Source organism: Triticum urartu, chromosome 5, assembly GCF_003073215.2.
Source record: "Triticum urartu cultivar G1812 chromosome 5, Tu2.1, whole genome shotgun sequence".
Lineage (NCBI taxonomy): Eukaryota > Viridiplantae > Streptophyta > Magnoliopsida > Poales > Poaceae > Triticum > Triticum urartu.
In genome coordinates, this window is record NC_053026.1 from 346,654,317 (window position 1) to 346,726,405 (window position 72,089).

The window sequence follows — 72,089 nt, forward strand, 5'->3', positions numbered from 1 at the left end:
ACAAAGGAACTCTCAATGAAAGCACCAATGTCGGTGTCAAAACCGGCGGATCTCGGGTAGGGGGTCCCGAACTGTGCGTCTAGGCCGGATGGTAACAGGAGGCAAGGGACACGAAGTTTTACCCAGGTTGGGGCCCTCTTGATGGAGGTAAAACCCTACGTCCTGCTTGATTAATATTGATGATATGGGTAGTACAAGAGTAGATCTACCATGAGATCAGAGAGGCTAAATCCTAGAAGCTAGCCTATGGTGTGATTATTGATGTGTATGTTGTCCTACGGACTAAAACCCTCCGGTTTATATAGACACCGGATAGGGTTAGGGTTACATAGAGGCGGTTACAATGGTAGGAGATCTTCATATCCGTATCGCCAAGCTTGCCTTCCACGCCAAGGAAAGTCCCTTCCGGACGCGGGACGGAGTCTTCAATCTTGTATCTTCATAGTCCAGGAGTCCGGCTGAAGGTATAGTTCGGCTATCCGAACACCCCCTAATCCAGGACTCCCTCAATGATCAACACCAAGGCTCCATGGGTGTTAGAATCATTACTGTGTAATCTAGATTATTGACTCTATTGCAAGTGGGAGACTGAAGGAAATATGCCCTAGAGGCAATAATAAAGTTATTATTTATTTCCTTATATCATGATAAATGTTTATTATTCATGCTAGAATTGTATTAACCAGAAACATAATACTTGTGTGAATACATAGACAAATAGAGTGTCACTAGTATGCCTCTACTTGACTAGCTCGTTGATCAAAGATGGTTATGTTTCCTTGCCATAGACATGAGTTGTTGTTTGATTAACGGGATCACATCATTAGGAGAATGATGTGATTGACTTGACCCATTCCGTTAGCATAGCACTTGATCGTTTAGTTTATTGCTATTGCTTTCTTCATGACTTATACATGTTCCTATGACTATGAGATTATGCAACTCCCGTTTACCGGAGGAACACTTTGTGTGCTACCAAACATCACCACATAACTGGGTGATTATAAAGGTGCTCTACAGGTGTCTCCAAAGGTACATGTTGGGTTGGCGTATTTCGAGATTAGGATTTGTCACTCCGATTGTCGAAGAGGTATATCTGGGCCCTCTCGGTAATGCACATCACTTAAGCCTTGCAAGCATTGCAGCTAATGAGTTAGTTGAGGGATGATGTATTACAGAACGAGTAAAGAGACTTGTCGATAACGAGATTGAACTAGGTATTAAGATACCGACGATCGAATCTCGGGCAAGTAACATACCAATGACAAAGGGAACAACGTATGTTGTTATGCGGTCTGACCGATAAAGATCTTCGTAGAATATGTAGGAGCCATTATGAGCATCCAGGTTCCGCTATTGGTTATTGACCGGAGACGTGTCTCGGTCATGTCTACATTGTTCTCGGACCCGTAGGGTCCGCACGCTTAATGTTACGATGACAGTTTCATTATGAGTTTATATGTTTTGATGTACCGAAGGTTGTTCGGAGTCCCGGATGTGATCACGGACATGACGAGGAGTCTCGAAATGGTCGAGACATGAAGATTGATATATTGGAAGCCTATATTTGGACATCGGAAGTGTTCCGGGTGAAATCGCATTTTACCGGAGTACCGGGAGGTTACCGGAACCCCCCGGTAACCTAATGGGCCTTAATGGGCCTAGTGGAGGAAGAGGAGAGGAGGCCAAGGGGCAGCCGCGCGCCCCTCCCCCCAAGTCCGAATTGGACAAGGAGGGGGGGGGCGCCCCCCCTTTCCTTTCCCCTCTCTCTCTTTCCCTCCAAGTCCTAGTCCAACATGGAAAGGGGGGGAGTCCTACTCCCAGTAGGAGTAGGACTCCTCCTGGCACGCCCCTTGCCTGGCCGCACCTCCTCCCTCTTGCTCCTTTATATACGGGGGGCAGGGGGGCACCCCATAGACACAACAATTGATCATTGATCTCTTAGCCGTGTGCGGTGCCCCCCTCTACCATAAACCTCGATAATATTGTAGCGGTGCTTAGGCGAAGCCCTGCGACGGTAGAACATCAAGATCGTCACCACGCCGTCGTGCTGACGGAACTCTTCCCCGACATTCTTCTGGATCGGAGTCCGGGGATCTTCATCGAGCTGAACGTGTGCTAAAACTCGGAGGTGCCGTAGTTTCGGTGCTTGATCGGTCGGGCCGTGAAGACGTACGACTACATCAACCACGTTGTTATAACGCTTCCGCTTTCGGTCTACGAGGGTACATGGACAACACTCTCCCCTCTCGTTGCTATGCATCACCATGATCTTGCGTGTGCGTATGGAATTTTTTGAAATTACTACGTTCCCCAACAGGTCCATGGCGGTAGGGTTGGCCAGTCTACCGCCGGAGCCCATAGCGGTAGGGTGCTGATCCATGTCCCTTTCCCTTTCTTTTTTTGCCCGTTGTCTTTCCATTTCTTACAAACTTCTTTGAACTAAGCATCCACAAATGACATCCAGTCATGATTGAGTAGCAAAGACATACATAACTGAGCATAGTTCATTACATCAACAAATGAAACTTGTTCAAATGAGTCACAACATCTACCGATTCGAATGACGGGAGTTCAAACTAGAAGATCAAGCTCGAGCATATATTTTCTACAAAGGAAAAAAAGATCTAAAACGTATAAGACGTTCAATTTGTGAGTCACGTTCAGGATTAGGCTTCAGTTGAAAATCCGACGATCCCGCCCAATTCTCCAACACGCCTTTCGTTTTGCCGAGCCAGGCCCATCGAGCACGACATTCCGGAATCTCTGACTTACCTTGTTTGATTGCCCATCCAATGAGCAGCCCGGGTTTTCTCAAGTCCCGCTCACGGAATTCTTCTTTGCTCACAGAGAAAAAGATCTCCGTTGCCAAAGAATGTCTACAAGCATATTCCATCTCATGCAATTCATTAAGTATCTTTTGTTTTTCTTTCAAAACCCTCCGGACAACTTTTTTCTCCTTAAGATTAGAAGGTTCCTCCATCAAAGGATACTTGTTGAAATCCATCATGGCAGCATTTGCCTCATGATTGCTCTTAAACCATGCTTCAAGCTCCCTCTTGATACCAATTTGTCGCTCCGCTACAATCTTCTCATGATGTACTGCCAGACTCATAGATGCAATGTCACAACACTTCTCATATGCTTTCTTCATCATCTTCGGGGTCCTGTTTTCCATGCTACATGAAATGGAACAAACTGCTACCTCTTGAGCACTGCGTTGGATTTCCCTAAAGAGGAGAGGATGATGCAGCAAAGTAGCGTAAGTATTTCCCTCAGTTTTTGAGAACCAAGGTATCAATCCAGTAGGAGGCTACGCGCGAGTCCCTCGTACCAACACAAAAACAATAGCTCAACGCAGCCAACGTGCTTAGGGGTTGTCAATCCCTTCACGGTCACTTACGAAAGTGAGATCTGATAGAGATGATAAATAATATTTTTGGTATTTTTGGTATAAAGATGCGAAGTGGAAAGTAAAAGGCAAAGTAAAAAGCAAAGCGATAATAAAGTAATGGGGATTGATATGATGAGAAAGAGACCCGGAGGCCATAGGTTTCACTAGTGGCTTCTCTCAAGAGCATAAGTATTCTACGGTGGGTGAACAAATTATTGTTGAGCAATTGACAGAATTGAGCATAGTTATGAGAATATCTAGGTATGATCATGTATATAGGCATCACGTCCGAGACAAGTAGACCGACTCCTGCCTGCATCTACTACTATTACTCCACTCTTCGACCGCTATCCAGCATGCATCTAGAGTATTAAGTTAAAAACAGAGTAACGCCTTAAGCAAGATTACATGTGTAGAGGGATAGTTTCATGCAATATGATAAAAACCCCATCTTGTTATCTTCGATGGCAACAATACAATACGTGCCTTGCTGCCCCTTCTGTCACTGGAAAGGACACCGCAAGATCGAACCCAAAGCTAAGCACTTCTCCCATGGCAAGAACAACCAATCTAGTAGGCCAAACCAAACTAATAATTCGAAGAGACTTGCAAAGATAACCAATCATACATAAAAGAATTCAGAGAAGATTCAAATATTATTCATAGATAGAATGGATCATAAACCCACAATTCATCGGTCTCAACAAACACACTGCAAAAATAAGATTACATTGAATAGATCTCCACAAGAGAGGGGGAGAACATTGTATTGAGATCCAAAAAGAGAGAAGAAGCCATCTAGCTACTAACTATGGACCCGCAGGTCTGAAGTAAACTACTCACACTTCATCGGAGGGGCTTGGATGATGATGTAGAAGCCCTTCATGATCAATGCCCCCTCCAGCGGAGCTCCGGAACAGTTCCCAAGATGGGATCTCGTGGATACAGAAAGTTGCGGCGGTGGAATTATGTTTTTGGTTCCCGTTCTGATCGTTTGGGGGTACGTGGATATATATGGGAGGAAGAAGTACGTCGCTGGAGCTTCGAGGGGCCCACGAGGCAGGGGGCGCGCCCTAGGGGGGGCACCCTCCACCCTCGTGACCGCCTCGTGGCTTTCTTGACAGAGGGTCCAAGTCTCCTAGGTCTTATCTGATGAGAAAATCACGTTTCCGAAGGTTTCATTCCGTTTGGACTCCGTTTGATATTCTGTTTCTCCGAAACACTGAAATAGGCAAAAAACAGCAATTCTGGGCTGGGCCTCCGGTTAATAGGTTAGTCCCAAAAATAATATAAAAGTGGATAATAAAGCCCAATAATGTCCAAAACAGTAGATAATATAGCATGGAGCAATCAAAAATTATAGACACGTTGGAGATGTATCAAGCATCCCCAAGCTTAATTCCTGCTCGTCCTCGAGTAGGTAAATAATAAAAACAGATTTTTTGATGTGGAGTGCTACTTGGCATAATTTTAATGTAATTCTTCTTAATTGTGGTATGAATATTCAGATCCTAAAGATTCAAGACAAAAGTTCATATTGACATAAAAATGATAATACTTCAAGCATACTAACTAAGCAATTATGTCTTCTCAAAATAACATGGCCAAAGAAAGTTCGTCCCTACAAAATCATATAGTTTAGTCATGTTTCATTTTCGTCACACAAGAATGCTATCATCATGGACAACCACGATGACAAGCCAAGCAATTGTTTCATACTTTAGTAGTCTCAAACCTATAAACTTTCACGCAATATATGAGCGCGAGCCATGGACATAGCACTATGGGTGGAATAGAATATAATGAGAGGGGTTTATGTGGAGAAGACAAAAAAGGAGAAAGTCTCACATCAACCAGGCTAATCAATGGGCTATGGAGATGCCCACCGATTGATGTTAATGCAAGGAGTAGGGATTGCCATGCAACGGATGAACTAGAGCTGTAAATGTATGAAAGCTCAACAAAAGAAACTAGTGGGTGTGCATCCAACTTGCTTGCTCGCGAAGACCTAGGGCACTTGAGGAGGCCCATTGTTGGAATATACAAGCCAAGTTATATAATGAAAATTTCCCACTAGTATATGAAAGTGATGACTTGAGAGACTCTCTACTATGAAGATCATGGTGCTACTTTGAAGCACAAGTGTGGTAAAAGGATAGTAACATTGTCCCTTCTCTCTTTTTCTCTCATTTTTTTGGGCCTTCTCTTTTTTATGGCCTTTCTCTTTTTTTATTCCTCACTTGGGACAATGCTCTAATAATGATGATCATCACACTTCTATTTATTTACAACTCAATGATTACAACTCGATACTAGAACAAAGATGACTCTATATGAATGCCTCCGGCATTGTACCGGGATATGCAATGAACCAAGAGTGACATGTATGAAAGAATTATGAATGGTGGCTTTGCCACAAATACTATGTCAACTACATGATCATGCTAAGCAATATGACAATGATGAATGTGTTATGATGAACGGAATGATGGAAAGTTGCATGGCAATATATCTCGGAATGGCTATGGAAATGCAATAATAGGTAGGTATGGTGGCTGTTTTGAGGAAGATATAAGGAGGTTTATGTGTGAAAGAGCGTATCATATCACGGGGTTTGGATGCACCGGCGAAGTTTGCGCCAACTCTCAATGTGAGAAAGGGCAATGCACGGTACCGAAGAGGCTAGCAAGGATGGAAGGGTGAGAGTGCGTATAATCCATGGACTCAACATCAGTCATAAAGAACTCACATACTTATTGCAAAAATGTATGAGTCATCAAAAACCTCGGTACTACGCGCATGCTCCTAGGGGGATAGATTGGTAGGAACAGACCATCGCTCGTCCCCGACCGCCACTCATATGGAGGACAATCAAATAACACCTCATGTTTCAAATTTTTTGCATAACGTTTACCATACGTGCATGCTACGGGACTTGCAAACCTCAACACAAGTATTTCTCAATTTCACAACTACTCAACTAGCACGACTTTGATATTATTACCTCCATGTCTCAAAACAAGCATCAAGCATCAAACTTCTCTTAGAATTCAACACACTCATTAGAAAGTTTGATTATTAGTCTTGCATACCAAGCATATTAGGATTTTAAGAAAATTACCATGCTATTAAGACTCTCAAAATAATCTAAGTGAAGCATGAGAGATCAATAGTTTCTATAAAACAAATCCACCACCGTGCTCTAAAAGATATAAGTGAAGCATTAGAGCAAAACTATAAAGCTCAAAAGATATAAGTGAAGCACATAGAGTATTCTAACAAATTCCAAATTATGTATGGCTCTCTCAAAAGGTGTGTACATCAAGGATGATTGTGGTAAACTAATAAGAAAAGACTCAAATCATAAAAGACGCTCCAAGCAAAACACATATCATGTGGTGAATAAAAAATATAGCTCCAAGTAAAGTTACCGATAGAAGTAGACGAAAGAGGGGATGCCTTCCGGGGAATCCCCAAGCTTTGGCTTTTAGGTGTCCTTAGATTATCTTGGGGGTGACATGGGAATCCCCAATCTTAGGCTCTTGCCAATCCTTGTTCCATAATCCATCAAATCTTTACCCAAAACTTGAAAACTTCACAACACAAAACTTAAAGTAGAAAATCTCGTGAGCTCCGTTAGCGAAAGAAAACAAAAGACCACTTCAAGGTACTGTAATGAACTCATTATTTATTTATATGGGTGTTATACCTACTGTATTCCAACTTCTCTATGGTTTATAAACTATTTTACTAGCCATAGATTCATCAAAATTAGCAAACAACACACGAAAAACAGAATCTGTCAAAAACAGAACTGTCTGTAGTAATCTGTAGCTAGCGCAAGATCTGGAACCCCAAAAATTCTAAAATAAATTTCTGGACGTGAGTACTTTATCTATTAATTATCTTAAAAAAGAATTAACTAAATAGCACTTTCCAAATAAAAATGACAGCAGTTCTCGTGAGCGCTAAAGTTTCTGTTTTTTTACAGCAAGTTCAACAAGACTTTCCCCAAGTCTTCCCAACGGTTCTACTTGGCACAAACACTAATTAAACACAAAAAACACAACCAAAACATAAGCTAAATAATTTATTTATTACTAAACAGGAGCAAAAATCAAGTAATAAAAATAAAATTGGGTTGCCTCCCAACAAGCGCTATCGTTTAACGCCCCTAGCTAGGCATAACAAGCAAGAATAGATCTAGGTATTGCCATCTTTGGTAGGCAATCCATAAGTGTCTCTCATGATAGATTCATGTGGTAATTTTATTTTCTTTCTAGGTAAGTGTTCCATGCCCTTTTTAATGGAAATTGAAATCTAATATTCCCTTCCTTCATATCAATAATTGCACCAATCGTTCTAAGGAAAGGTCTACCGAGAATAATAGGGCAAGAAGGATTGCAATCTATATCAAGAACGATAAAATCTACGGGCACATAATTCCTATTTGCAACAATAAGAACATCATTAATTCTTCCCATAGGTTTCTTAATAGTGGAATCCGCAAGATGCAAGTTTAGAGAGCAATCATCAAAATCACGGAAATCTAGCAAATCACACAAAGTTTTGGGAATAGTAGAGACACTAGCACCCAAATCACACAAAGCATAAAACTCATAATCTTTAATTTTAATTTTAATAGTACGTTCCCACTCATCATAAAGGTTTCTAGGGATAGAAACTTTCAACTCAAGTTTTTCTTCATAAGATTGCATCAAGGCATCAACGATATGTTTGGTAAAGGATTTATTTTGACTATAAGCATTAGGAGAATTTTGCAAGGATTGCAACAAGGAAATACAATCAATCAAAGAGCAATTTTCATAATTAAATTCCTTGAAATCCAATATAGTGGGTTTAGCATCATCTAGGGTTTTATTTCTTTTAATCCCACTTTTATCAATTTCACCATCAAGATCTAAATACTCCGAATTTTTAGAACGCCTTCTAGGTAAAGGTGGATCATATTCAGTCCCATCATTATCAAGATTAATATTGCAAAACAAAGATTTAATAGGGGACACATCAATAACTTTTAGATCTTCATCTTTATTTTCATAGGAATTCAGTTTAGCGGCCATCTTATTGACTAAGGTAGCTTGCATATCCGAAATTTCAGGATTTAGTTTTTCAAGACGAGCAATTTGGGATCTCATACCATCGAATTCTTTAGACATATCATCGAGCTCTTTATTCATATAACTCATAAAACCTTTTTGTTCCTGCAGCTCATTTCTAAAGAAATTATTATGCTCAAATTGCAAAACCATAAACTTCCTGATGTTGTTTTCGATCTCCTCTAACCTTTTAAGGTGAATATCACCGAATCTAGGAAGAGCCATCGCGACAAACAAGCAATCCAACACACAAGCAAACCAAAGGCAAACGAGCAAAAAGAGGCAAATAGAGAGGGAGGATAGAGAGAGAGAGAGCGAATAAAATGGCAAGGGTGAAGTGGGGGAGAGGAAAACGAGAGGCAAATGGCAAATAATGTAATGCAGGAGATAGGGATTGTGATGGGTACTTGGTATGTTGACGTTTTGCGCAGACTCCCCGGCAACGGCGCCAGTAATTCTTCTTGCTACCTCTTGAGCACTGCGTTGGATTTCCCCGAAGAGGAGAGGATGATGCAGCAAAGTAGCATAAGTATTTCCCTCAGTTTTTGAGAACCAAGGTATCAATCCAGTAGGAGGCTACGCGTGAGTCCCTCGTACCTACACAAAAACAATAGCTCAACGCAACGAACGCGCTTAGGGGTTGTCAATCCCTTCACGGTCACTTACGAAAGTGAGATCTGATAGAGATGATAAATAATATTTTTGGTATTTTTGGTATAAAGATGCAAAGTGAAAAGTAAAAGGCAAAGTAAAAAAGCAAAGCGATAATAAAGTAATGGAGATTGATATGATGAGAAAGAGACCCGAAGGCCATAGGTTTCACTAGTGGCTTCTCTCAAGAGCATAAGTATTCTACGGTGGGTGAACAAATTACTGTTGAGCAATTGACAGAATTGAGCATAGTTATGAGAATATCTAGGTATGATCATGTATATAGGCATCACGTCCAAGACAAGTAGACCGACTCCTGCCTGCATCTACTACTATTACTCCACTCTTCGACCGCTATCCAGCATGCATCTAGAGTATTAAGTTAAAAACAGAGGAATGCCTTAAGCAAGATGACATGATGTAGAGGGATAGTTTCATGGAATATGATAAATACCCCATCTTGTTATCCTCGATGGCAACAATACAATACGTGCCTTGCCGCCCCTTCTGTCACTGGGAAAGGACACCGCAAGATCGAACCCAAAGCTAAGCACTTCTCCCATGGCAAGAACAACCAATCTAGTAGGCCAAACCAAACTGATAATTCGAAGAGACTTGCAAACAAGGTTGTCAGAATCGCGATTTTGAATCGGATCGGAGCTCCGATGGCAGGATCGCAAATCGTAGAATCTTCACTATCAGGATCGTAAAAACGTAGATTCTATGAACTAAAATCATAGAATCGTAGGGGTTAGTTTGGATCGTAAAGTCGTAGAATCGTATAACAGGATCGCGATTCTGACAACCTTGCTTGCAAAGATAACCAATCATACATAAAAGAATTCAGAGAAGATTCAAATATTATTCATAGATAGACTGGATCATAAACCCACAATTCATCGGTCTCAACAAACACACCGCAAAAAGAAGCATCGAATAGATCTTGACAAGAGAGGGGGAGAACATTGTATTGAGATCCAAAAAGAGAGAAGAAGCCATCTAGATACTAACTACGGACCCGTAGGTCGGAAGTAAACTACTCACACTTCATCTGAGGGGCTTGGATGATGATGTAGAAGCCCTCCGTGATCGATGCCCCCCTTCGGCGGAGCTCTGAAACAGGCCCCAAGTTGGGATCTCGTGGATACAGAAAGTTGCGGCGATGGAATTAGGTTTTTGGCTCCCGTTCTGATCGTTTGGGGGTACATGGATATATGTGGGGGGAAGAAGTACGTCGCTGGAGCTTCGAGGGGCCCACGAGGCAGGGGGCGCCCTAGGGGGGGGCGCGCCCTCCACCCTCGTGACAGCCTCGTGGCTTTCTTAACGAAGGGTCCAAGTCTCCTGGGTCTTATCTGATGAGAAAATCACGTTTCCGAAGGTTTCATTCCGTTTGGACTCCGTTTGATATTCTGTTTCTCCGAAACACTGAAATAGGCAAAAAACAGCAATTCTGGGCTGGGCCTCCGGTTAATAGGTTAGTCCCAAAAATAATATAAAAGTGGATAATAAAGCCCAATAATGTCCAAAACAGTAGATAATATAGCATGGAGCAATCAAAAATTATAGATACATTGGAGATGTATCACAAACCAAAACTCAAATCAAATGATACAATACAAACACAAAGCATAACTTATTTAGAATGACCTAGGTTACATAATGTTCTCACCGGTTCAAATGACATAGGTTACATAAATGATAAGGGTACATGCCATTACAAGTCCAAATGACACTACAACATGATGTGTTTCAACCCCATCTACTTGTCCATCAACAAGACATCTTTGTCATACGGCCCCGGGTTGCAACAAATGACATCATTTCTTTCACGGACCCAAGCCCAACAAGTTGCCCGACTAAGTATCGCCGATGATGGTTGTTAAAAGTCCATCTCATTCACTTCATCTCTTGTTCCACATAATGCAATTTGCCTTGCAAGAGCGCGTCTATGAATTTTTTCTTCCTTCTTCAGATTGCTTATGTTTTTCTCTTTAGCTTGGTATAACTTAACTCTGTCATCATCGCACTTCAACACATAATCCTTTGAAAAATCTCTACAAGCCGCATTCAATGCATCGACGGCTTTGACCCACAAGTCCATCTTTTCCTCAATGACTGCATGTTCACGCTTCGCCGCCGCCTCCACGGAAGTCTCAACAAAGATGATCGATCCCATCCTGCAAGTCAAGGGATTACAATAACGGTCATCCAAGGCAAAAATCCTAACCGTCTCTTGACAAAAACTATAACCCTAGGAGTAGATCGAGCTACAATTCGAGAGGTAACTACTATAACGTTCGTGATATAGGCATTTTACTTAAGCATAACCTTAACCCTAACCATAACCTTAACCCTAACCATATAATTAAACCTAACCCTAACCAAACCCTAAATGATATTTCTTACTACCCAAACAATGCTAATGACACAAATACATTGTCAAAGCACAAACATTACCCTAAATGCATCATATACATTGATTTCACCACAACAAAAACATGAACTAGTGATTCCAACAAAATGAACAAAATGCATGATTTGAACCAACCAAATGAAGGGGGGATGGGGGAGGTACCTTGAGTGATGCAAATGCCCTCGGTCCACCGGACAAATCTCAAGCAATGGAGGGGGGGGTCTAGTGGGTGATTTAGTGCGGGAGAAGAGGGGAGAGAGCTTGAGCTCGAAAGAGGAGTGGGGGAATGAGTGGGTGGGGGAGCAGCACAGCCCCCTCCCCTCACAACCTTATCTAGGATCCTACCGCCAGACAACCCGACGGTAGGTTGAAAGAGCCTACCGCCAGGGTCAGCGGCGGTAGGTCCCGTCACCACGTGCCCATGACCATTAACGACTAGACAGTGTGAGGGAGCCTACCGCCAGGAGGGCCGGCAGTAGGCTGTACATAGCTACTGCCAGGGCCTCTGGCGGTAGCAAAAGGGTCAAATGTCGAAATCTTTTCATACCGAGGTCAGATCCCGATTTTATACGCCAAAAGGGTCAAAACATGAAATTTTGCCGCTCTGTGTTGCTGCCTTCTTCTCGTCCCACTGTCCCACACGAGGAGAGCATTTATGTGTACACCAACACTGCTATGTAAACCAGCTTTTGCCGGTGCTGGTCTGTTTGTCTGCTGGAAATGGAAGAGCAGTCCGCACAGAGGGGCTTTCTCTCAACTGCTTGCCTATTACGGTTTGTTTGTTTGCTGGAAGCGGAAAGTAGTTCGCATCACATAGAGGAGCTTTCTTTTTTTAAGCCTAAACCATAGAACAATTGTTCTACATTGTTCCACGGTATATTTTCCATTAATAAATTCATTCCCTGTCGCTGATACGCGACGGTGAGTAGCTAGGACAGCTCTCCTCCCCCTGCCCCGAATCACAGGCCGCTCCGATCGCGGCGGCCACCAGATCCTACCATTATGGACACCTGCTCCGCCTCCAACCTCCTGCCCCTCCCTGCCGGTGCTCCACACCACCCGCTGGGGCCTCGATTTGATCCGGCGGCTTCTCGCAGCCCTCCTCCCCGCGGTTAGCGGCCTCGACGACCACGGCGTCAGATCCAGCCTCGACGTCGCGAATCCTGCAGCGCGATGGCTCTTCCAAGACCGGAGCCCGGCTCGGTCCACCGGATCTGTGCGCGTCTCCCTGCGGGGGGCCGGTGCGTCTTAAATCCATGGTTGTTCGCCCTCCCTCCCCGGTCAATATTTCCTCTTCGAGCCAGGCCAGATCAATGGAGGACGGATGGACAGAGGTCCATTCCCAGAAGAAAGGGAGGGCTGGCTCCCACTCAATGGATCAAGGCTAGTGTGCCTCGCTCCCGCGTTCGGACTGGCGCAGATCCTTCAATGCAGCTGCAGGTAGGGACGCCTTCTTAAGCCAGTTCAAGGGAAAATGCTTCCGTTGTCTTAGTAAGCGCCACCGCCGCGTCGACTGCCGGGATCCCCTTCGCTGCATCATTTGCAAGCGCGCTGGGCATTTTAGCAAGGAGTGCCCACAAAACCCAAGAAACGGTGGCCTGGGAGGGGCTTCCCATGCTCGCCTGAAGTTTCCTGCCGCAGCAAAAGCTCCAGTCCAGGACCGCGTCATCTTCCCGCCTCTGCCTCCTCCCTGCGCCCATGGCAAGCCTTGCTCTTTGCGACCCGGCCAGGCGGCCGTGGGAGAGCAACAAGGTGGTTGTGTCCACCCCGTCACTGGAGATTGAGGAGCACATCCTTCGCCAGCACGCGGTCACCCTGACCGCTGCGGACCGCTCGCACTCCACCACCCCTGTAGCTGTGGGCAGGGTCATCTTTGAGCAGCTCTCCACCCCACTGCACCTGCTCCACGTCACCGCCCACTAGCCTGAAGCCTTCCTCATCCACTTCGTACTCCCCGCGCACCGGGACAACGCCGTGCGCCCCGGCATCATCAAGGTCGAGGATTGCAAGTACTTCATTAGGGCTTGGAATGAAGACAACCACGTCGCGCTCCTCAAGTTCAATCACCATGTGCGTGTTGTGGTGGAAGACTTGCCCATGCAGTTCTGGTCGCTGCCGGGCACCGAGGAGGCCCTCGGCGACATCGGCCATGTCGACCGGCTGGACTCGCGCACTCTGGAAAGGGGGCACACCAAGACTTTTGCCTTCTGGCTCTGGGTATGGGATGTTGCTCACATCCCCACCAAGCGCTCTCTCTGGGTGCTCAAGCGGGGCGCGGCTCAGGCTGACGAGATCATTGACCTTGCCCCCGCTGATCGTCGCATCCCTCTGCCGCCCGGGGTTCGGTGCCACGACCTGCTGATCCACGTGGACCTGTTGCAAGACTGTACACCCCTCTCGCCACGCTCCTCCCACTCCGGGTAGAGTGGGCTGCCCTCCTCGGATCAAGATGATGACTGCCCCTTCCCGCGCATCGAGCCTGGCACCTGGATGTCCCACGTCAAAGACGGATAGGGCAGGGCTCGCAACAGGGCGCCGCATGTTCGGGCTATGGGCTGTGGCCCTGTGCTTGGAGGGGGAGGCCGCGAACATGATGAGGACGGCGGAAGCGGCAGCTCCGGACGATCATGGAGGGACCGTCTGCTCGGCCGTGGCTGCCATGCCAGGAACAGTGGCGAGGATGTCATCAAGAAGGCACACCGCCATTGCAGCAGAACGCCACTCGGCCATCGCCACGCGGCTGGTCGACTGATAACCCGCAAGTATAGGGGATCACAACAGTTTTCGATGGTAGAGTATTCAACCCGAATTTATTGATTCGAACAAGCGGAGCCAAAGAATATTCTCAAGTATTAGCAGCTGAGTTGTCAATTGAACCACACCTGGAAACTTAATATCTGCAACAAGGTATTTAGTAGCAAAGTAATATGATAGTAGTGGTAACGGTAGCAAAAGTAATGTTTTTGGAATTTTGTAGTGATTGTAACAATTGCAACGGAAAAGTAAATAAGCGAAGAACAATATATGGAAAGCTCGTAGGCAATGGATCGGTGATAGAGAATTATGCCGATGTGGTTCATCATGTAATAGTCATAACCTAGGGTGACACGGAACTAGATCCAATTCATCAATGTATTGTAGGCATGTATTCCGAATATAGTCATACGTGCTTATGGAAAAGAACTTGCATGACATCTTTTGTCCTACCCTCCCGTGGCAGCGGGGTCCTAGCGGAAACTAAGGGATATTAAGGCCTCCTTTTAATAGAGTACCGGACCAAAGCATTAACACATAGTGAATACATGAACTCCTCAAACTATGGTCATCACTAGAAGTGGTCCCAATTATTGTCACTTCGGGGTTGCCGGATCATAACAGATAGTAGGTGACTATAGACTTGCAAGATAGGATCAAGAACACTCATATATTGATGAAAACATAATAGGTTCAAATATGAAATCATGGCACTCGGGCCCTAGTTACAAGCAATAAGCATAGCAAAGTCATAGCAACATCAATCTCAGAACATAGTGGATACTAGGGATCAAACCCTAACAAAACTAACTCGATTACATGATAAATCTCATCCAACCCATCACCGTCCAGCAAGCCTACGATGGAATTACTCACGCACGGCGGTAAGCATCATGAAATTGGTGATGGAGGATGGTTGATGATGACGATGGCGACGGATTCCCCTCTCCGGAGCCCCGAACGGACTCCAGATCAGCCCTCCCGAGAGAGTTTAGGGCTTGGCGGCGGCTCCGTATTGTAAAACGCGATGAATCTTTCTCTCTGATTTTTCTCTCTCCGAACACGAATATATAGAGTTGGAGTTGAGGTCGAAGGAGCTCCAGGGGGCCCACGAGGTAGGGGGGCGTGCCCAGGGGGGCAGGCACGCCCCCACCCTCGTGGCTAGGGTGTTCCCCCTGGTCTTGATCTTTTGACAGTATTTTTTATTATTTCCAAAAATAATCTCCGTGATGTTTCAGGTCATTCTGAGAACTTTTGTTTCTCCACATAAATAACACCATGGCAATTCTGCTGAAAACAGCGTCAGTCCGGGTTAGTTCCATTCAAATCATGCAAGTTAGAGTCCAAAACAAGGGCAAAAGTGTTTGGAAAAGTAGATACGATGGAATCGTATCAACTCCCCCAAGCTTAAACCTTTGCTTGTCCTCAAGCAATTCAGTTGACAAACTGAAAGTGATAAAGAAAAACTTTTACAAACTCTGTTTGCTCTTGTTGTTGTAAATATGTAAATCCAGCATTCAAGTTTTCAGCAAAGATTATAAGCTAACCATATTCACAATAACGCTTAGGTCTCATGTTTACTCATATCAATGGCATAATCAACTAGCGAGCAATAATAATAAATCTCAGGTGACAACACTATCTCAAAACAATCATAATATGATATAACAAGATGGTATCTCGCTAGCCCTTTCTGAGACCGCAAAACATAAATGCAGAGCACCTTTAAAGATCAAGGACTGACTAGACATTGTAATTCATGGTAAAAGAGATCCAGTCAAGTCATACTCGATGTAAACTAATCAGTAATGAATGCAAATGACAGAGGTGCTCTCCAGCGGGTGCTTTTTTTAATAAGGGGAGGATGACTCAGCATAAAAGTAAATAGATAGGCCCTTCAAAGAGGGAAGCAGGGATTTGTAGAGGTGCCAGAGCTCGGTTTTGAAATAGAGATGAATAATATTTTGAGCTGTATACTTTCATTGTCAACATAACAACCAAGAGATGGCGATATGTTCCATGCTACACACATTATAGGCAGTTCCCAAACAGAATGGTAAAGTTTATACTCCCCCTCCACCAACAAGCATCAATCCATGGCTTGCTCGAAACAACGAGTGCCTCCAACTAACAAGAGTCCCACGGGGAGTTTTGTTTGCAATTATTTTGATTTGATTTGCATAAAGCATGGGACTGGGCATCCCGGAGACCAGCCATTTTGTCGTGAGTGAGGAGCGGAGTCCACTCCTCTTAAGAATAACCCGCCTAACATGGAAGATACAGACAACCCTAATTGATACATGAGCTATTCGAGCATACAAAACATGATAATTATTTGAAGGTTTAGAGTTTGGCACATACAAATTTACTTGGAACGACAAGTAGATACCGTATATAGGAAGGTATAGTGGACTCATATGGAACGAATTTGGGGTTTATGGAATTGGATGTACAAGCAGTATTCCCGCTTAGTACAAGTGAAGGCTACCAAAAGACTGGGAAGCGACCAAGTAGAGAGCGACAACAGCCATGAACATGCATTAAAGTTAATGAACATTGAGTGCAAGCATGAGTAGGATATAATCCACCATGAACATAAATATCGTGAAGGCTATGTTGATTTTGTTTCAACTACATGCGTGAACATGTGCCAAGTCAAGTCACTTAAATCATTCAGAGGAGGATACCCCCTATCATACCACATCACAACCATTGAGGGATTCCTGGATTAGGGGGTATCCGGACAGCCGAACTATATCCTTTGGCCGGACTGTTGGACTATGAAGATACAAGATTGAAGACTTCGTCCCGTGTCTGGATGGGACTCTCCTTGGCGTGGAAGGCAAGCTTAGCAGTACGGATATGTAGATCTCATTCCTTGTAACCGACTATGTGTAACCCTAGCCCCCTCCGGTGTCTATATAAACCGGAGGGTTTAGTCCGTAGGACCAACAACAACAATCATACCGTAGGCTAGCTTCTAGGGTTTAGCCTCTTCGATCTCGTGGTAGATCAATTCTTGTACTACTCATATTATCAAGATCAATCAAGCAGGACGTAGGGTATTACCTCCATCAAGAGGGCCCGAACCTGGGTAAACATCGTGTCCCCCGTCTCCTGTTACCATCCGCCTAGACGCACAGTTCGGGACTCCCTACCCGAGATCCGTCGGTTTTGACACCGACTTTGGTGCTTTCATTGAGAGTTCCTCTGTGTCATCATCATTAGGCTGGATGGCTCCTTCAATCATCGATAGCGATGCAGTCCGGGGTGAGACTTTTCTCCTCAGACAGATCTTTGTATCTGGCGGCTCCGCACTGCGGGCCAACTCGCTTGGCCATCTGGAGCAGATCGAGAGTTATGCCCCGGGCCACCAGGTTAGGTTTGGAAGCTTAAACTACACGGCCGACATCCGTGGAGACTTGATCTTCGACGGATTCGAGCCCCTGCCGAGTGCGCCGCACGGTCATGATGAGCATGATTTAGCTCTACCATCGGACAGTGTTCAGGAGACTGCACCGGGAACCGCTCCGACCCTCAATTCGGAGCCAATTGCGCCATCCATGGCGGGTGGATAGACCCCACCACGGAGGCCGCATTCTCAGCGGTGATCGAGCCGAGTTCGACCTTACCCTTCACAGGAGCCGTGATGCCGAACTGCCGGATTCTTCCCCGGCCACGGACTCCGAACCGCCTGCGCCCGTGCCTATCGAATCCAACTGGGTGCCAATCATGGAGTTCACCTCCACGGATATCCTTCAGCACTCGCCCTTTGGCGACTTACTGAACTGATTAAGGTCTCTCTCCTTGTCAGAAGAGTCCTGGCCGAACTATGGCCGGCCAGATCGGGATGCGGACGACGAAGAAATTTGCCGCCCACCCACAACCCACTTAGTAGCCACTATCGACGATTTGACCGACATGCTCGCCTTTGACTCTGAAGACATCGACGGTATGGACGACGATGCAGGAGACGAACAGGAGCCACTGCCCATAGGGCACTGGACGCCCACTTCATCATATCATGTATACATGGTGGGCACACCTAAAGAAAACAACGACGAGGAACGGAAGGACGCAGCGAAGGATCGTTCCCTCGAGAAGCAGTCAAAGCGGCGGCGTAAGCGCCGCTCCAAATCCCACCTCGGCAGAAACAACGATCATATAGACCCAGCGATAGAGCAGGGTGAGCCAGCGGACGACAAACACGGCATTGAACCACCGTCCGACCACGGCAACACGGAGAATCAAACTGAACAACCGACTCCGGCGAAGATAATAGTCCAGATGACATCACATCGGACAGGCACCCGGAGCAACAGAATACCCATCAAAGGCTTGTTGCCACTACGAGGAGTCTGAAAAAGCAGAAGCAAAGGCTCAGGGCTGCACAAGACACACTTAGAATTAGATGGAGTGAAGTACTCAACACTGCAGCAAAGTACGGCGGTAGTCGCCACACAAAGAGCTACCCGAAGCGAAAGCTGATACCTGAATTCGATGAGAAGGCCTTAGATCCCCCGCAATCAAAAAACAAAACAGCCATCCGGTCGGATAGACGACCTGGTGGCCAACATAGAGCGGTAAACGACGCCGCACACAAGCCAGTACGCGATCCACGTGAGGGCTCACATCAAAAGGACGGCGAAACCAGATCCATCTACGGGCCAAGCAAGCGCGCTCCAGCAGGCAATGCAACACAACAAAAATCCGAACACAATGGTACACCCAAATACAGGGGTGCCGCACACCCCCTATGTTTCACCGATGAGGTGCTGGACCATGAATTTCCAGAGGGATTCAAACCTGTAAACATAGAGGCATACGACGGAACGACAAACCCTGGGGTCTGGATTGAGGACTACATCCTCCATATCCACATGGCTCGAGGAGACGATCTCCACGCCATCAAGTACTTACCCCTCAAGCTCAAAGGGCCAGCTCGGCACTGGCTTAAAAGCCTCCCCGAAAACTCCATTGGAAGCTGGGAAGAGCTCGAAGACGCTTTTTGGGCAAATTTTCAAGGGACCTATGTCCGACCACCGGATGCAGACGATTTAAGCATATAACTCAACAGCCTAGAGAGTCAGCCCGAAAGCTTTGGAACAGGTTTCTCACTAAAAAGAACCAAATAGTCGACTGTCCGGACACCGAAGCCTTAGCAGCTTTCAAGCACAATGTTCGAGACGAATGGCTTGCCAGACACCTCGGCCAAGAAAAGCCGAGAACAATAGCAGCATTAACAAGCCTCATGACCCGCTTTTGCGCGGGCAAGGACAGCTGGTTAGCCCGATGCAGCACCAGCGACCCAGGTACATCCGAAGTCAGGGACGGAAACGGGAAGCCATGACGCAGCAAAAACAAGCACCGAAATAAAGAAGACAGCCCAAAGAGCACGACGGTAAACACCGGATTCAGAAGCTCTTGGCCAGGTCAGCAAAAGCTGCCCTCCAAAAGCAACAGAGACGAACTGTCCAGCCTGAACAAGATTCTGGACAAACTATGTCAGATCCATAACACCCTCGATAAACCTGCAAATCATACCCATAGAGAATGTTGGGTCTTCAAGCAGTCCGGCAAACTCAACGCCGAACACAAGGGGCATGATACACCAAGCAAAGACAAGGAAGAGCCTCGCAAGAAAAGCAATGGGGAACAGAAGAAATTCCCACCAGAAGTCAAAACAGTAAACGTGTTACACGTGATGAAGGGGAGAAACAAAGTGGCACTCCTAGAGACACATGCCATAGGGCCTATCACCGCGGAGTTCTGCCACTGGTCGTCCAAACCGATCACCTTTGACCATCGGGATTACTCGGCAAGTATCCGGCATGCAGGATGGGCTGCCTTGGTGTTAGACCCGATAATTGACGGATACCACTTCACACAAGTCCTGATGGACGGCGGCAGTAGTTTAAACCTGATATATCAGGACACAGTCAGCAAAATGGGGATAGACCCAACAAAAATCAGCCATAACAATACTGCCTTTAAAGGAGTAATGCCAGGCCCAGAAGCCCATTGTACGGGCTCCCTTCTACAAGAGGTTATATTCGGCTTTCCCAATAACTTCCGCAGCGAAAAGTTAACCTTCCACATCGCTCCGTCCCAAAGTGGCTATCAAGCACTGCTCGGACGCGAAGCTTTCGCTCGCTTTAACGCAATACCGCATTACGCTTCTCTCATGCTTAAGATGCCCGGTCCACGTGGCATCATTACAGTAAATGGAAATATTGAGTGCTCCTTGCGCGCGGAAGACCGTGTGGCTGCCTTGGTAGCCGCACACTAGACGGCCTCACCAACTAGAGCATCTGACAGGTCGTTAAGACCACGGACACGGTTAGACGAGTCTGGTGTAGCTATATATAATTGATACAGGTTTGATGGCTATACCCCTACAACAATACAAGGGGCTCAACGCGTGTGAACAAGTGACAATTAGGCTCAACTTTACTCATCTGGAACTATACATGGTTTATTTAGTATAACCTACCTTTTGCATGACAACTTTTCAACTAAGTTCCTCTCTTTTTCAGATGACCATCGTGCTACACCCGTCCAGGATATGGCACAACGGAGACACAGGCGCAAACGCGCAGCAGGGACCCGTTCCAAGGATTCTTTTTAGATTAAGACCCTGCGTAAACCTTTTTTACTGTCTCTTGTTGATACACATCCCCCGGATTCTCAGTACAACTGAGAAGGATTCTGACGTATTGGCATGTGGCCACGTCAGAATATTGCACGTACCTGGACACCAGGGGCTTATTACAAAGGGCACCGTTTAGCCCGGTTTACATCATAAAGACCGAATACCTTAGGGAGTGTTCGGCATCGCGAGTTTGGCCTTATATGCATTAGCTCCGAATCATGTCTTTGGTCAAATGTTGGGTTTGCCCGGCTCCTGTGTTTTGCTGCCTTACGTTCCGCTCTATCGGCTAGGGCGGCACCAGGAGAACTACTGCGATTGTGCCCTGGTTCATCCGGACGAGCACCTCGGTAGAGAAAGCCGAAAACTGACTGCCATGATATAGCGTGATACTGGTCAACCACTCGATGACCTAGCGGAATCTTCGGGATTCCTTCACCTTAACGAAGGGCCATTTCCCGACCAGGCATGTACGCGCCCCGAATTCGGATGAGCGCGGAGCCACCAGGGGCTATATAGTAGCCCCACTGTCAAACTCCTCTGGCTAAGTGGAAGTGTTAAAGCATTATAGTCCGATTGCCTAGTTCGCTGCGCTATCACCTCCTTAATGGACCAAGACGTTGGATCAAGTGTGAACATGCGTCTTCTGCGAGCACCCCCGCATTATATGCGTGGGGGCTGAAGCCGACGACTGCCATCTTTCAGGTTATATACATATATACATAAACGGCCACACAGGAGGCATCATAGTACTTTTGGGCAAAAGTATAAAAACAGCCTTGATAAACTCAATAAAACATTGTTTTTCAATGGGAATACATGTCATTAGAACATAATATTCTTCGAGCATTGCGCTTCTATCGAACGAGCGCCCTCAAGATCTTCTCGAAAGTAGTGCTCGGCAGGTACTCGGCTCTCGTCCGAATCTTGGGATGCAATGGCGGTGGCCTCCATCTCCGCCCAGTATGTCTTCACACGGGCAAGGGCCATCCGCGCACCCTCTACGCACGCCGACCTCTTCATCGCGTTGATGTGCGGCACCACACCAAGGAACTGCTACACCAAACTAAAATAACTGTTCGGCTTTGGCCTTTCCGGCCACAGATGATCCACAATAGACCTCATGGCGAGTCCGGACAATCTATTCAGCTCGGCCCATTCGGCCAACCGACCAGTCAATGGAAGCGGACGCTCTGGAACGTTAAATTGTGACCAGAACAGCTTTTCCACTTCGCGATCTTTTTGATCTCGGAAGTATTCGGCCGCATCGGCAGCACTCGCCGCTAAGTCCAGATATGCGTCCGCAGAACTCCACAGCCGGTCCAAAGGGGCGTACCGAGGATCTCCAAACTTCATCCGCAGCATAAAGGGCTTCCCAGCTGCGATATCCCCAGCTTGACGCAGCTCCTCCTTCATCGCTCTCATTGCAGAGCGGGTGTCTTAGGTCGCCATCGTGGCCTTCTCCAGGTCTGTCCTGTTCGCTCGATCTTCCTTTTCAAGAATCTCGTAACGGTCAGCGGCGTTCTACAATTCCACAGCCATCCTGGCTATTTCCTCCTTGCTTTGGCAGTGAGCAGCCTGTTCGGCTTTCAGCTCCTCGATTGCCTTTAGGGCAACCACATCGCTTTTCCTGGCTTGTTCTTTGGCTTGGGCAAGTTCCGCCTGAAGGTTCTCCACGGCTGCAGCTTCATCTGCATTCACACACATGTTATAGATACTGGCATCATGCTCCTCTTCCCATGTGTCACCGAAGGAATCACATACCCTGTGCCTCGTCAAGCCGCTTGTTGACAAGTACGATGTCGGCGTCTGCCACGTCAAGCTGCCGCTTTAGCTCGGCAAACTCATCAGTCCGGCTGGCCACCGGACCCTCCGCCACCTGCATATTAAGGCGGCACGATTATTCCTGGGACTATGATCCTCTGTGCGCTGTCGTCTTCGACAACACCCAGAGTCTCAGAGGCTACTATCTACACAGGGCACATCTAAAAATGTGCGGTACTGTCAAAAATGTACATCATTTCGCGTACCTCAAAACCCGTCAGTAGACTCATAAAGGCTTCATGCAACCCGCTTTCGGCGGACGAAATCCTTTCAATCATCGTACCCGTCAACGTGCGGTGCTCTTCTGAGATAGCCGCTTGCTCTAGCAGATCCCTCAGTACGTCCGACCGTACACCAGACGGTGCCGGACTCTTTCGATTGCCCTCTACAAGAGCCGGATACTGTGGACTTCGGGTGGCCATAGGATTACCTTCTGGCCTTGCCGGATCAGGAGAAACCCTCCGCGACGACACCTCGGGGTTGCCCGCCCCATGAGGCGGTATGGCAGGGGAGGCGTTTCGCTCTCCATCATCTCTGGAAGAAGATCCCCTAAAGACGAGCTCTGCTGAGAAGGGCTAAGATCCAAACTGCAAGATAAATGCTTCGGTTATTTTCCTCAGAAGTAAGGCGAGATATTTTCATTATTAAGTACCCTTTTACTTACAGCTCGGTGGAGGGCAGATCCCCTTGAGGGCATAGTGCGGCCGGGGTTTCCCCCAGGGCAGGACCCTCCGGCGAAGATTTCTTCCCCCGTTTGGAGACCGTGGTCTCCGGGTCCTCAGAGGCGTTCCTCTTCCTTCCCTGGGGATAGGAAGTTTCAGTTCCTCCTCCCCGGTTAACCTCCTTCGCTGAGGCGCTAGCCTCCTTGTCCCCCCCCTTTATCTTCTCCCGAGGGCGCTTGATAAGGCGCGATCTCCAGCATCCTAGTTAGCACGGGATTTGGTGATGTCTTAGGGAGGGGGCCGGACACCTGATCAACTTTGCCTTTGCTATCCATTCCTGGTCAAAGAGCGGCTTTTTTAGGGCGACGTTGTGATAAACAAACGGACAGTGTGTTCGGATGCGGGGCTACTTACTTGGGTATCCGGGCGATTGCAACTCAGACCTGCATCCTTAGTGATGTCCAGACACATTATTTGTGGTCCGAAGAACAATTTGTACATCTCCTCGGGCGTCATGCCAAGGAAGTGTTGAATAGCTCGCGGTCCTTCCGGGTTGAATTCCCACATGCGAAGGGGCCGGTGTTTGCAAGGCTGGACTCGACGAACTAGCATAACTTGCAATACCATAACCAGACTGAAATCTCTCTCAAAGAGATCTCGGATACGGCTTTGCAGTATTGGCACGTCCTTGGCTGGACCCCAGCTCAGCCCCCTGCTGATCCATGATGTCAGTTGTGGTGGGGGCCTGAGCGAAAGGTGGGGGCAGCTACCCACTTGGCACTTCGGGGAGCTGTGATGTAGAACCACCCCGCTGCCACAATTGGGACACCTCTGGGAAGCTACCCTCAGGCCATGGAGCGTCAGCAATTTTGCTTATTAAAGTGCCTCCGCACGCTGCGTGCTGCCCCTCGATCATCTTCGGCTTCACATCGAAGGTCTTGAGCCACAGGCCGAAGTGAGGGGTAATGCGGAGGAAGGCCTCACATATGACAATAAATGACGAAATGTGAATAAGGGAATCCGGGGCCAGATCGTGAAAATCTAGCCCATAATAGAACATAAGACCCCTAACAAAGGGATCCAGAGCGAGGCCTAGTCCCCGGAGGAAGTGGGAGACGAACACGATGCTCTTGTTGGGTTCAGGAGTAGGGACGACCTGCCCTCGGGCAGGCAGCCGATGCAAAATTTCGGCGGTTAGATATCTGGCCTCTCTCAACCTCTTGATGTCCTCCTCCGTGACGGAGGAAGGCATCCACCGACCTTGAAGGTTGGATTCAGACATAGTTGAAGGTCCGAAGCACCTGACCTGAGTTTTGGGTGTTAGAACTCTAGGCGGGGGAAGGATTTGATTGAGCATGAGAGGGAAAAAAGAAAAAGCCTTGTCCCCTTTATAAAGATGGTGAATATCAAGCGTCCTCCTCGTGGCCTTTTGGGACTTGCCTAAGATCTAGGAGTCCTACCAATAGGCACGGTTGGGTTACCCACGTCTGTATTGATGAGAATCCCGTAATAAAGGGGACACGATCTCTGCTTCGACAAGATGTGCCAAGGAAACCGCCTCGCGAAACACGAAGAGATTGGTTATGAAAAACGATTTGAATAAAGACCTGGCTGTGGTGTGATGTCACACTACGGGGTACGTCAGCAGATTAGATTTATGGAAATATTATTCTCTCTACGGTGGTATGTGGAACTTGTTTTGCAGAGCCGAACACGATCCTCGTGTTCAAAATCTTCTATGAAGTATTCGGAGGAGGAACCCGCCTTGCAATGCCGAAGACAATCTGCGTGCCGGACTCATCGTCATTGAAGCCTGGTTTAGGGGCTACTGAGGGAGTCCTGGATTAGGGGGTATCCGGACAGCCGGACTATATCCTTTGGCCGGACTATTGGACTATGAAGATACAAGATTGAAGACTTCGTCCCGTGTCCGGATGGGACTCTCCTTGGCGTGGAAGGCAAGCTTGGCAGTACGGATATGTAGATCTCCTTCCTTGTAACCGACTCTATGTAACCCTAGCCCCCTTCGGTGTCTATATAAACCGGAGGGTTTAGTCCGTAGGACCAACAACAACAATCATACCGTAGGCTAGCTTCTAGGGTTTAGCCTCTTCGATATCGTGGTAGATCAACTCTTGTACTACTCGTATTATCAGGATCAATCAAGCAGGACGTAGGGTATTACCTCCATCAAGAGGGCCCGAACCTGGGTAAACATCATGTCCCCCGTCTCCTGTTACCATCCGCCTAGACGCACAGTTCGGGACCCCCTACCCGAGATCCGCCGGTGTTGACACCGACAACCATTTTAATAGCATGTTAGCATGCAAGGTAAACCATTATAAGCTCCTAGCTAATTAAGCATGGCGTAAGAAACTATGATCTCTAATTGTCATCGCAAACATGTTTATTCATAATAGGCTGAATTAGGAACGATGAACTAATCATATTTACAAAAAGAAGAGAGGTCGAGTTCATACCAGCTTCTCCCATCTCAATCAGTTCATCATCTATCGACATAATTGCCTTTCACTTGCACGACCGAACGACGTGGATAATAATAATAGTGCACGTGCATTGGACTAAGCTGGAATCTGCAAGCATTCAATAAATAGGAGAAGACAAGGCAATATGGACTCCTGGTTAAATCAACAATAATGCATATAGGAGTCACTTCAACAATTTAATTATGGTCTTCTCCTATCGACCCGCAAAGAAAAGAAAAGAAATAAAACTATATACACGGCAAAGCTCCCAACAAGCAAAAATAAGAACACGAAATCTTTTTGGGTTTTCTTTTTAATTACTACTACAAACATGGGAAGTAAACTAATTAAAAGCTATAACTAATTTTTTTGTTTTGTTTTTCTTAAGGTTTATTAAACACACAAGAAAAAAGCAATAAAAAGGAAATAAATTAGCATGGATAATACAGTGAAAAAGTATGAGCACCGACAACTAGCAATGAGTGTGTGAACATGAATGTAATGTCGGTGGGAAATACGTACTCCCCCAAGCTTAGGCTTTTGGCCTAAGTTGGTCTAATGCCACGGATGGCCTGGAGGATATCGAAAGTTGTAGTTGGGGTCGTACTGAGATGCAGCAGTCATTACATCGTGGGCTACAGTTTGGAGGCGAGCTATCTCAGCCCTCCTCTTATACTCTTCTGCCTCCTCTCTGGTTATAAAATATCTCCCTTTTGCCTGAAAATGAAAGAAAGTAGAAGCAGGGAGAGCGACGTGATAGGTGCGTCATCTGTCAAAGATTAGTCGGTACTGGAGGAACTGATTGTTCCTCTCAACAAACTGATGACGAACCATAGCCTCATAATCCAAATAAGCAGGAGGCAACTCAATATCATCCTCACGTATGGTTATACCAAGAAAATTAGCTATGCGGGATGCATAAATTCCACCAAAGAAATCTCCATTAAATCTATTAAGATGCAACCTACGTGAAATAATGGCTCCCAAATTATAAGATTTATCTCCTAACACAACACTCCTAAGAATACTAAGGTCAGGGACACACATGTGACATGCTTCATCTTTACCGTTAATGCATCTACCCATGAAGAGAGCAAAATAATGTATAGCAGGAAAGTGAATGCTCCCTATGGTAGCTTGTGCTATATCTCTAGATTCCCCCACAGTTATACTAGCAAGAAAATCTCTAAATTCAGATTTGTGAGGTTCACTAGCACTACCCCATTGTGAAAGTTTGCAAGCAGTGGTAAAGTCCTCTAAGTCCATAGTGTAAGAATTTTCATAAAGATCAAACAGGACAGTTTGAAAATTGCGTGAAGATGAAAATTCAAACCTCCTCACAAAGGAACTAGTGAGATAGAGGTACCGACGGCACTTTTCTTCCTCAAAGCTCACAAGAACAACATTACGCAAATACGCGTTAAATTCTTCCTTAATTCCCGCTCGATCCATGAAGTCATCTGAAGGCCATTCACAAGACCGCACTGGAGCGTCCCTTGGTGGCTCATCATCAGCATCACGCATTGCAAGCCTGGATCCTTGTTTCCTTGAAGAACCACCTTGGTACATTTTCCTAAACATATTTCTTCCTCTGAAAAATTTCTGAAATTTTTAGTAAGTTCAAATAAAAGTAAACCAAACACAGCAATATTGATAGCAACTACTCCTACAAATGCCTAGAGGTAATATCATGCATCAAAACTACTTTTGACCATATAAATTTGACATGCAAGCTCAAGAACAGGGTCACCTAAGCAGCAAAAATATGCAATGAATAAAGCACTAGAACAAAAACTAATTGGACCATTGGAGGAGTCACATACTTAGGAACAATCCCCCAAAGTAGTTTTGTGAGAGGTGCTTTGAGCAAGGAGATAAAAAATCGCAGCAAAAGGGGCTAGAACTCGTGCTTGAGCTGGATAATGGTGTTTGTGGGAGGAAGAAGGAGTGTGTGGGTGCAGGAATAAGTGGAGGAGGGGCCACCGTGGGCCCACGAGGCAGGGGGCGCGCCCAGGGGGGTAGGGCGCGCCCTCCACCCTTGTGGCCAGGTGGATGCCCCCCTGCTGTGTTCTCAGTGCCAAATATTCTCAAATATTTCAGAAAAAATCATATTTAAATTTCAGGGCATTTGGAGAACTTTTATTTTCGGGGTATTTTTATATTGCGCGGATAATTCAGATAACAGAACGAAAATACGATTTTTACTTTATTTAATATAAATAAAAGAAAGTGAAAGGAGGGTACAGAAAGTTGTGCTTTGTAACTTCATCCATCTCATGATCATGAAAAGGAATCCATTAACAAGGTTGATCAAGTCTTGTTAACAAACTCATTCCGAATAATATGGAACCGGAGAAATTTCGAATAACACTATGTTACCTCAACGGGGATATGCACATCCCCAATAATTAGAATATCATATTTCTTCTTGACAGTAGGAAAAGGAAATTCAAAACCTCCAAAAATAATCGATGGAACTTTTCCAATAGAATTAATACTATGAACTTGAGGTTGTTTCCTCGGGAAGTGTACCGTATGCTCATTGCCATTAACATGAAAAGTGACATTGCCTTTGGGGCAATCAATAACAGCTCCTGCAGTATTCAGAAAGGGTCTTCCAAGAATAATATACATACTATCGTCCTCGGGAATATCAAGAATAACAAAGTCCGTTAAAATAGTAACGTTTGCAACTACAATAGGCACATCCTCACAAATACCGACAGGTATAGCAGTTGATTTATCAACCATTTGCAAAGATATTTCAGTCGGTGTCAACTTATTCAAATCAAGTCTACGATATAGAGAGAGAGGCATAACTCTAACGCCGGCTCCAAGATTACATAAAGCAGTTTTAACATAGTTTCTTTTAATGGAGCATGGTATAGTGGGTACTCCTGGATCTCCCAACTTCTTAGGTATTCCACCCTTAAAAGTGTAATTAGAAAGCATGGTGGAAATTTCAGCTTCCGGTATCTTCCTTTTATTAGTGACAATTTCTTTCATGTACTTAGCATAAGGATTCATTTTGAGCATATCAGTTAATCGCATACGCAAAAAGATAGGTCTAATAATTTCAGCAAAGCGGTCGAAATACTCATCATCCTTTTTCTTGGATGGTTTGGGAGGAAAAGGCATGGGTTTTTGAACCCATGGTTCTCTTTCTTTATCATGTTTCCTAGCAATAAAGTCTCTCTTATCATAACGTTGATTCTTTGATTGTGGGTTATCAAGAGCAACAGCAGGTTCAATTTCAATATCATTATCGTTGCTAGGTTGAGCATCATGAACATTATCATTAACATTATCGCTAGTTTTAGGTTCATTACAAGATTGTGTTTCAACATCAGAAATAGAAATATCATTTGGATTCTCAAGTGTTTTAGCAATAGGTTCACTAGAAGCATGCAAAGTCCTATCATTTTTCTTTTTCTTCCTTTTAGAAGGACTAGGTGCATCTATATTATTTCTCTGAGAATCTTGCTCAATTCTCTTAGGGCGGCCTTTAGGATACAAAGGTTCCTGAGTCATTTTACCAGTTCTAGTAGCCACTCTAACAGCATAGTCCTTATTCTTACTATTCAATTCACTGAGCAAATCATTTTGAGCTTTAAGTACTTGTTCTACTTGAGTGGTAACCATAGAAGCATGTTTACTGATAAGTTTAAGTTCACCTTTGACATTATCCATATAATCACCCAAGTGTTCAAGCATATCAGCACTGCGTTTTAATTCTCTACCAAAATAAGCATTGAAGTCTTCTTGCTTAACCATAAATTTATCAAACTCATCTAAGCATGGGCTAGCAAACTTGGTGAATGGGATTTCAGCTTTATCATATCTATAGAGAGAATTTACCTTTACTACATGTGTCGGGTTATCAAGACCATGGGTTTCTTCAATAGGTGATGGATTAAAACCATATATTTCTTCAACAGGCGGTAAATTAAGACCATGTATTTCTTCAATAGGAGGTAAATTCTTAACATCTTTAGCTTTAATACCTTTTTCTTTCATAGATTTCTTTGCCTCTTGCATATCTTCAGGACTGAGAAATAGGACACCCCTTTTCTTCGGAGTTGGTTTAGGAATAGGCTCAGGAGCTGGCTCAGGAAGTGTCCAATTCTTTTCATTTGTCAACATATTATTCAATAGAATTTCAGCTTCATCCGGTGTTCTTTCCCTGAAAATAGAACCAGCACAACTATCCAGGTAATCTCTGGAAGCATCAGTTAGTCCATTATAAAAGATATCAAGTATTTCATTTTTCTTAAGAGGATGGTCAGGCAAATCATTAAGTAATTGGAGAAGCCTCCCCCAAGCTTGTGGGAGACTCTCTTCTTCAATTTGCACAAAACTATATATATCCCTTAAGGCAGCTTGTTTCTTATGAGCATGGAAATATTTAGCAGAGAAGTAATAAATCATATCCAGGGGACTACGCACACAACCGGGATCAAGAGAATTAAACCATATCTTAGCATCACCCTTTAATGAGAATGGAAATATTTTAAGGATATAAAAGTAGCGAGTTCTCTCATCAGTAGTGAACAGGGTGGCTATATCATTTAATTTAGTAAGATGTGCCACAACAGTTTCAGATTCATAGCCATAAAAAGGATCAGATTCAACCAAAGTAATTATATCAGGATCAATAGAGAATTCATAATCCTTATCAGTAACAAAGATGGGTGAAGTAGCATAAGCAGGATCATATTTCATTCTAGCATTCAGAGTTTTTTGTTTAAGCTTAGATAATAATTTCTTAAGATCACTTCTATCATTGCAAGCAAGAAAGTCTCCTTTAGTTTCTTCATCCATAACATAGCCCTCAGGCACAACAGGTAATTCATATTTATTAGGAGAGCCTTCATAATCACTTTCATCAGTATTATCAGTTTCAATAATTTCATTCTCTCTAGCCCTAGCGAGTTGTTCATCAAGAAATTCACCGAGTGGCATAGTAGTATCAGGCATAGAAGTAGTTTCATCATAAGTATCATGCATATCAGAAGTGGCATCATCAATAATATGCAACATATCAGAATTAATAGCAGAAGCAGGTTTAGGTGTCGCAAGCTTACTCAAAACAGAAGGTGAATCAAGTGCAGAGCTAGATGGCAGTTCCTTACCTCCCCTCCTAGTTGAGGGATAAATCTTGGTTCTTGGATCTTTCAAGTTCTTCATAATGATAAGCAGATATAAATCCCAAGTGACTCAAAGAATAGAGCTATGCTCCCCGGCAACGGTGCCAGAAAATAGTCTTGATTACCCACAAGTATAGGGGATCGCAATAGTTTTCGAGGGTAGAGTATTCAACCCAAATTTATTGATTCGACACAAGGGGAGCCAAAGAATATTCTCAAGTATTAGCAGCTGAGTTGTCAATTCAACCACACCTGGAAACTTAATATCTGCAGCAAGGTATTTAGTAGCAAAGTAATATGATAGTAGTGGTAACTGTAGCAAAAGGTAACGGTAGCAAAAGTAATGTTTTTGGTATTTTGTAGTGATTGTAACAATAGCAACGGGAAAGTAAATAAGCGAAGAACAATATATGGAAAGCTCGTAGGCAATGGATCGGTGATAGAGAATTATGCCAGATGTGGTTCATCATGTAACAGTCATAACCTAGGGTGACACAGAACTAGCTCCAATTCATCAATGTAATGTAGGCATGTATTCCGAATATAGTCATACGTGCTTATGGAAAAGAACATGCATGACATCTTTTGTCCTACACTCCCGTGGTAGCGGGGTCCTAGCGGAAACTAAGGGATATTAAGGCCTCCTTTTAATAGAGTACCGGACCAAAGCATTAACTCATAGTGAATATATGAACTCCTCAAACTACAGTCATCACCGGAAGTGGTCCCGATTATTGTCACTTCAGGGTTGCCGGATCATAACACATAGTAGGTGACTATAGACTTGCTATATAGGATAAAAACACTCATATATTGATGAAAACATAATAGGTTCAGATCTGAAATCATGGCACTCGGGCCCTCATGACAAGCATTAAGCATAGCAAAGTCATAGCAACATGAATCTCAGAACATATTGGATACTAGGGATCAAACCCTAACAAAACTAACTCGATTACATGATAAATCTCATCCAACCCATCACCGTTGAGCAAGCCTACGAAGGAATTACTCACGCACGGCGGTGAGCATCATGAAATTGGTGATGGAGGATGGTTGATGATGACGATGGCGACGGATTCCCCTCTCCGGAGCCCCGACGGACTCCAGATCAGCCCTCCCGAGAGAGTTTAGGGCTTGGCGGCGGCTTCGTATCGTAAAACGTGATGAATCTTTCTCCCTGAATTTTTTCTCTCCGAACATGAATATATAGAGTTGGACTTGAGGTCGGAGGAGCTCCAGGGGGCCCACGAGGTAGGGGGGCGTTCCCCCGCCCTCGTGGCTAGGGTGTGGGCCCCTGGTCTTGATCTTTTGCCAGCATTTTTATTATTTCCAAAAATAATCTACGTGAAGTTTCAGGTCATTCCGAGATCTTTTGTTTCTGCACATAAATAACACAATGGCAATTCTTCTGAAAACAGCATCAGTTCGGGTTAGTTCCATTCAAATCATGCAAGTTAGAGTCCAAAACAAGGGCAAAAGTGTTTGGAAAAGTAGATACGACGGAGACGTATCAACTCCCCCAAGCTTAAACCTTTGCTTGTCCTCAAGCAATTCAGTTGACAAACTGAAAGTGATAAAGAAAAACTTTTACAAACTCTGTTTGCTCTTGTTGTTGTAAATATGTAAAGCCAGCATTCAAGTTTTTAGCAAAGATTATAAGCTAACCATATTCACAATAACGCTTAGGTCTCATGTTTACTCATATCAATGGCATAATCAACTAGCGAGCAATAATAATAAATCTCAGGTGACAACACTTTCTCAAAACAATCATAATATGATATAACAAGATGATATCTCGCTAGCCCTTTCTGAGACCGCAAAATATAACTGCAGAGAACCTTTAAAGATCAAGGACTGACTAGACATTGTAATTCATTGTAAAAGAGATCCGGTCAAGTCATACACGATGTAAACTAATCAGTAATGAATGCAAATGACAGAGGTGCTCTCCAGCGGGTGCTTTTTTAATAAGGGGAGGATGACTCAGCATAAAAGTAAATAGATAGGCCCTTCGCAGAGGGAAGCAGGGATTTATAGAGGTGCCAGAGCTCGGTTTTGAAATAGAGATGAATAATATATTGAGCTGTATACATTCATTGTCAACATAACAACCAAGAGATGGCGATATCTTCCATGCTACACACATTATAGGTGGTTCCCAAACAGAATGGTAAAGTTTATACCCCCCCTCCACCAATAAGCATCAATCCATGGCTTGCTCGAAACAACGAGTGCCTCCAACTAACAAGAGTCCCAGGGGGAGTTTGTTTGGAATTATTTTGATTTGATTTGCATAAAGCATGGGACTGGGCATCCCGGAGACCAGCCATTTTCTCGTGAGTGAGGAGCGGAGTCCACTCCTCTTGAGAATAACCCGCCTAACATGGAAGATACGGACAGCCCTAGTTGATACATGAGCTATTCGAGCATACAAAACATGATACTTATTTGAAGGTTTAGAGTTTGGCACATACAAATTTACTTGGAACGACAAGTAGATACCGTATATAGGAAGGTATAGTGGACTCATATGGAACAACTTTGGGGTTTATAGAATTGGATGCACAAGCAGTATTCCCGCTTAGTACATGTGAAGGCTAGCAAAAGACTAGGAAGCGACCAACTAGAGAGCGACAACAGCCATGAACATGCATTAAAGTTAATGAACATTGAGTGCAAGCATGAGTAGGATATAATCCACCATGAACATAAATATCGTGAAGGCTATGTTGATTTTGTTTCAACTACATGCGTGAACCTGTGCCAAGTCAAGTCACTTAAATCATTCAGAGGAGGATACCACCCTATCATACCACATCACAACCATTTTAATAGCATGTTGGCACACAAGGTAAACCACTATAAGCTCCTAGCTAATTAAGCATGGCATAAGAAACTATGATCTCTAATTGTCATCGCAAACATGTTTATTCATAATAGGCTGAATCAGGAACGACGAACTAATCATATTTACAAAAACAAGAGAGGTCGAGTTCATACCAGCTTCTCCCATCTCAATCAGTTCATCATATATCGTCATAATTGCCTTTCACTTGCACGACCGAACGATGTGGATAATAATAATAGTGCACATGCATTGGACTAAGATGGAATCTGCAAGCATTCAATAAACATGAGAAGACAAAGCAATATGGACACCTGGTTAAATCAACAATAATACATATAGGAGTCACTTCAACAATTTAATTATGGTCTTCTCCTATCGACCCCCAAAGAAAAGAAAAGAAATAAAACTATATACACGGGAAAGCTCCCAACAAGCAAAAAGAAGAACAAGAAATCTTTTTCGGTTTTCTTTTTAATTACTACTACAAACATGGGAAGTAAACTAATTAAAAACTACAACTAAATTTTTTTGTTTTGTTTTTCTTAAGGTTTATTAAACACACAAGAAAAAAGCAATAAAAGCAAATAAATTAGCATGGATAATACAGTGAGAAAGTATGAGCACCGACAACTAGCAATGAGTGTGTGAACATGAATGTAATGTCGGTGGGAAATACGTACTCCCCCAAGCTTAGGCTTTTGGCCTAAGTTGGTCTAATGCCACGGATGGCCTGGAGGATATCCAAAGTTGTAGTTGGGGTTTTACTGAGATGCAGCAGTCATTACATCGTGGGTTGCAGCTTGGAGGCGAGCTATCTCAGCCCTCCTCTTATAATCTTCCGCCTCCTCTCTGGTTATAAAATATCTCCCTTTTGCCTGAAAATCAAAGAAAGTAGAAGCAGGGAGAGCGACGTGATAGGTGCGTCATCTGTCAAAGATTAGTCGGTACTGGAGGAACTGATCGTTCCTCTCAACAAACTGATGACAAACCATAGCCTCATAATCCAAATAAGCAGGAGGCAACTCAATATCATCCTCACATATGGTTATACCAACAAAATTAGCTATGCGGGTTGCATAAATTCCACCAAAGAAATCTCCATTAAATCTATTAAGATGCAACCTACGTGCAATAATGGCTCCCAAATTATAAGATTTATCTCCTAACACAGCACTCCTAAGAATACTAAGGTCAGGGACACACATGTGACATGCTTCATCTTTACCGTTAATGCATCTACCGATGAAGAGAGCAAAATAATGTATAGCAGGAAAGTGAATGCTCCCTATGGTAGCTTGTGCTATATCTCTAGATTCCCCCACAGTTATACTAGCAAGAAAATCTCTAAATTCAGATTTGCGAGGTTCACTAGCACTACCCCATTGTGGAAGTTTGCAAGTAGTGGTAAAGTCCTCTAAGTCCATAGTGTAAGAATTTTCATAAAGATCAAACAGGACAGTTGCGTGAAGATGAAAATTCAAACCTCCTCACAAAGGAACTAGTGAGATAGAGGTACCGACGGCACTTTTCTTCCTCAAAGCTCACAAGAACAACATTACGCAAATACGCGTTAAATTCTTCCTTAATTCCCGCTCGATCCATGAAGTCCTCTGAAGGCCATTCACAAGACCGCACTGGAGCGTCCCTTGGTGGCTCATCATCAGCATCACGCATTGCAAGCCTGGATCCTTGTTTCCTTGAAGAACCACCTTGGTATATTTTCCTAAACATATTTCTTCCTCTGAAAAATTTCTGAAATTTTTAGTAACTTCAAATAAAAGTAAACCAAACTCAACAATATTGATAGCAACTACTCCTACAAATGCCTAGAGGCAATATCATGCATCAAAACTACTTTTGACCATATAAATTTGACATGCAAGCTCAAGAACAGGGTCACCTAAGCAGCAAAAATATGCAATGAATAAAGCACTAGAAAGAAAACTAATTGGACCATTGGAGGAGTCACATACCAAGGAACAATCCCCCAGAGCAGTTTTGTGAGAGGTGCTTTGAGCAAGGAGATCGAAAATCGCAGCAAAAGGGGCTAGAACTCGTGCTTGAGCTGGATAATGCTGTTTTTGGGAGAAGAAGGAGTGTGTGGGTGCAGGAATAAGTGGAGGAGGGCCACCGTGGGCCTACGAGGCAGGGTGCGTGCCCAGGGGGGTAGGGCGCGCCCTCCACCCTCGTGGCCAGGTGGATGCCCCCCTACTGTGTTCTCAGTGCCAAATATTCTCAAATATTTCAGAAAAAATCATATTTAAATTTTAGGTCATTTGGAGAACTTTTATTTTCAGGGTATTTTTATATTGCGCGGATAATTCACATAACTGACAGAAAATACTATTTTTACTTTATTTAATATAAATAACAGAAAGTGAAAGGAGGGTACAGAAGGTTGTGCTTTTTAACTTCATCCATCTCATGATCATCAAAAGGAATCCATTAACAAGGTTGATCAAGTCTTGTTAACAAACTCATTCCGAATAATATGGAACCGGAGAAATTTCGAATAACACTATGTTACCTCAACGGGGATATGCACATCCCCAATAATTAGAATATCATATTTCTTCTTGATAGTAGGAAGAGGAAATTCAAAACCTCCAAAAATAATCGATGGAACTTTTCCAATAGAATTAATACTATGAACTTGAGGTTGTTTCCTCGGAAAGTGTACCGTATGCTCATTGCCATTAGCATGAAAAGTGACATTGCCTTTGGTGCAATCAATAACAGCTCCTGCAGTATTCAAAAAGGGTCATCCAAGAATAATAGACATACTATCGGCCTCGGGAATATCAAGAATAACAAAGTCCGTTAAAATAGTAATGTTTGCAACTACAACAGGCACATCCTCCCAAATACCGACAGGTATAGCAGTTGATTTATCAGCCATTTGCAAAGATATTTCAGTCGGTGTTAACTTATTCAAATCAAGTCTATGATATAAAGAGAGAGGCATAACACTAATGCCGGCTCCAAGATCACATAAAGCAGTTTTAACATAGTTTCTTTTAATGGAGCATGGTATAGTGGGTACTCCTGGATCTCCTAACTTCTTAGGTATTCCACCCTTAAAAGTGTAATTAGCAAGCATGGTGGAAATTTCAGCTTCCGGTATCTTTCTTTTATTAGTAACAATTTCTTTCTTGTACTTAGCATAAGGATTCATTTTGAGCATATCAGTTAATCGCATACGCAAAAAGATAGGTCTAATCATTTCAGCAAATCGCTCAAAATCCTCATCATCCTTTTTCTTGGATGGTTTGGGAGGAAAAGGCATGGGTTTTTGAACCCATGGTTCTCTTTCTTTATCATGTTTCCTAGCAATAAAGTCTCTCTTATCATAACGTTGATTCTTTGATTGTGGGTTATCAAGAGCAACAGCAGGTTCAATTTCAATATCATTATCGTTGCTAGGTTGAGCATCATGAACATTATCATTAACATTATCGCTAGTTTTAGGTTCATTACAAGATTGTGTTTCAACATCAGAAATAGAAATATCATTTGGATTCTCAAGTGTTTTAGCAATAGGTTCACTAGAAGCATGCAAAGTCCTATCATTTTTCTTTTTCTTCCTTTTAGAAGGACTAGGTGCATCTATATTATTTCTCTGAGAATCTTGCTCAATTCTCTTAGGGCGGCCTTTAGGATACAAAGGTTCCTGAGTCATTTTACCAGTTCTAGTAGCCACTCTAACAGCATAGTCCTTATTCTTACTATTCAATTCACTGAGCAAATCATTTTGAGCTTTAAGTACTTGTTCTACTTGAGTGGTAACCATAGAAGCATGTTTACTGATAAGTTTAAGTTCACCTTTGACATTATCCATATAATCACCCAAGTGTTCAAGCATATCAGCACTGCGTTTTAATTCTCTACCAAAATAAGCATTGAAGTCTTCTTGCTTAACCATAAATTTATCAAACTCATCTAAGCATGGGCTAGCAACTTGGTGAATGGGATTTCAGCTTTATCATATCTATAGAGAGAATTTACCTTTACTACATGTGTCGGGTTATCAAGACCATGGGTTTCTTCAATAGGTGATGGATTAAAACCATATATTTCTTCAACAGGCGGTAAATTAAGACCATGTATTTCTTCAATAGGAGGTAAATTCTTAACATCTTTAGCTTTAATACCTTTTTCTTTCATAGATTTCTTTGCCTCTTGCATATCTTCAGGACTGAGAAATAGGACACCCCTTTTCTTCGGAGTTGGTTTAGGAATAGGCTCAGGAGCTGGCTCAGGAAGTGTCCAATTCTTTTCATTTGTCAACATATTATTCAATAGAATTTCAGCTTCATCCGGTGTTCTTTCCCTGAAAACAGAACCAACACAACTATCCAGGTAATCTCTGGAAGCATCAGTTAGTCCATTATAAAAGATATCAAGTAATTCATTTTCTTAAGAGGATGATCAGGCAAAGCATTAAGTAATTGGAGAAGCCTCCCCCAAGATTGTGGGAGACTCTCTTCTTCAATTTGCACAAAATTATATATATATCCCTTAAGGCAGCTTGTTTCTTATGAGCAGGGAAATATTTAGCAGAGAAGTAATAAATCATATCCTGGGGACTATGCACACAACCATGATCAAGAGAATTAAACCATATCTTAGCATCACCCTTTAATGAGAACGGACATATTTTAAGGATATAAAAGTAGTGAGTTCTCTCATCATTAGTGAACAGGGTAGCTATATCATTTAATTTAGTAAGATGTGCCACAACAGTTTTAGATTCATAGCCGTAAAAAGGATCAGATTCAACAAAGTAATTATATCAAGATCAATAGAGAATTCATAATCCTTATCAGTAACAAAGATGGGTGAAGTAGCATAAGCAGGATCATATTTCATTCTAGCATTTAGCGTTTTTTGTTTAAGCTTAGCTAATAATTTCTTAAGATCACTTCTATCATTGCAAGCAAGAACGTCTCTTTTAGTTCCTTCATCCATAACATAGCCCTCAGGCACAACAGGTAATTCATATTTATTAGGAGAACCTTCATAATCACTTTCATCAGTATTATCAGTTTCAATAATTTCATTCTCTCTAGCCCTAGCAAGTTGTTCATCAAGAAATTCACCGAGTGGCATAGTAGTATCAGGCATAGAAGTAGATTCATCAGAAGCATCGTGCATAGCAGAAGTGGCATCATCAATAATATGCGACATATCAGAATTAATAGCAGAAGCAGGTTTAGGTGTCGCAAGCTTACTCAAAACAGAAGGTGAATCAAGTGTAGGGCTAGATGGCAGTTCCTTACCTCCCCTCGTAGTTGGGGGATAAATCTTGGTTCTTGGATCTTTCAAGTTCTTCATAATGATAAGCAGATATAAATCCCAAGTGACTCAAAGAATAGAGCTATGCTCCCCGGCAACGGCACCAGAAAATAGTCTTGATTACCCACAAGTATAGGGGATCGCAATAGTTTTCGAGGGTAGAGTATTCAACCCAAATTTATTGATTCGACACAAGGGGAGCCAAAGAATATTCTCAAGTATTAGCAGCTGAGTTGTCAATTCAACCACACCTGGAAACTTAATATCTGCAGCAAGGTATTTAGTAGCAAAGTAATATGATAGTACTGGTAACGGTAGCAAAAGTAATGTTTTTGGTATTTTGTAGTGATTGTAACAATAGCAACGGAAAAGTAAATAAGCGAAGAACAATATATGGAAAGCTCGTAGGCAATGGATCGGTGATAGAGAATTATGCCGAATGTGGTTCATCATGTAACATTCATAACCTAGGGTGACACAGAACTAGCTCCAATTCATCAATGTAATGTAGGCATGTATTCCGAATATAGTCATACATGCTTATGGAAAAGAACTTGCATGACATCTTTTGTCCTACCCTCCCGTGGCAGCGGGGTCCTAGCGGAAACTAAGGGATATTAAGGCCTCCTTTTAATAGAGTACCGGACCAAAGCATTAACACATAGTGAAGACATGAACTCCTCAAACTACGGTCATCACCGGAAGTGGTCCCGATTATTGTCACTTCAGGGTTGCCGGATCATAACACATAGTAGGTGACTATAGACTTGCTATATAGGATAAAAAACACTCATATACTGATGAAAACATAATAGGTTCAGATCTGAAATCATGGCACTCGGGCCCTAGTGACAAGCATTAAGCATAGCAAAGTCATAGCAACATGAATCTCAGAACATAGTGGATACTAGGGATCAAACCCTAACAAAACTAACTCGATTACACGATAAATCTCATCCAACCCATCACCGTCCAGCAAGCCTACGATGGAATTACTCACGCACGGCGGTGAGCATCATGAAACTGGTGATGGAGGATGGTTGATGATGACGATGGCGACGGATTCCCCTCTTCGGAGACCCGAACGGACTCCAGATCAGCCCTTCCGATAGAGTTTACGGCTTGGCGGCGGCTCCGTGTCGTAAAACATGATGAATATTTCTCCCTGATTTTTTCTCTCCGAACACGAATATTTAGAGTTGGAGTTGAGGTCGGAGGAGCTCCAGGGGGGCCACGAGGTAGGGGGGCGCGCCCAGGGGGGCAGGCGCGCCCCCACCCTCATGGCTAGGGTGTGGGCCGCCTTGTCTTGATCATTTGCCAGTACTTTTTATTATTTCCAAAAATAATCTCTGTGAAGTTTCAGGTCATTCCGAGAACTTTTATTTCTGCACATAAATAACACCATGGCAATTCTGCTGAAAACAGCGTCAGTCCGGGTTAGTTCCATTCAAATCATGCAAGTTAGAGTCCAAAACAAGGGCAAAAGTGTTTGGAAAAGTAGATACGACTGAGACGTATCATCGACGCGGCCGCCCCGAAGCTGAGAAGGACTCCGGTGCGCCAGTTCTGCGCGCCACCCCGCCTCTCCCGCTTCCCTCCGTGGCCCCCTCGATGATGGAGGTGGACCCGGTGGACCAGTTCTTCTCCTTCTCTGACGATGGCCGCGCCCTCTCCCCGCCCCTGTGCATGGACTGCATGGAGCTGGAATTGGAGAACGCTATGCATGAAGCCCTGGATGCTCCCCTTGCATTCGAAAATGGTGGCCGCTCCCCACCCCGTCCTTCTGACGAGCCTGCCGAGCTGGAGAGCCCGGAGATGCTGTCGTGTCTGCTGCCCTGCATCAGCTCCCCTGCAGCAGCCACGGTGGGCTTCTAGATGGACACGATCACCCAGAGGGTGGGCGCGATGCAGATCGGCAACAGGTAGGCGTAGGCGGCCGATCTGTTCGTCGATGTGCCACCTCCGGTCCTCCCAAGCCAGCCGCCCCGCCCTCGCCATTCTGCTCCGCCCAAGTCCAGGGCCACCTCCGCCCCTCCCGCCGTAGTGCTCGTTAGGTGGTCGCGGGCATCTCCACCCCGGTGGCCCAAAGGGCTGTGCTGCGCCTGGTTCAAGAGTTGGGAGAGCTTGGCCCAAAAGACAAGATGACCCCAAAGGCGGCAGCGCAGATCATGAAGTGGTTCCAGGAACCCCTCTCTGACGGCGACATCGCTGCAAATGCAAAGCTCACAGGACTCGACCAGGGCACCCTCAAGATTGCTGCGGGCATGGCAGGGATTGCTAAAGCTGAGGAGATCATGCAAGGTTGATCATGTCAGTAGAATTAGCAGTAGCTAGGCTCCGCAAGCGGCTGGTCTTCCACCAGTTTGATTTAGTTTTAGTATCCATGTCTAGTTCTCCGGTGATGTGGCTGGTTCGTCCTACTGGTGGCCATCGTCGCCCCTGGGTGTGTTGTATGGTGTTTTCATGCACTTCTAGTAGAATCTTCAGTTGGCGGAGTAACATTGGTTTCATCGATGAATGGCAGCAATTTGATTTTTATGTCCTGGAACATTAGAGGTTTAAACTGCCCGGCAAAGCGCATGGTCATTAGCGACGTGGCCTCTGCACATAGAGTAGCGGTGCTCTGCTTACAAGAAACCAAGATAGAAACTTGGACGATGATGGTAGCTAGGAAGATAGGAGGTAGTAGAATGCAGGGGTGTGTGGTGCCGTCGACGATCGGGACTAGAGGTGGAGCGGCGATCTTCTGGGATAAAGATTTAGTCGATGTAGTTTCTCACTACTTAGGTAGTTTCTCCATCACCGCTAGGGTGCAGGAACTGCACTCCGGGATGCACTTTTGGGTGACCAAAGTTTATGCTCTGACAGACGACGCGCAAAAAGTAAATTTCTTAGCTGAGATCGCGGCTGCCGCTCCACCTGCTGATGAGCCCTGGATGATAAATGACGATTTCAACATGATTTACCAAGCAAGAGACAAGAACAACTCAAATATAAACAGGAGGATGATTGAAAAATTCCGTAGAGCCATCGACCTGGCCGGGCTCAAGGAGATCAAGTGCAAAAATCAGCGTTTCACGTGGAGCAATGGAAGGGAAAACCCGACTCTCTGCAACATAGACAAAATCTTCTGCAACGCACAATGGGAAGAACTGCACCCTGAGCATCTATTGGTTGCAACCTCAAGTTCCTTCTCAGACCACTGTCCACTTGTGCTCGCTGCTACGGATATGCCATGCAGAAGGGCTCGGTTCAGATTTGAAAACTTCTGGTCCAAGTTTCCACACTTTACAGAAACTATTGTTTGTGCTTGGCAAAGGCCGGTGCCGCATGACTGCCCTTTTGTCAGAATAAAAAAGAAGCTTGAGCGAACAGCGGCTGATCTGAACATTTGGAGCAAGGCCATATTCGATAAAGCAAAAATGCAACTTCATATTGCAAATGAAGTCATCCATTTGCTCGACGTGGTGCAAGAAAGCAGAAGACTCTCAGCAGCAGAATTCCATCTGAGAAAACAGCTCAAATTAAAGGTTCTTGGGTTGGCAGTCATCGACAGGGCAAGGAGGAAGAAGACTTCCAGGATCACCTGGCTGTGCGCAGGGGACGCAAAAACCAAGCTTTTCCACGCAAAAATGAGAGAAAGAAGGAGAACAAATTTCATCCATTCTCTCAAAGAGGGCAGCTTGGAGGTTTTCGATCATGCGGGGAAGGAGAGGATCATACATGCATGATCATTTCACCAGATTCCTGGGCAAGAAAGAGGATTGGCAAACCATTCTGAATTGGGATAGGCTGAACATCCCCATGATCGACCCGCAGGACCTCGACTCGCCTTTCCCCTTGGCAGAGGTTTGGGCAGCTATCATCTCCTCCCCGGCCGACAAAGCACCTGGGCCTGACGGTTTCACAGGCCAGTTCTACTGTTCGTGCTGGCATATCATTCAGGATGATATCATGGCGGTGTTTTACAAGTTCCATCAACTAGCTCGATGATAAATCAACACTGCCCTGATCGCACTGCTGCCAAAGAAGAATGGGGCCTCCGAGGTCAACCACTACCGACCGATCAGCTTGATACACTCAGTTGCAAAGCTCACTTCTAAAGTTCTCTTGGCAAGATGGTTAGGGCTCTCAATGCAGTCATTTCGCCGGCGCGGACTACATTTCAGAAAGGAAAATGCATCCATGATAGCTACCAATATGTGCAGAGCCTGTGTTAAGATGTTGCAAAAATGAAGAAGAAGGCGTTGTTCTACAAGCTTGACGTAGCAAAAGCGTTCGATTCAGTGTCCTGGGAATATCTGCTCAAGCTCATGCAGAGGATGGGTTTCCCGCCGAGATGGAGAGACTGGATTGCGATGATCCTTTTGTCTGCCTCCTCCTCTTGCGTGCTGAATGGAACGCTGGGGCCGTCCATCTCTCATGGCTGTGGATTCAGGCACGGCGACCAGCTTTCCCCCTGCTTTTCATCATGGCAATCGACCCTCTGCATCGCCTCCTTGAGGCTGCTGCAACTGAAGAAATGATCACTGCACTGCCGGGTCATGGCATTAGCATGAGGATCAGCTTATATGTTGATGATGTAGTCATTTTCGCGAACCATGAGAAGGAAGAAGTGGATACGCTGCTCTTTCTGCTAAACAGATTCGGGGAGGCCACAGGCCTAAAACTGAACCATGCGAAATCTTCAGTCATACCAATAAACTGTGGTGAAATTCAGTTAGCAGAGTTGCTGCAAAGCTTTGGGGGCCAACAGTCTTCCTTCCCGACAGCATATCTAGGCCTGCCAATCTCTCCAAGGAAGCTGAGACTGGTGCGTTTCCAATTTATCATAGATCGGGTCCACTCGAGGCTTGCTGCATGGAAGGGCAGACTGATGAACATGGCTGTTAGGCGGGTGCTGGTACATGCTGTGTTGACAGCCCTGCCAGTTTTTTCTATGACAGTCCTCAAAGTGCCAAAGAAAATACTCAAGGTGGACAAAACTTGGCAGCAATTCCTTTGGGCAAATGATGAAAACATAACTGGCGCCAAATGCAAACTGGCCTGGGACAAAGTATGCCTTCCTGTGGCCAGGGGGATCGGCTTACTGGATCTTAAACGGTTCAATACGGCTCTTTGGATGAGATAGCTGTGGCTGGCTTGGTAGCAACCGCGATGACCATGGATGAACTTCCCAGCCCCATGTGACAAAGAGGACCGTGAGCTGTTTGCATCTGCTACCTTGGTGCAACTAGGCAACGGAAAAACTGCATGTTTCTGGACAAGTAATTGGATCGGGTCTATGGCAATGTACCATGAATTCCCAAACCCGTTTCAGCACTCAAAAAGTAAGAACATGACAGTAGAGGACGCTTTGACAGATGACAAATGGTTCGTGATCTACAGCATGGAAACACAGAAGAAATTGTTCTCGAATTGTTGCAAATGTGGAGGAAAATTTAGAGTGCATGCACTGTTCTTTCCAGTGAAGAGGACAAGATCAACTGGGTGGCCAGAGGAGGAAGTTCTTACTCGACCAGCATTGCATACAACCTACAAATTAATGGAGAACCTGTTGGGGAATGTAGTAATAGTTCAAAATTTTCCTACGTGTCACCAAGATCAATCAAGGAGATGCTAGCAACGGGGAGAGAGAGAGAGAGCATCTTCATACCCTTGAAGATCGCTAAGCGGAAGCGTTACAAGAACACGGTTGATGGAGTCATACTCGCGGTGATTCAAATCGCGGAAGATCCGATCTAGCGCCGAACGGACGGTGCCTCCGCGTTCAACACATGTATAGCCCGGGGACGTCTCCTCCTTCTTGATCCAGCAAGGGGAGAGGAGAAGTTGAGGGAGAACTCCAGCAGCACAACGGCGTGGTGATGGAGGAGCTCATGATTCTCCGGCAGGGCTTCGTGTCGGGTGGTTGGTGTGACATATGCCAATGGATGGCTTATCATTGTGGGAGTCAATAAAACATCGCCGGTGCCTGGAAACGGGATAAGGCGAAGACATGCACGCCGGCGAATCTTACCCAGCTTCAGGGCTCTCCGTGGAGATAACACCCCTAATGCTGCTCTGCGGGGTCTCCGCATGATAACTAGCTCGGTGGGTTGCTACAGAATGCTCCTTGAGCTGTTCGGTGAAAGGGTGAGGGAGGGCCAGGCTAGCCCGCTCCTCTTCTCCTTGTGGCGTCTAAAATCTATCCAAAGAGTGATCTCCCTTGCATGGGAACCCTGGGGGGTTTATATAGGCCTACCCCCAGGGGTACAATGGTAATCCGGATGGGCATGGGCCCCAGCCGTCTGTGTCTACGCCCGCCGGCTTCTCCACCGACTGGTGGGGCCCGCCGACTAGTAGGCCTGCCTGCTGCCGACCCTTTGGCCGACAGGTCGGCCCCACCGCTCGGGGGTCTTGTCGGGGGCTGGTCACTATTACCTTACCCCTGATGACGATGGCTTTGTCATGGTAAGCATGTCTACAGTGCCGCCGCGAGGCGGCTCATCACTATAGCCTTACCTTCTCTTGTCTCCTTAATGAGGCACCTCCTTGGAGGGAGAGAGCTAGCCGGCTGTTGGAAGCCGGCCATACCCTTGGCCGACTGTGGGAAGCCTGGCCGCCTTCGGGATCTCCCTGATCGAGGGGGCGCGCCACCCATGGGTCCACACCCCGTCTTGTCGCCGTTATGTGGGTGCAGATTCTGAGGGCAAGATCTTAGCCGCCTGCTGAGGGGCCGGCTCCTGGGAGTCGGCCCTTTTATGGCCGGCTTCTGGAAGTCGGCCTTCTCGTGGTCCTATTTCTCAAGGATTTCAGGGCTGGGCTGCCTTTGCGCAGCCGGCTTGAGAGGTAGCCGGCTGGGGGAAGACGACCCCATGTCTTGGAAGCTTGGAGGCTTGTTCGGCCTGTAATTTTTCTGAAGTGCTAGGGGAAGCCGGCTAGGCTACCCGTGGTAATTTACTCCGATAGTAGTCCTCGAAGCTGGTTGGGCTCCGAGGCAGAAAAAAGTCGAGGAGCCCAATCAGCTTCCTATCTTGAGGAGCCGGGAACCAGAAGCCGGTTTCGACTAGGCGCGCCGTCTCTTAGAGATCTCGAAGTTTGAAGGCGGGTGCCAGTCGGCGCGCGAGTCCGGCTATGAACTGACCGCTTGTCGTCTGCGCGCCATGTGGCATCCTCCGGCTGGAGGGGCCTGCCAGCCCACGCGCATGACGGGATGCCGCCGCAGTCTGGGGCCCGCCACTACAGGGCCTCAGCCCACGCGTGGATCTTCTACAGCCTGGATGGACCGCGCGTGCCCCAGTGGCGGTTTCCCCACGCCGTAATGGCGCAATAATCGCGGGGCGTGCGGGGAGTGGGTGCAGTTAATCCCACACCCCCCCACGTCCTACCTCCTTGGCTTCGCCGCATGAGGCTATAAGTAGGGGTAGAGGAGGGGAGCGCCAAAACGCTCGCGCGCTCTCCCTCGCTCTTCCCCGCCTTCTTCTTCCTCCTCTCGTCACGACAGCTACCTGCCGCCGCTCGGCCTTCCTGCCAATCTTCTTGGCTCGCCGCCGCTTCGTCGCAGCTGGGTCGTGCGTCCTCCTTTCGTCGTACCTTTCTCGCCGCCGCACCGTCCCCATGGCATTGTCGAGCTACTAGGACGGCTCCAACGTTCATGACGACCACGTCGACTTCCTCCGTCGGACGCGGCGGTTGCCGGGCGCGGATCTCGTACGGGTCCGCCTCGCGCCGAAGAGGGAGATCTCGCCGGCGCCAGAAGAGGATGAGCGGGTGATCTTCCGCTCGCACTGCCTGCGCGGCTCCGGCCTGCCGGTGAGCAGGTTCCTCCGCTCGTTCCTTGAATTTTATCATCTCCAGCCGCATCACCTCACTCCCAACGCGGTGATGCTGCTGTCGGTGTTCGTCGCCCTGTGCGAGGGTTTTCTTGGCGTCCTCCCCACTCTTGAACTATGGGGAGAGTTCTTTCAGTGCAAGCTCGACACTGTCATCGCGGGCGTGCCCGCCGATGTGGTGCCTTCATCGCCATGCGGAGGGCGAGCGACAACAACCCGTTTCCGCTCATCCCGCTGATCTAGTCGGTGAAGCTCTGGCAGAAGTCCTACTTCTACGTGAAGAATATTGCTCCGCAAGGCGACTTCGTCAACCTACCGGCTTACATAGCCGGCCCACCAGCTGGGAGGCAGCCTTCATGGTCCTTCCGGTCCAGGTCGCTGTCTTCGGGTGGGTCCGCCTCCGTTGCCCGGCTCCGGGTGATGATCCAGTCGGAGGGTCTGTCCGGGGCCGACCTGGTGGCCACCTTCATGGAGCGCCGGGTGCTCCCGCTCCAAGGCCGACCTCATATGATCTGCTAGATGAGCGGCCGCTTCGACCCGTGCCGGCTAAGCACCAAGGAGATGCCTCACGCCGAGGTGTCTTACATGGTGAACTACATTTCCAACTGCAAGCTCACCGAGGAGTGGCAGTATGGCAAGGTGCCGTACTCTCGCGCCAATCCTCCGCCGGTGGTAAGTTTCTCTTCCTCTTTGCTCGTTGCCGAGTTCATGGTGGCCGACTCCTGACCAGCCGACCTTTCTTTGGCAGAACCACATGCTTCCGCCAGCAGCCAGGGCCACAGGGGTGGAACGCCAGTTCCTCCCCGACCGTACGATGGACGATGTAGACGACCCAGACCTAGGGGCGGCCGCCATGGAGGATGACGTCGCGGGGGAAGGCGGTGACGTAGGCGGGTCTGGGCTCGGGGACGGCTCCGAGGACTGGCCAGATGACGACGAGGCCGAAGTCATCGCGCGCCGCCGACCGGCGCCCGAGCACTATGGTGCGGGCCCATCCGTCAAGCCGACTGCCCAGGGCGGCGCGCAGAAGTGCCGGGCTGCGTCGACCCACTTCGGCAGTCGGCCAAAGAAGCCCAAGAGTACCGCGGCGGCGACCAAGCTGGACGAGGCGGCCGTGAAGGCAGCCCGCTTCCGCAAGGTGGTGAAGCAGCCGCAGGCGGTCTCAGCGTAAGTGTCGCTGTTCTTATGCCTTTCTTTTTTCTTCTTCTCCGGTTGATGTTTTTCCAAACCCTTTTTCTTAATTTATCAAACAGGGCCCCTCTTTCCCTTGGGCGAGTCTCGGCCGCCTCCATAGTCGGAGCCGTAGGAGGGTCTTCAAACTCGCGCCGGGTAGATCCCCGCGCCGACCTCCTAGAAGCGACGGAGCGGAATGCGCGGGAAGCGCGAGAGGAGCGGGAGGCGGAGGAGCGGAGGGCGGCTCGGGAGGCGGAGCAGAAGTCGGCGGAGGCGCGAGCCGTCGCAGCCGCCAAGGCCCAGGTGGAGGCCGCAGACGCGGAGAGGGAGGCAGAGGCCCTACAGAACCAGCCTCCACAATTTGTCATTCCCCTCCGTGCTACGGCTCCTGACACCCCTGTGCCCCCGTTGGAGGAAGCCAGCCGCGGCCAGCCGGAGATGGAGAGGGAGACGGCGCCATCACCGCCGACTGTAGCGGGCCGAGGAGGCCGGCCTGAAGTGCCGCCAGCGCGGCCGGCTGGGGGCGAGCCAACCGTGGGAGGGGATCTTGTGATCTCGTCATCGCTTCGCCGGCGCGCGGGGAAGGCGACTTCAGCGCCGGACGCGCAGAAGACCGTGGATGCCAGCTCGTCTGCCCAGGACCTAGAAGCGGCCAGCGACAGCTCGTCCGGGTGGACGCCGGGCGGCGGGACAGCCGTGCTGAATGTGGCGGCGCAGGACGTCCGGAGCCGGCTTCAGGCCCAAGCCGCCGCGCTGAAGCAGTACACCCAGGAGTTTCTCATGACGCGGTCGGTTATTCGGGTGAGTCCTCCTGCTCCTTTGATTGCTTTTTAATTTCTTCCGTGGGGGCGCGTCAGCGCACCCACTGGGTGTAGTCCCCGAGTTCCGAGCCGGCTGCTGAGCAGGCAGCTTGGAACTTATTGGAAAGCTTGATTACCATCTTGTTCTTACTCACGTCCCTTGTCTTCTCTGCAGGAGTACCACAACCTCCGCGTGGCCGCCTTCAACTCCCAGGCCCAGGAGTTGAATCAGAAAGCCACTGATCTGACCGAGAGCCGGAGTAAGCGCTCCGTTTTTCTTTTAAGTGGGGGCGCCTCAGCGCACCCACTGGGTGTAGTCCCCGAGATTCGGGCCGACTAGCGAGTAGTCGGGTCAGATCTTTTCCTGACGACTTCTTTCTTTATATTGCAGGGGCCAATGCTGACTTGAGGAGCCAACTGAGTGGAGCCCAGACCGCCCTTTGTGCCAAGGAGGCCGAGTGCACCGCCCTGGCTCAAGAGCGTGACCGCCTGGCCAAGAGGTTGGCCGACTAGGAGGAGACCCACAGGGCGTCCTTAAGGCGGCGCAGGACAGCGAGGCCGCCCTCAAAGCTGAGTATGACACCGAGGCGGCAAACTGGGCTGAGATGAGGCAGGCGCTGAGCCAAGGCTACAGCCCGGTGGAAGACTTGATTGACGGTAGGCCGCCTTCTTCTTTGCTTCCTTGCCTGCCTTCTACTATCTGATTCATTTTTTGATTTTGTGTTGCTGCTTTCCTCTTTGCGCAGATTACTTCCCTGGCTACTCAGCCGCCGCTACCCAAGCCATCGAGGCCTACCGCGACACGGGACGGCAGGCGGGGGCTGAGATTGCACCGAATGCCAGCCGATCACTTGAGGAGCAGCTTCTGGGGCTTCAAGCTCGCCTGCAGTCAGCCCATCGCATGCTCTGCCGTCTTCAGCGCGCCGGAGCGCAAGTGCTGGCCACCCTCTGGCCTGGCGAGGTGATTCCGCGCACCCCAAGTCGGACCACTGACTGACTGGAGGTTGCAGTCGGCCGCTTCGAGGCTTGGAAGGCGTCAGCGGCCCGCTCCGGCGCTGGGCGGGCTCTGGAGTTCGTCCGGGCTTGGTATCCTGGGCTGAACTTGGACCAGCTGAGCACCTGGCGGTAGGAGGCTGACGAGGAGCTAGAGGCAGTGCGGCCGGCTATCATCCAGCGCGCCTCAACGATCGCCGAGTATACTGATACCAGCGCCTTTGCTCCTGAGGTGGATGACGCCGGCGTCGCTCAGCCGGAGGAGTGGTTCGGGCTGAACCCGGCCGATGGTGAGGACTCGGCGGGGGAGATTGCCTCCAGTGATGAGGGCGAAGAGGAAGAGGGAGAGGATGATGAAGACGCTGCGCCGGATGGTGAAGTGACCAGCCCGCCTTAGCCCGATCGTGCTTCTAGCAACGATGCCGAGACTCGCCAGCCGGTCACTCCTCCAGCCGGCACCGCCGACTCCGCCAACCTGCCCCACTCGCCTGTTGCTCCCCTGGCTTGATCCGCCGCCCTAGCTTTCCTGCTTGTTACTTCTTTGAACAATCTTTAAATTTGCGCAGTTCCACCCACTGGGGGTGTATTCAGACTATGTTGAATGCTGGCCTTTCGAAGGTCTTTTGTGTAAATATTATGCATGTGTTTGGCTTCCGTTTATGTTTGCTTTTTATCCTTTGGCTTTTATCCTTTGCCGCCTTCCCTTGGCCGCCGCCTTCCCAGCCAGACAGCTGCTCTGCAGTCTGTGGCCGGAGAAGGACTTGGTCATTTTTGGGAAGGCAAGTACTTGAGCTTTCTTAGATTGCAGCAAGGTGAGCGGGAAGCCGGCCAGCCGACTGCTCTAGTAGTCAGCTGGCGGGGTGGGAGGCCGGCTCGTTTTATATAAGTTCGTTAGTCCTTAGCCGTTTTTTCGCGTGGGCATCCTTTCCTGCCCTTGGCTCTTGCCAGTCGGACAGTCATTTCTTCGAGCTACGACTTTTGGCAAGAGGGGGCTTGGGTGCCGGCACACTACTTGTCTGGCTGCAGGTGGAACTTCAGATATAACTTGAGGCGGCGAGTCCCCGGGCCGACTGGTCGAACCCGGTGCCGGACGAAGAAAGCAAGTGTAGCAACATAATCGTATGCGTGATACTCATCTTTCATAGATAAAAGAGGGTAGTCCCCGAGTATTCCTCGGGGCACCCCTTGTCTCGTACTTAGTACAAAAGGTAGCATGCTACGTACTGCTTTTTAACTGTAAAATCTTCGGAGGAGATTGGCGTTCCACGGTCGGTCCGACTCCTTGCCGGAATCGTCTCTCTTGCATGCCTTCGGCTTCTGCGCGTCGATTAGGTAGTAGGGGTCGTTGCCTAAAGCTCTGCTGATGATGAAGAGGCCCTCCCAAGGGGCTGAGAGCTTGTGCTGGCCGGCTGTTCGATGGATCAGCTAGAGCACAAGGTCGCCCTCTTGGAAAGATCTTGGCTTGACCTTCCGGCTGTGGTAGCGGCGCAGACCCTGCTGATAGATGGCGGACCGACTGAGAGCTAACAGCCGGCCCTATTCCAGCAGGTCGACACCGTCTTCTCGTGCTTCCTTGGCTTCCGCCTCCGTGTACAATGTGACCCAAGGCGAGTCGAACTCGATGTCAGTTGGGATGACGGCCTCGGCACCATATACAAGGAAAAAAGGGGTGAAGTCGGTCGATCTGTTTGGGGTAGTGCGCAAACTCCAGAGGACGGCCAGCAGCTCATCGAGCCAGCAGCCGGCCGAACGCTCCAGTGGCACGACCAGTCAGGGCTTGATGCCGGAGAGGATGAGGCCATTTGCTCGCTCGACCTGGCCGTTTTACTGCGGGTGGGCAACGGACGCTAGGTCCAGCCGGATGCCGCGTGTTGCGCAAAAACGTGCCAGTGCTCCCTTTGCAAAATTTGTGCCGTTGTCGGTGATGATGCTATGCGGTAGGCCATATCAGGTTATAATATATGCGATGAATGTGACGGCAGTCGGCCCATTCAGCTTTTTGATCGGCTTCGCCTCAATCCATTTGGTAAATTTGTCCACAGCGGTGAGTAGATGTGTCATGCCGCCGCGTGCCGTCTTGAACAGGCCCACCATGTCCAGCCCCCAGATGGCAAAGGGCCAGGTGAGGGGGATGTTCTTGAGTGCAGAAGCCGACAGGTGTTGCTTGGAGCTGAAAACTTGGCACCCTTTGCAGTTTTTGACTAGTTCCTTGGCGTCTTCCAAGGCAGTCGGCCAGAAAAATCCATGGCGAAAAGCCTTGGCGACGAGTGATCTTGAGGCTGCGTGGTGGCTGCATTCGCCTTGGTGGATGTCCCTGAGGATTGCTGTGCCCTTCTCTGGTTCGACGCAGCGCTGGAAGACTCCAGTGACGCTGCGCCTAACAAGCTCTCTGTTGTCAATTATGTAGGCTCCGGCTCGGCGTTGAACTTGTCTTGCCGAGATCTCGTCAGTTGGCAGCTCTCTGTTTACTAAGAAGTTGAGGATGGGCCGGGCCCAGGATGGAGCTGTGACTTCTTCTATTGTCAGGACTGCCACTGTGATATGGGCGGGTGGGCTGGGTAGTGAAGAGTTGGGGTCGGAGTCGGCCATCGCCTGTTGTGTTGATGTAGTCCCCGGGCCGGCTGCAGTAGTCCCGGGGCCGAGTTCCGAATTCCTCGGGCCGGGTGCGACTATGGCAGTCCCCGGGCCGCCTGTGGGAGTCCCTGCGCCGCCTGCTTGGTTTCCCAAGCCGGATCAGACTGCGTTGGGGTCAGGCGGCACGAAGATGGAATCAGATTCGGGAGACGGCTTGATAGACGGCTTGAGGAGTCGGTGGAGAGAAACACCAGCTGGTATGGCTCGCCGGGTGGATCCTACTCGTGCCAGGGCATCCGCTTGCATGTTGTCGGCACGTGGTACATGAAGGAACTCACATCCTTCAAAATATCCACTGATTTGCTGGACGAGGAAACGATAGCTCGCCATGTTTGCGTCTTTGGCGTCCCAGTCACCGGATGACTGTTGGACCACCAAATCCGAGTCGCCATAGCACAAGATCCGGCGGATGCCGAGTTCTTTGGCTAGCCGGAGCCCATGTATGAGCGCCTCGTACTCGGCCACATTGTTGGAGGTGGCAAAATGAATTTGCAATGTATACTTGAGCTTGTCGCCCTTGGGAGAGGTGAGGACGATGCCGGCTCCCAAGCCGGTGTGAATCTTGGACCCATCGAAGTTCATCCACCAGTGAGTGGAGTCAGGAGCCGGTGGCAGGTATTGGGTTTTGGCCCAATTGACGAGGAAGTCGGCCAGTGCCTGGGACTTAATGGCGGTGCGGGACTGGTAGAAGATCGCGTAGGGGGCCATCTCAATGGCCCATTTAGCCACTCGGCCGGATGCATCCCGGCTGCCTATGATCTCGGCAAGCGGGGCAGTACATACGACCGTAATGGGGTGCTCTTGAAAATAGGGCTTGAGCTTCTTGGCAGTGAAGTACACACCATATCACATCTTCTGGTAGTGTGGGTAGTTCTGCTTCGAGGTGGATAAGACTTCGCTTAAATAATACACCGGCCTCTGAACCGGCTGAGCCCGGCCTTCTTCTGGGCGTTGGACTACGATGACAGTGCTGACCACCCCGCTAGTAGCGGCAATGTAAAGGAGCATGGGCTCCTTTTCAGCCGGTGCCGCCAAGACAGGAGGCGTGGTCAGCATCTTCTTTAGCTCGTGGAAGGCTTGGTCCGCCTGGTCGTTCCACTCGAAATGAGTGGACTTCTTCATGAGTCGGTAGAGGGGGAGGGCCTTCTCTCCGAGCCGGCTGATGAAGCGGTTGAGGGAAGCCAAGCATCCGGTGAACTTCTGGACATCCTGCAGATTGGTGGGAATCTCCATTCTCTCTATGGCCTTGATCTTTATTGGGTTGCACTCGATGCCGCGTTCGGAGACCAGGAAGCCTAGGAGCTGGCCGGCTGGTACTCCGAACACGCATTTCTCGGGGTTAAGCTTGATTTGGAATCGGCGCAAGTTTTCAAATGTTTCTTTGAGACCTTCCAGCAAGGTGCCGCGCTTCTCCGTCTTCACCACAACATCGTCTACGTAGACGTGAGCATTTTTGCCGAGCTGCTTGAGGAGGCATTTCTGCATGCAATGCTGAAAAGTGGCACCGGCATTTCTCAAGCCGAATGTCATAGTCAGGTAGTAGAAGGCTCCGAATGGCGTGATGAAGGCGGTTTTCAGGCGGTCAGCTGGATCCAGCTTTATCTGGTGGTAGCCTGAGTAAGCATTCAAGGAGCTCAACAGCTCGCATCCGGCTATGGAGTTTATTACTTGATCAATCCTTGGCAAGGCAAAGGGATCTTTGGGGCAAGCCTTGTTGAGGCTAGTGTAGTCTATACACATGCGCCACTTGTTGTTTTTCTTCAGCACGAGGACCGGGTTGGCGAGCCATTCTGGGAAGAAAACTTCCATAATGAAGCTGGCTGCCAGAAGTCAGCCTATCTCTTCTCCCACAATCTTTCTCTTCTCCTCTGATAGTCGGCGGAGAGGCTGTTTGACTAGTTTCGCACCTTCTCGGACATGTAGCTTGTGCTCGGCGAATTCCTTCGGCACACCCAGCATGTCCTTGGGGGACCATGCGAAAATGTCCCGATTCTCACAGAGGAAATCGGCGAGCTCGCCTTCCTATTTGCTGTCCATGTTTGCCCCGATGGTGGCAAACCTTTCTGGGTGATCTGGGTCCAGAGGTACCCTCTTTGTTTCTTTGGCCGGCTGAAAGGAACCTTGGGCACCACACTCCTTGGGGTCGGGGGACAGGGCTGGCTGCTTGCCGGTCATGGCCACGACTCGGTCCAGTATCTTCTTCTCTTCAGCAATTACAAGGCACTCGGCCAGCCGGCTGCTGGCAGCCGCGCACTCGAAGGATTTCTTGTAGTCTCCGACTATGGTGATGATGCCCTTGGAACTTGGTATCTTCATCTTGAGGTAGGCGTAATGGGGTACAGCCAGGAACTTGGCCAGGGCAGGTCGGCCAAGCAACGCGTGGTAAGGGCTCTCTAGATCCACCACTTCAAACCACACCGCCTCTCGGTGGAAATGATCCTTGTCCCCGAAGAGGACATCTATCTTGATCTTGCTGATTGGGGAGCAGGACAAGCCAGGTACAATGCCATGGAACATAGTCCGACTGGGCATGAGCTGGTTTGTCTTGATGCTCAGCTTCTCCATGGTGTCGCGGTATAGGATATTGATGCTGCTCCCACTATCTATCAGCACACGGGAGAAATGGGTGGCTCGCCTTTCCCTAGTGAGGGTGGCGTCCAGAACCAATGCGTAGGAGCCGGGAGACGGCATCACCTCTGGGTGATCTGTTCGGCTCCAGCTAATAGGCCTTTCTGACCAGTGCATGAATTCTGGGTTGTTGGAGGCGACTGCGTTGACTTCTTGGTGTTGTCGGCGCCGGCTACACCGATCTTCTGGCTGGCTGGTGAAGATGACGTAGGCGGCATGCTCGTCGGGGTACTCGTCTTGAACTGCCCCAACCGCTGGTCGAGCGGCCGGCTGCGGAGGAGCCGGAGGCGGCTGACCAGCAGGCAGAGGCGGCGCCATCCCCTCACCCTTGGAGATCCGAGTGAGCCAATGGCATTTTCTGGTCATGTGGTTTGAAGGCTTTGCGCCACTATGAAACTTGCAGGGGGCATCAAGTGCTTGCTCGTAGGAAAAAACCGGCTACCAAGCTGGCCTGCCGCCCTTCTGCTTCTTGGGTGTGGGCCGTCCTTCGGGTTGTTCGTCTTCGACTGTGGCCACCTGCCGACTGGTGGAAGGCGGCAGGGGAGCCTTGCGCTTGTGGTCGTTCTGGTGCGGGCGTCGGCTGGATTCTCCAGCCGGCGTCTTGGGACTCGGAGCGAGAACCTTCCCGGAGGTGTCTACTCGGAGCTCGGTCTTCATCGAGGAATCGGCCATGGCGTATTTATCAGCTATGACCAGTACCTCGTCGAGCGTAGTCGGCTCGTCGCAGAGGAGTCGGTGCTTGAGGAGGGTGCCTTCTCGGCACCCGGCGGTGAAGTACTCTATAGCTTGGACCTCGTGCACTCCATCGCGGGAATTGCGGAGCTCGGCCCACCGCGTGAGGTCGTCACGAGTCGATTCGTTGGGCCCTTGGACGCACAAGGAGAGCTGTCGGGGCTTAGGAGCCCACTTGTAGGTGCTGGTGAAGTTGCGTATGAAGGCTTTAGTGAAGTCTAGCCAGCTATTGACACTGTAAGGCTTGAGGCTGTTAAGCCAGGTGCGCGCCGTGCCTTGGAGCATGAGGGGCACATATTTTACGGCAACACGCGTGTTGCCATTTGCGATGCTAACCGCGGTGGAGTAGTCGATCAACCAATCTTCCGGCTTCACGGAGCCGTTGTACTTGGGCGTGTCTCTTGGGACCGAGAACCCTTTGGGGAAGGGCTCGTCGCGGATGCGGGGACCGAAGCAAGACGGGCTGACATCATCTTCTTCTTCCAGGGCCAAGGATCGCGCAAGGCGGTGGATCCGGTGGCGGGCATCATTCTCGCCGACTCCTTCGCGGCGACCCAGCCGGCCGCTGAGAGTCGGGTGCGTGACAGGCGGCAGGGTAGGGTATCTCTCCCCACGAGGCGGAGGAGGAGGGTTGCCCTGCCACTCCACGTCTCGAGGGCGGCCCTCGGCGTCACGCTCGATGGAGATTCGAGTCCGGCTGCGGCTGGCAGTCAACTCCTTTTCTTTTCTCGCGCGGGTGTTGCCCGCGGTCGGTGTTCGGGACGTCGCGCCGTGCTCTCGACGCGAGGGAGGACTCTCGGCATGGACGCCGGCTTCATGCCGCTCTGTGGCCGCGTAGATAAGTTGCTGGATGCGTCTGGTCATGTAAGGGAGCTCATCAGGCCCCGGCCCATTCAACTCGTCTGCGGCCGCCTGGGCGGCGCGCAAGTTCTCGAGCGGCGTGGCATAGACTGGGCGGTCTGCTCCCAGCATGTCGGCAATAGCCGCGCCGTGTTTCTTGACGATACCGACGCGGCTCGGCCCGTCGGGAGGCGGCGTTCCGAAGACGGCTCGGTCGACCTCGCGCCGGTGAGCCTCGGTGAGGCGTCTCATGGTGGCGAGCCTCTGGCCCTCTGCAACGAGGGCGAGGCGGCGCGCCTCCAATGTCTTGGCGTCCGCGTCGGCCGGGACGGGGACGGACAAGTCGTGCAGCGCCGCCTGCAGAGCATTGCGGGCGTTTTCGCCTGAGGAGGCGCCGTGGCTGATAACCAGTACCTCAGTAATAGCACTGCCACTGCTGTCGGCTTGAGGAAGAGGGTCATTGATGACCACCACGTTGGTGGGGAAGGCGTCAAGGGATGCCGTGTCTGGGTCGACAAGCATCGGGTCGGTGGAGCCAACCGACTCCAAGTCCGCGGCAAGCTCGCCGCAGACGTGGAGTTGATCGAGGAGGCTGACGAGGTGGCTCTCGGGGCAGTCTGTGCCCGCGTCGGATGCGGGCTCGTCAGAGATGCGAGCCTCGCCAAGAAGATCGGCGAGGCAGCTCGCCGCGCAGGCGTCGGCGACGTCTTGCAGCGCGTCAGGGCAAGCGCCATCGGGCGAGCCAGGCTGGCTACGCACGTTGGGAAGGAAGAGGGTTCCCGTCCACAGCAGGTCTTCGGACAATGGTGCACCTGGCCCCACGGTGGGCGCCAAATGTCAGGTGGTTGGTGCGACATATGCCAATGGATGGCTTATCATTGTGGGAGCCAATGAAACATCGCCGGTGTCTGGAAACGGGATAAGGCAAAGACATGCACGCCGACGAATCTTACCCAGCTTCAGGGCTCTCCGTGGAGATAACACCCCTAATGCTGCTCTGCGGGGTCTGCGCATCATCACTAGCTCGGTGGGTTGCTACAGAATGCTCCTTGAGCTGTTCGGTGAAAGGATGAGGGAGAGCCAGGCGAGACCTCTCCTCTTCTCCTTGTGGCATCTAAAATCTATCCAAAGAGTGATCTCCCCTGCATGGGAACCCTGGGGGTTTAAATAGGCCTACCCCCCAGGGGTACAATGGTAATCCGGCTGGGCGTGGGCCCCAGCCGTTTGTGTCTACGCCCGCCGGCTTCTCCGCCGACTGGTGGGTCCCGCCGACTGGTAGGCCCGCCGGCTGCCGACCCTTTGGCCGACAGGCCGGCCCCACCGCTCGGGGGTCTTGTCGGGGGCTGGTTACTGTTACCTTGCCCCTGGTGACGATGGCTTTGTCGTGGTAAGCATGGCTATAGTGCCGCCGCGAGGCGGCTCATCACTGTAGCCTTACCTTGTCTTGTCTCCTTAATGAAGCACCTCCTTGGAGGGAGAGAGTTGGCCAGCTGTTGGAAGCCGGCCATACCCTTGGCCGACTGTGGGAAGCCTGGCTGCCTTCGGGATCTCCCTGACCAAGGGGGCCCGCCACCCACGGGTCGTACTGACCCCTCGCCGTGGGTGACGTCATGATCATCGTGGCAACAGTGCCGTGCCGGACGGGGATGGCCGCCCTGTACGGTGCACTGTGGCCATGCGTGCGCCGGGATTCGGGGTGGCAGGCTTTATTGTAGCCACGCCCCGTCTTGTCACCGTTATGTGGGTGCAGATTTTGAGGGCAAGATCTTAGCCGCCTGCTGAGGGGCCGGCTCCTGGGAGTCGGCCCTTTTATGGCCGGCTTCTGGAAGTCGGCCTTCTCGTGGTCTTGTTTCTCAAGGATTTCAGGGCTGGGCTGCCTTTGCGCAGCCGGCTTGAGAGGTAGCCGGCTGGGGAAGACGGCCCCATGTCTTGGAAGCTTGGAGGCTTGTTCGGCCTGTAATTTTTCTAAAGTGCCAGGGGAAGCCGGCTAGGCTACCCGTGGTCATTTACTCCGACACTTCGCCAAGCACTACGGAAGAGGAGGAGGAGTTGGAGAGGGGGAGGGCTGTGCCAGGGGAAGGGTACGGCTGCCCTCTCTCTCCCTCACTATATATATAGGGGGAAGGGGGAGGAGGAGGCGCCCTAGGGTTTCCCTAGGGGAGAGGCGGCGGCCATAGGGGAAACCCTATATGGGTTTGGGCACCCCCACCCCTGGGAAACTTGCCCCCCAAGCCGGGAGGGGAGGCTTCCCTAGGGGAGGCGCCCTCACCTCTCCAGGTTACGTGAGATGGGAGGGGCGCACAGCCCCTTAGTGGGCTGGTGTGCCCCCTCCCCTTGGCCCATAAGGCCCCCAACGCTTGCCGGGGCCTCCCAAACACCTTTCGGTCACGCTGGTCGTCACCCGGTACTCCCAGAACAATTCCAGACTCCAATACCCTTCATCCAATATATCGATCTTCACCTCCGGACCATTCCGGAGTTCCTCATCATGTTCGGGATCTCATCTAGGACTCCAAACAACCTTCGGTAACCACATACTATTTCTCATAACAACTCTAGCGTCACCGAACCTTAAGTGTGTAGACCCTACGGGTTCGGGAACCATGCAGACATGACCCGAGACACCTCTCTGGCCAATAACCAATAGTGGGATCTGGATACCCATATTGTCTCCCACATGTTCCACGATGATCTCATCAGATGAACCATGATGTCGGGGATTCAATCAATCCCGTATACAATTCCCTTTGTCCATCGGTATGTTACTTGCCCGAGATTCGATCGTCGGTATCCCCATACCTCGTTCAATCTCATTATCGGCAAGTCTCTTTACTCATTCCATAACGCATGATCCCGTGGCTAACTCCTTAGTCACATTGAGCTCATTATGATGATGCATTACCGAGTGGGGCCAGAGATACCTCTCCGTCATACGGAGTGACAAATCCCAGTCTCGATTCGTGCCAACCCAACAGACACTTTCGGAGATACCTGTAGTACACCTTTATAGCCACCCAGTTACGTTGTGACGTTTGATACACCCAAAGCACTCCTACGGTATCTGGGAGTTGCACAATCTCATGGTCTAAGGAAATGATACTTGACATTAGAAAAGCTCTAGCAAATGAACTACATGATCTTGTGCTATGCTTAGCATTGGGTCTTGTCCATCACATCATTCTCCTAATGATGTGATCCCGTTATCAACGACATCCAATGTCCATGGTCAGGAAACCATAAACATCTATTGATCAACGAGCTAGTCAACTAGAGGCCTACTAGGGACATGTTGTGGTTTATGTATTCACAAATGTATTATGGTTTCCGATTAATACAATTATAGCATGAGCAATAGACAATTATCATGAACAAGGAAATATAATAACCATTTTATTATTGCCTCTAGGGCATATTTCCAACAGCACCATCTTCGGGAATCAAAGCAGCAGTCTGGACGGCATGGGCACCAGGCACCGTGAAGATTTTCGCCTGGCTTCTCCACCATGACAGGCTATGGTGCAACGACTGTCTACGACGGTGGGGATGGCCTAATGGGTACTTTTGTGTCTGCTGCAACAGAAATCTGGAGAGCTCAACACATCTTTTCTGGGACTGCCCATTCGCTTTCCTGATCTGGCAGACAATGTCTTCAAGATCTTGCTATGCAGCAATGAAAGAGAAGTGGGAAACGAATCACACTTCCCTCACGCACTGGGAATGGCTAACTGCCCTAACACCGCCAAGTTTCAGAAAGGGGTTCAGGTCGATGATGCTGTTGATCACCTGGGAGCTATGGAAAGAGAGAAATACGTGCATCTACAGAGGAAAAAATGCCACAAACGGAAGATGTACAGCGAGCCATCAAGGGCACGCTGGAACTATGGCGACTTGGAGGAGCGCGATGCCTAGAGCTCCCATTCGAGGAAGATGTAGTGAGATAGCAGTCCATAGGCTTCTTTTTCTTTTTTGTTCGCTGCTCTTGGCCTTTGTAAACCATGATCACTTGATCACCCATGTTTTTCCCGCTGCTTTCTCCTGAATCAATGAAGCCGGTAACCCCGGATATTTTAAAAAAATGTACAAATTATTTACAAGCAGAACAACATCATGTCACTAACCAATGACAGTTTTTTCTAACATATTAAGAATTGTAACTTAAATCGGAGCATATATCCACTAATCAAGAACTTCGAGATTCTTTGCCTTTGTTTTGTGCCTGACTAGAAGTAGATCTTGTTTGATTTTAAACTCCAGGTTCTACTACTTGATACTTCATTTCTAAACATGAATCCATTCCTTTGCATCCGGATGTTCCAAAAACCCAATATTATACTCCCTGCGTCCCATAATGTAATGTCTTACATTATGGGACGGAGGGAGTAATATCCATAGCCACATTCTGGTGAAGTAGCAGCACTTCATCGTAAAAGGATATACCTCTCTGCTTTGCGGGGCCAATAGAAGACCAACAGTGATGTGCAAATAAATAGCCTCAGAAGAGGTGAAGAACAGATTCCACACAGTTTTCATCACAAATTGCTCAACTGTAAGAGGGGATGATGAAAGATTTCCTTTTAAGCAGCTCTCTTGTACAGACTTGATAACCCCCAAGTGCAGGGAATCATCATAGCAATTCCTAATGGTGGAAGTGATAAGTATGGAGTGTCGAACCCACAAGGAGCTAAAGGTAAGATCAATATTCTCTCAAGTCCTATTTGCCACTGATACGACTCTACGTACACTGAACGTTTGCTTCCAACTAGAAATGAGAAATAAAACTACGTTGTGGGTATGAAGAGGATAACTTTGCATGGTATCGGAGAGCTAAAACATAAAAGTAGGTGATGTTATCATGAAGATAGAATATATTACTAAATATTATAAATAGCGAGTGTGGAATAATGATGGATCGATGTGCGGAATTGTCCTAGGCAATTGTTAACAAGACTGATAGTCGTCATTGCAATTTCATATGAGGGAGAGACATAAGATAACATACTTTCTCTTCTTGGATCATATGCACTTATGATTGGAACTCTAGCAAGCATCCGCAACTACTAAAGATCATTAAGGTAAAACCCAACCATAGCATTAAAGCATCAAGTCCCCTTTATCCCATATGCAACAACCCCCTTACTCGGGTTTATGCTTTTGTCACTCAAGCAACCCACTATAAGCGAATCATGAACGTATTGCAACACCCTACAGCGGGAATCCCTCACGCTTGCGCGACACGGAGGGCATAATAGGACAACACCAAAATAAAACATACAACTCATACCAATCTAAATCATCAATCAACCCAAAGAAAAAGGATATCTACTTAAAACATCATAGGATGGCAACCCATCATTGGATCATAATATGTGGCATAAAGCACCATATTCAAATTGGGATTATAGCGCGGTGCGGGAGAGTGGACCGCGTAAAAGAGATGAGGATGGTGATGTTGATGAAGACGATCACTGCAGCGATGATTCCCCTCCCGATGGCACTCCGGTGCCACCGAGAGAGAGGAGGAGAGGTTCTACCCCTTGTGCTTCCTCCTCCATGGCCTCCCCCCTGGATGGGGAGAGGTTTTCCCTATGGTCCTTGGCCTTCATGGTGATGATGGCCCCTCCGGGATCCTCCTCCATAGCCTCCGGTGATGATGGCCCCCTCCGGCAGGGTGCCAGAGAGGGCCTAGATTGATTTCTCATGGCTACAGAGGCTTGCGGCGACGGAACTTCTGATCTAGGTTATTTTCTGGAGGTTTGGGCATTTATAGGAGAGGTTGGAGTCAAGAACAAATCAGGGGGACCCATGGGAAGTCCACGAGGCACATGGGCGTGCCTAGGGGGTGGGGGCACCCCCCACCCTCGTGGGGCCCACGAGACTCCCCTCTGGTAGATTTTTGTTCCAGTATTTTTTATATTTTCTAGAAAAATTATTCGTTGATTTTCATCGCATTCCGAGAAATTTTATTTCCGCACAAAAACAACACCACGGTTGTTCTGCTGAAAACAGTGCCAGTCCGGGTTAGTTCTAATCAAATCATACCAAAATCATATAAAACTATTGTAAACTTGGCATGAATACTTCATAAATTATAGATACGTTGGAGACGTATCAGCATCCCCAAGCTTAATTCCTGCTCGTCCTCGAGTAGGTAAATGATAAAAGAAATAATTTATGAAGTGTGAATGCTAGCAAGTGCATAAGTTTGATCAATGATAGTTCCAATAACTTTTTCTAGCATCATTATATGTCATAACAGTAGCTCAACTCATAAAACTTCTCATGATCAAGTAACAAGCTATTCACATGTTAAAGTATAGATCATAAACTTTCTTGAAAACTAACAAACCATGTTCTTAGTCATCAAACAATTGCAATTCATCTTATTTTTGGGAAGGGTCTATGTAAGAGCTTTGGTTCAGCAAACTCCACATACTCAACCATCATTTAATCTTTCACAATTGCTAACACTCATGTGATATTTATGGGTTCAAAGTTTTAATCGGACACAGAGAAATATATGGGCTTATAGTTTCGCCACCCAACCTTTTACCTCAAGGGTAATGTCCACAATAATAATTTATTAAAACCTGCATCCAAGTGGATATATATATATATATATATCTGGATCGCTCCAGCACAAAGTGCTTGCCAAAGGAAAAAGTGTAAAAAGGAAATGTGATGATCACCACGACTCTTGTATAAGGGTAGAAGGTAAAAGTAAAAGATAGGCCCTCCGCAGAGGGAAGCAGAGGTTGTCATGCGCTTTTATGGTTGGATGCACAAAATCTTAATGCAAAAGAACGTCATTTTATATTGCCACTTGTGATATGGACCTTTATTATGCAGTCCGTCGCTTTTATTTCTTCCACATCACAAGATCATATAAAGCTTATTTTCTCCACACTAATAAATCATACATATTTAGAGAGCAATTTTTATTGCTTGCAACAATAACAACTTACTTGAAGGATCTTACTCAATCCATAGGTAGATATGGTGGACTCTCATGGCAAAACTAGGTTTAAGGATATTTGGAAGCACAAGTAGTATCTCTACTTGGTGCAAAGAATTTGGCTAGCATGAGAGGGAAATGCAAGCTCAACATGTTGGATGATCCAAGACAATATAACGTTTCAGATATAGGAAAACATAACCCATTAAGTTGTCTTCCTTGTCCAACATTAACCTTTTAGCATGTCATATTTTAATGAGTGCTCACAATTGCAAAAGATGTCCAAGATAGTATATTTATATGTGAAATCTCTCTTCCTTCAATATCCTTTCATGAATTGTTCAAGTGACCAATTTTGCGTTTGCTAACATCCAATAAGTTTACTACCTATACTTATTATGTGTGAAGTCATTACTCCCCATGTTTTAAGCATATGAAACGTATATAAATTCAGATTTATGATATTCAATTCATTCAACCATTTACTCATAGGATATATGTGAAGCACGTGAGTAAATGACAAACTACTCCAAAAAGATATAAGTGAAGAATACTGAGTAGTCAAATAATTAAATAGCCATGGGAGGATTCTTTTTCATTCAAGATTTCAGATCCAATGATTTTATTCAAACAGCAAGTAAAATTGAAAATACGCTCCAAGCAAAACACATATCATGTGACGAATAAAAATATAGCTCCGAGTAAGGTATACCGATAGTTTTGAAGATGAAAGAGGGGATGCCTTCCGGGGCATCCCCAAGCTTAGGCGCTTGAGTCTTCCTTTAATATTACCTTGGGGTGCCTGGGCATCCCCAAGCTTAGGGTCTTTCCACTCCTTATTCTCCTCATATCGATATCTCACCCAAAGCTTGAAAACTTCAATCACACAAAACTTAACGGAACTTCGTGAGATAGGTTAGTATGATAAAGAATAAATCATTCACTTTGGTTATGTCAAAGACAAAGTTCATAATTGTTCTCACACAATGCCTACTGTACCAAATCATTTCTACAATTTATATTGAGAAATATAAGCCATAGAAACTAGAAAACAAGCAGACTATGCAATGAAAACAGAATCTGTCAGAAACAGAATAGTCTGTAATGATCTGAACACCAACCATACTTATGCTACTCCAAAAATTCTGAAATTAATTGGTGGACGTGAGGAATTTGTCTATTAATCTTATGAAAAAATAATCAACTCAATCGCACTCTTTTGTAAAAAATGACAGCTAATCTCGTGAGCGCAAAGTTTCTGTTTTGTACAGCAAGATCACATTAACTTTCACCCAAGTCTTCCCAAAGGTCTTACTTGGCACTTTATTGAAACAAAATCTATAATACATGATTAATACAGTATCTTAATCATGAGAACACACAACAACAGTAAGGTTAAATATTGGGTTGTCTCCCAACAAGCGCTTTTCTTTAATGCCTTTTAGCTAGGCATGATGATTTCAATGATGCTCACATAAAAGATAAGAATTGAAACATAAAGAGAGCATCATGAAGAATATGACTAGCACATCTAAACCTAACCCACTTCCTATGCCTAGGGATTTTGTGAGCACACAATTTATGGGAACAAGAATCAACTAGCATAGGAAGGCAAAACAAGTATAACTTCAAAACTTTAAGCACATAGAGAGGAAACTTGATATTATTGCAACTCCTACAAGCATGTATTCCTCCCTCATAATAATTTTCAGTATCATCATGAATGAGTTCAACAATATAACCATCACATAAAGCACTATTTTATATGATCTACGAGCATAGAAATTTTACTACACTCCACATAAGCAAAATTCTCCTCATTCGGAATAGTGGGAGCAAACTTCTTCAAAATCCACTTTAGATGATAGTATTATTCATACTCCAAAATATATAAGTGAAGTTCATGGAGCATTCTACAATTAATATAGACTAACCAATATCCAAGCTCAAAATATATAAGTGAAGCACACGAAGCATTCTGTAAAACCATACTCAAAAGATTTAAGTGAAGCACAAAGAGCAATTCTATAAGATCATACTTAAAAGATATAAGTGAAGCACATGAAGTATTCTATAAATCAATAAAGGTCTATCTCATACTAGAATGGTTCTTAAAGGAAAAACAAAAACACAAAGGACACAAATTATGTGAACAACACAAAAACTGAGGTATACCGATAATTGTTTAAGAAGAAAGATGGGATGCCAACCGGGGCATCCCCAAGCTTAGATGCTTGAGTATCCTTAGAATATTTACTTGGGGTGCCTTGGGTATCCCAAAGCTTCAGCTCTTGCCTCTCTTTATTCTTCTCACATCGGCAACTCCTCGTTCTTCGAACACTTCATCCACACAAAACTTTAACAAAAACTTTGTGAGATCGGTTAGTATAATAAAGCAAATCACTACCTTTAGGTACTATTGAAAACTCATTCCAATTTCATATTAGAACTATATATACTGTATTCCAACTTAACCATGGTTCATACCCTCCGATACTACCCATAGATTCATCAAAATAAGCGATCAACACATAGAAAAAAGAATCTGTCAAAAACAGGACAGTCCGTAGTAATCTGGAAGTTTAGTAAACTTCTGTAACTCCAAAAAATTCTAAAAAAATATGACAATTTAAAAAATTTGTACAGAAGTAACATGAAAAAAATTTTCGGACCCATTTGACTTTCCAGTAAAAAATTTAAAATCACGCGCTACAGCCAAAGTTTCTGTTTTTGTACTGCACAAAGTAAACAAGCAATCTAATCGTCATAAAACCAAGGCTTGGAACATTATTTTTATAATACAATGGGTATATACAAGGGGATAACTATTTTCCGAGAAGCTTCCCTGAATTTTTTTACATTGTTTCCATGAGCATGAACACAAGTGCTCAAGGTCGACCCTCATTTCTTCAACGCATAATCTTCCAATCACTTCTCTTATTGAAAAACATTTTAGGCATGAGAGGCAAGTAATTTTTTTGTATTTTCATTCTTTAATTTTTTGTATGTTTCACCCACAAGTAAATAGAAACAAAAAAGGAAAAACAAAATCTACTTAGTGAAGAAAGCAAACAAGCACACACACGAGAATATCAACCCCACGCTATTGCTCCTCGGCAATGGCGCCAGAAAAGAGCTTGATAATCCCCAAGTGCAGGGAAACATCGTAGCAATTCCCAATGGTGGAAGTGATAAGTATGGAGTGTCAAACCCACAAGGAGCTAAAGGTAAGATCAATATTCTCTCAAGTCCTATCTGCCACTGATACGACTCTACTTACACCGAACGTTTGCTTCCAACTAGAAACGAGAAATAAAACTATGTTGTGGGTATGAAGAGGATAACTTTGCATGGTATCAGAGAGCTAAAACATAAAAGTAGGTGATGTTATCATGAAGTTAGAATATATTACTAAATATTATAAATAGCGGGTGTGGAATAATGATGGGTAGGCGTGCGGAATTGTCCTAGGCAATTGCTAACAAGACTGATAGTCGTCATTGCAATTTCATATGAGGGAGTGGCATAAGCTAACATACTTTCTCTTCTTGGATCATATGCACTTATGATTGGAACTCTAGCAAGCATCCGCAACTACTAAAGATCATTAAGGTAAAACCCAGCCATAGCATTAAAGCATCAAGTCCACTTTATCCCATACGCAACAACCCCCTTACTCGGGTTTATGCTTCTGTCACTCAAGCAACCCACTATAAGCGAATCATGAACTTATTGCAACACCCTACAGCGGGAATCCCTCACGCTTGCGCAACACGGAGGGCACAGTAGGACAGCACCAAAATAAAACATACAACTCATACCAATCTAGATCATCAATCAACCCAAAGACAAAGGATATCTACTCAAAACATCATAGGATGGCAACACATCATTGGATCATAATATGTTGCATAAAGCACCATATTCAAGTAGGGATTACAGCGGGGTGCGGGAGAGTGGACCACTTAAAAGAGATGAGGATGGTGATGATGATGGTGATGTTGATGAAAACGATCACTGGGCGATGATTCCCCTCCCGATGGCACTCCGGTGCCACCGAGAGAGAGGAGGAGAGGTTCTCCCCCTTGTGCTTCCTCCTCCATGGCCTCCCCCTGGATGGGGAGAGGTTTTCCCTGTGGTCCTTGGCCTTCATGGTGATGATGGCCCCTCCGGGATCCTCCTCCATAGCCTCCGGTGATGATGGCCCCCTTCGGCAGGGTGCCAGAGAGGGCCTAGATTGATTTCTCATGGCTACAGAGGCTTGCGGCGGCGGAACTTCTGATCTAGGTTATTTTCTGGAGGTTTGGGCATTTATAGGAGAGGTTGGCGTCGAGAGAAGTCAGGAGGCCCCACGGGAAGTCCACGAGGCACAGGGGCGTGCCCAGGGGGGTGGGGGCGCCCCCCACCCTTGTGGGGCCCATGGGACTCCCCTCTGGTAGATTTTTGTTCTAGTATTTTTTATATTTCCCAGAGAAATTCTCCGTTGATTTTCATCGCATTCCGAGAACTTTTATTTCTGCACAAAAACAACACCACGGTAGTTCTGCTGAAAACGGCGTCAGTCCGGGTTAGTTCTAATCAAATCATACCAAAATCATATAAAACTATTGTAAACTTGGCATGAATACTTCATAAATTATAGATACGTTGGAGACATATCACGACTCTATCATATAGAGTGAGCTAGAAGAAAATGTTGTGCCTAATTCGGCATGCACTTTTCCATAGCCATTTGAAGATGCAGTTTGAGCCAGAGTTTCCCATGATGAATTTGTTGACTTGTTTAGAGGAGAATTGTGTTTTGCTCCAGGTATTGGACCAGGAGTCTTTTTCTTCAAAAAGTGTGAGCTGAGCTAAGGTTTGGCTGGGGAGTTGAATTGGAGCTTTCTCTCCTGCTTCTGCCTTCTTTGTGTTAGAATAAACGTATAGGAGATGTATAGGGTTAGGAGTTTGTTTAAATTATGTACCTCATTCTATCTCTTCTTCTCCCCGATCTCTCTGTAACGACCTTCCTGGTCGATCTCTCGATCTATTTCCCTATAACTTGTATGCCAAGGCTTTCGCCCAATATATACATGCGGCCCGAGACAAAGGGTTCAACGCTTCCCATATCGTTTTACATGGTAAGAGAGCCTCTTCCTCATTAGATCTAAAGAGATTGCATATAGCTACCTCCGTGACCAAGATCATGTCCACCACCGCCGCTGCCATGACGCCAAGCACTATGGGTGCGCTCAGCACCACCTCATCTTCCACCTTTGCCTCATCTTCCACCTCCATCAACACCACCTCCCTCGGATCACCACCACAAGAGAAGCTTACGAGGGGCAACTTCCTCCTGTCGAAGGCCATCGTGCTCCCTCAGATCAGAGGCGCACAGATGGAGCACAACCTCGACGTGAAAAATAACAAAGGCATTGATAAAGGCCGATAACTTAAAGGGGCTCCTCGGATACCTGACGTGTAAACTCTTCGGATTCACTTCGGCAATCCTCAAGATCAAAGATGAGAAGATTTGTTGAACCATTTTTCAAGACCAACGACCGAAGATGAAGAACAGTTCGAAAGAATCGAGGAGCGTCCCCAACTTGAAGACTGGTTCAGGGGGCTACTAACGGTGTCCTGGACTAGGGGGTACTCACCACATTGTCTCCCGACCAGCTAGATCAGGTCGAGGACCCCCATGGCAGTTCACTCATGGGCCACTTAGGGCAGCCCATGACGCATACAAGGGAAATCCCACAAGACTTGGCACACAAGACGAGGACTCTCCTAAACCCTAGGCCTCTGGTGTGTTATATAAACCGAGGCCAGGCTAGTCAATAGAGAACATCTAATATTCAACAATCTCGTGGTAGATGCATGTACTCTGTACTACACCCCATATGAATACAATCAAAAGCAGGATGTAGGGTTTTACCTCCATCAAGAGGGCTCGAACTTGGGTAAAATCCCGTGTCCATGTTACCGTCGCTCCAAGACGCCTAGCTTAGGACCCCTACTATGAGATATGCCAGATATAGAACCGACAAAGGGTTCTCACATTTTTCTTATGTGCCTTCTCTAATTTCATTATTATTTTTATTTCTATCAGGATTGTGTTAGCCCTTGTCTCTAGCTTTCCAACAAACTTGGTTTCATTGAATTCGGAGTTCGTTTGAAGAAGTAGTGTCAGTTTTTGTGTCCTTAAAAACACTGCAGCGGTACTACCGCTCATGGGAGCGGTACTGCCGCTTGGAGGGGATGTAATTTTTTACTACCGCTCTTGGGAGTGGTACTACCGCAGCTACTTCTGTGGCTACTTCCGCTACGGACCAAAAAATCGTCTCAAGTCCAGCGGTGGTAGGCACGGATGTATTTTTTTAGTACCGCTCGCAAGTAGTAGTACCGCTACCCTTTGAGGTAGTACCGCTACCCCTAGCTGTAGTACCGTGAGTACGAGAGGTAGTACCGCTCTGTGCGGGCTGTGAGCATAACGGTTGGATTTTCCCCACCTATAAAAGCGGGTCTTCCTCCCCAATGAACCTTATCATTTGAGCTCGTGTTCTTCCCCCATTGTTGACCTTCTTCGAGCTTGCTATCTCTCAATTCCTCCATGGATTCTTGCTAGTTTTTGTGGGAAAAGATAGAGGAGGTCTAGTGTTGGGGAATGCAGTAATTTCAAAAAAAATTCCTACGCACACGCAAGATCTATCATGGTGATGGATAGCAATGAGAGGGGAAGAGTGTTGTCCACGCACCCTCGTAGACCATAAGCGGAAGCGTTATGACAACGCGGTTGTTGTAGTCGCACGTCTTCACGATCCGACCGATCCTAGTACGACACCTCCACGATCTACACACGTTCGGCTCGGTGATGTCCCACAAACTCTCGATCCAGGTGAGTTTCAAGGGAGAGCTTTGTCAGCACGACGGCGTGATGACAGTGATGATGAAGCTACCGGCCCAGGGCTTCGCCTAAGCAGTACGACGATATAACCGAGGTGGATTATGGTGGAGGGGGGCACCGCACACAGCTAAGGGATCAATGATCAACTTGTGTGTCTATGGGGTGCCCCTGCCCCCATATATAAAGTAGCAAGGGGGGAGGCCGGACGGCCCTTGGGGGCGCGCCAAGGAGGGAAAGAGTCCTCCTCCTAGTAGTAGTAGGTCTCCCCTTTCCTAGTCCTACTAGGAGGAGGAAGGGGGAAGGAAGGAGAGGGAGAGAAGGTAAGGAAAGGGGGGCGCTTCCCCCCCTTCCCTAGTCCAATTCGAACTAGAGGGGGAGGGGTGCACGGCCCTGCCTTGGCCGGCCCTCTCTCTCCACAAAGGCCCATGTTGGCCCATTAGTCCCCCCGGGGGTTCCGACAACCCCCAGCACTACGATAATTATCTGGTGATCCCCGAAACTCATCCGGTGACCGAATATAGTCATCCAATATATCAATATTTATGTCTCGACCATATCGAGACTCCTCGTCATGTCCGTGATCACATCCGGGACTCCAAACTATCTTTGGTAGATCAAAACACATAAACTCATAATACCGATCGTCACCGAATGTTAAGCGTGCGGACCCTACGGGTTCGAGAACTATGTAGACATGACCTAGACACGTCCCCAGTCAATAACCAATAGAGGAACCTGGATGTTCATATTGGCTCCCACATATTCTATGAAGATCTTTATCGGTCAAACTGCATAACAATATACGTTGTTCCCTTTGCCATCGGTATGTTACTTGCCCGAGATTCGATCGTCGGTATCTCAATACCTAGTTCAATCTCGTTACTGGAAAGTCTCTTTACTCGTTCCGTAATGCATCATCCCGTAACTAACTCATTAGTCACATTGCTTGCAAGGCTTATAGTGATGTGCATTACCGAGAGGGCCCAGAGATACCTCTCCGATACTCGGAGTGACAAATCCTAATCTCGATCTATGCCAACTCAACAAACACCATCGGAGACACCTGTAGAGCATCTTTATAGTCACCCAGTTATGTTGTGACGTTTGATAGCACACTAAGTGTTCCTCCGGTATTCGGGAGTTTCATGATCTCATAGTCATAGGAACATGTATAAGTTATGTAGACAGCAATAGCAACAAACTAAACGATCATTGTGCTAAGCTAACGGATGGGTCAAGTCAATCACATCATTCTCTAATGATGTGATCCCGTTAATCAAATGACAACTTATGTCTATGGTTAGGAAACATAACCATCATTCATTCAACGATCTAGACAAGTAGAGGCTTACTAGTGACACTCTATTTGTCTATGTATTCACACA

General features: G+C 47.2%; 1 pseudogene; it reads left to right on the forward strand.

Moving 5' to 3' along the window:
- The first annotated feature begins 13,675 nt into the window (after positions 1 to 13,675).
- On the forward strand, positions 13,676 to 41,303 carry LOC125507026 (annotated as a pseudogene).
- The last annotated feature ends 30,786 nt before the right edge of the window (positions 41,304 to 72,089 follow it).